Consider the following 72,089-nt stretch of genomic DNA (forward strand, 5'->3'; position numbering starts at 1 on the left):
AAGTTCCTTTCTATCTACCCTATCTATGCCCCTCATAATTTTGTACACCTCAATCAGGTCCCCCCCTCAGCCTTTGCTGCTCTAAGGAAAACAACCCCAGCCTGTCCAGTCTCTCTTCATAGCTGAAGCGCTCCAGCCCAGGTAACATCCTGGTGAATCTCCTCTGCACCCTCTCCAATGCAATCACATCCTTCCTATAGTGTGGCGACCAGAACTGCACACAGTATTCCAGCTGTGACCTAACTAGCGTTTTGTACAGCTCCATCATAACCTCCCTGCTCTTATATTCTATGCCTTGGCTAATGAAGGCAAGTATCCCATATGCCTTTTTAACCACCTTATCTACCTGTCCTGCTGCCTTCAGGGATCTATGTACATGCACAACAAGGTCCCTCTGATCCTCTGTCCTTCCTAGGGTCCTACCATTCATTGTGTATTCCCTTGCTTTGTTAGTCCTCCCAAAATGCATCACCTCACACTTTCAGGGTTAAATTCCATTTGCCACTGTTCTGCCCATCTCACCAACCCATCTATATCGTCCAGTAGACTGAGGCTTCCCTCCTCGCTATTTCCCACTCCACCAATTTTCGTGTCATCTGCGAACTTACTCATCATACCTCCTACATTCATATCTAAATCATTAATATACACTACAAACAGCAAAGGACCCAGCACTGATCCCTGCGGTACGCCACTGGACACAGGCTTCCAGTCACAAAAACAACCTTCGACCATCACCCTCTGCCTCCTGCCACTAAGCCAGTTTTGGATCCAAAGTGCCAAATTGCCCTGGATACCATGGGCCTTCTTGATCAGTCTCCCATGTGGGACTTTGTCAAAAGCCTTACTGAAGTCCATGTAGACTACATCAACTGCACTACCCTCATCCACACACCGTCACCCCCTCGAAAAATTCAATCAAATGGGTTAGACATGATCTCCCCCTGACAAAGCCATGCTGACTGTCCTTGATTAATCCTTGCCTCTCCAAGTGGAGACTAATTCTGTCCCTCAGAATTTTTTCCAATAATTTCCCTACCACTGATGTTAGGCTCACTGGCCTGTAATTCCCTGGTTTATCCCTATTACCCTTCTTAAATAATGGTACAGGAATTTTTTATCTGGCACCGACGGGACCGGCGTGGTGCCGGTTGATCAAAAAGTCCGGATTACAGAGAGGTATACTTACCAAGGTACAAGAGCCCCGTACATGGCCACAGATCCAGGCGTCCCTGTTGCATAGCAACAGGTCCAGGAACCCTGGTTACATGGCCACAGATCTAGGCGTCCATGTTGCATAGCAACAGGTGCAGGAACCCTGGTTACACGGCCACTGATATGAAGTATAAGTTACCTGAACCTACTCCTGAATTTTGCCGGTTAAGAGAGATTTCATGTTATTTAGGTGCCGGTAAATAGAGAGTTTCCTGTAATACGTTAGCTGTTCTCCAGTCCTCTGGCACCTCCCCTGTGGCCAGAGAGGTTCTGAAAATTTGTGTCAGAGCCCCTGCAATCTCCTCCCTTGCCTGACACAGCAGCCTGGGATACATCTTGTCTGGGCCTGGGGATTTATCCACTTTTAAGGTGCTTGTTGTGTTGCAGCAAAGAAAGGCAATAAAACATTTAAAGTTAGTAGAACCATGGAAAACTGTAGGGGGTCACCTACATCAAGTGAGAAAGTAGAAAGGATTGTGTTCGACCAACAAGGGACTCGCCCTTAGCAGAGCTGCGAGCGTTCCAAGTGATCTCCCTCATGGATCAAGGACTAGTGCACCTTCTGGCTCCACTCTTGGTTGTATGTCTTTTAATAGTTCACACACTGCACAATCAGCTATTACAACTGCAGACATTACATTACAGTCACTACAATAATCAACATTAAAGCACACGCAAATGTTTTCATTCCTTAATCAGTTGCTTTTTTTCAGCTTTTCTAATTTTAATCTGTCAATTTTCTTTACACACTCAGTTCCTTTCATTTTATTGTTTTTCAGTAATTTTAGAAAAAAGCACAAAATCAAACGGCCTTGCCGTGAAATGTACTGTTTCAAATTAGAGCCCTAAATTATGCGGAATATATAATTTATACAATAGGAACTCATTTTTCAGGAGATGATTTGAATATAGGTTGATTGGGTTTTAAAAAGTAGCAAGGGTGACCCCGAGCTTCCGGTCGCCTGTCACTTTAATTCTCCCCTCCACTCCCACTCTGACCCCTCTGTCCTCGGCCTCTTACACTGTTCCAATGAAGTTCACCCTAAGCTCGAGGAACAGCACCTCATCTTTCTATTCGGCACTTTACAGCCCTCTGGACTCAACATCGAGTTCAACAATTTCAGATCATAACCTCATTTTTCAGATGGCAGCTGTTGATGATTCTGTCATCCCCATTTACACCTCTTCAAGACTCATCTTTTGTTTCTTTACTTGTCCCATTACCATCTCATTTTTCTTTGTACGATCATCCCTTTTGTCATTTAATCTCTCCTGCCTTCCATCCTATCATAGACCGTCCCTTTTGTTCTTTCCTCCCCTCCCCCCTTTCCCGGCCCCTGCACTTGCTTAAAACCTGTTCCATCTCTAACTTGTTCCAGTTCTGACGAAAGGTCATCGACCTGAAACGTTAACTCTGTTTCTCTCTCCACGGATGCTGCCTGACCTGCTTAGTGTTTCCAGCACTTTCTGTTTTTATTTCCGATTTCCAGCCTCCACAGTATTTAGCTTTTGTTTAAAAGGTCTTGTGTTGGCACAGGGATGATTCTCATGCACACTTGTGGCCTATTTACTGATATATACAGAAATACGTAGAAGTTATAACATGGAAACAGGCCATTCAGCCCAACCAGTCCGTGACGGTGTTTACCCTCCACCTGAGCAAATAGTCCTAATCACATTGACCCGCCCTGTTCCCATATCCCTTCATCCACCTATCCAATCTAATCTAATCCAATCCTGACATAGTTTCTGCCTCAACCACTAACCCTGGGAGTGAATTCAACAGCCTGACAACTCTCTGTGTGAAGAGGTTTCTCCTGCCCTCTGTTCCAAATCACTTGCATTCAAGATCACTGGTCCATCACTCTTGCCCCTCAACTACTGGATACATCTGCATCTATCTACCGTGATATAATCCATTTCTGAACCAATTTTCGACACTAATTGCATTTACTTATTAAAACAAAATGAGCCATTTCCCGTTGCACAATTTTTTATTCACTTTGAATGTAATGGGATATTTCCTGATGAGTAAACAATTAGATTGGGCCAGGTCTGGCTGTAGAGCCTGTCGTTAGTGAGCCCTGCCCCCGCACCCGACAGCTCAAAACATTTTTGTCCACAAAGTTGTTAAAAGTGCGAGCTGATAAAGGTGCAGTGAGGGCAACAGGGCATCCGGGACCTGAGTGAACAGGGCAAGGAACTCCTTAACCAATCAGAATTAACGATTGGGAAATTAACAGCACAAGCGCTGAGAAGAAAGTGTAAATTAGAGTGAGTGAATTCAATGTCAATCAGGTACAGAGAGAGAATAAAAGATTGGATTAAGAGAGAGGGAGAGAAAAGAGGCAGAAAGGAAAAGTAAAAAAAATGTAAATTTAATATTTGATATTTTAAAAATCTCTAACAATTAAAACCTGAAGGAATGAGGCTCCACACTTGTAATAGTTAATGTTCAGTGCCAGAGAGGTTGATTGGCAGTAATTAACACTTATCATGCCATTAAAAGGGCACTTGTGCTTGAAATGACAAGCTCTAACTTTCGGTGGCAAGTTTAGTTCATATCTACCACAGCAATACAGCAACTTCAAGCCATTCAATGCATTTCAATGCATGAGGCAGACAGCAAGAGTCAGTTTTCGCAAAGCTAATGGTGCAGCGGCGCAACTCCGGCAGTAACCTTTGGGTAATGGCATTTAAAAGCGCATCTGCTCCTCTCCTGAAGTTGCTGTACCATTTATGCATAAAGAGCGCCATTAGCCTCGCCATTACTGACAGCAAAATCTGGCTCAATGTATTTTCACTAACTTAGTAGGTTGCTGAAATTAATAGGAGTTAACCATTGAGCATTTGCAGTTAACAGGAGTAAACAGAATGGTGGTAGAGGGAAAATACTATTTTGTTCACTTACAAGAAATACGCAGTTGTTATATATTCACTTAAAAGGGTTTAACTTGCTCTAAGTGCACTGCTCTTACATAACAGAGCCAGCTCAGTGACCCCCACCTGACAAAGCACTGGGATCACTGCCCTCCTGCGAGTGACTTGCTGACCTCACCCTTGTCAGCAAGGGCAGCTCGTGGATATAATTAGAATCAGTTCCCTGTGTATTTTTCACGTGTATAACACGTGCTGAGGGGAGGAGGTGCAGAGACCAGCAAGCTTTTAAGAGGACAGTTTAGGCTGCAGAAAACCCGCAAAGGCTAGAAATGGAATGTCGGCAGAACTGTCCCTGTGATAAAGACACGTTGGATGTTCTCCTGGAGGAGGTGCAGCACAGCAGGGTTAGCCATATCTGGGGCTGAGGGAAGTCCTCCTCTGCACCTCCACTTGCAGTGAGGATGGCAGGAGGCAGCTCGTAACGTAATGCACTCTTCCTCATCCATAAGTCATGGGAGCTAATGAGAAGAGTTGGCTGGCCTGATATTTCCAGTCATGTCATGAAGCTATGTCATGAAACCGTCCTGTGGGAGTGACATATGTACAATGCTCCTCAGCAACATAACACGTCATCTTTTTTCTTCTTTTGATGTGCCAAGTCACCGAAAGTACACAGATGCCGACTGCCCAAGAGGGGAGACAAGGACCACTTCAGTCCCACGAGGCTCCTGACACCTGACACACTCCAGCCACTCAGATAACACCTTGTAGACACACAAGGCTAACACCTCACACACTGGCACCAAGAGGAAGCATGATGGGAAGAAGGTCGACGCAGGCACTCAGTATAGGTTTTCATTAAAATTATGGTTGCTCCAAAGTAGTCGTATGTATAGACAGTGTTCTTGGCATAGTGTGGAAGTTGCTTTGAAAGACTCGCATTTATATAATACCTTTCACGGCCTCAGGATGACCCAAAGTGCTTTACAACCAATAAAGTACTTTTTGAAGAACAGTCACTGTTGTAATGTAGGAAACGCGGCAGCCAATGAGATAATAACCAGATAATCTGTTTTATTGATGTTGGTTGAGGGATAAATATTGGCCAGGACTCCCCTGCTCTTCTTCGGATAGTGTCATGGGATCTTTACGTCCACCTGAAGATGGCAGATGGGGCCTCAGTTTAACGTCTCATCTGAAAGATAGATCAGGTGGGATGAATGGGAGCCGATATACACAGAGAAGGGGCTGTAAATGATGGCAGTAGGAAGGGGGAAGATGTACGCAGGGCTGTTAATATTATGTTGCATGTTGTGTTGGTCAAGAGAAGGTCTTCTGTATCAAACAACAACTTGCATTTATATAGTATCAGTGTGGTAGGAATGGGTCTCTCAGCCAGCAACAGGTTTTCCTCCATATTCTCTGGAGGTAGTTGCTCCACTTCCTGATCCCCTTGTTGCCCATGGGGGTCTTTGTCCTCGGGGGTCTTCTTGAGGAGACTTCTTGTAGAAGACCACGATCACTGAGGTGCTAGCCATACTGTATTGCAGCATGCTGCTAGATTGATCTCGGTCCCTGAAGTACACCTGCAATGTGCTCAATGATGACATTGGACCGTGTTAGCAATGATTAACTGGTGCCCGAGTAAACCACTCAGACTGTCATGAGGCATGGCTTTGATTTTCCAGGAGCTACTCAGAACCTTCCTTTCAGGGTCAGAAGATGGTGGTAGGACAGACTGCCTTCACAGCTCCCAGGAAGCCAGCATTCATTTGCAATATGGTGTGCAGCCAATTAAAAACGAGCTACACACTTAGGCAGTGGAATCCTTTCCTGTATACATAGGTATTGAGCAAGGGAGCGCGTATGGCCACATGGGGGCAAGCAGTGACTGAGTTGGAGGTGGGCTGCAGGTCCACTTGCAGCACGCGGCATCATTCAACGAAGGGTCTTCGACCTGAAACGTTGACTCGGTTTCTCTCCACGGATGTTGCCTGGCCTGCTGAGTTTTTCCAGCGTTTTCTGTTGTTATTTTGGATTTCCAGCATCCGCAGCATTTTGCTATTGTATCATTCAATGACGGCTTCCTTTGGAAAGCAAAGCCTCCGCAGGCAGTGGTTAAATGAGGGAGGACCACCCCTGCCTGAGGGGGGTACCCGTGGGTGGGTGCCATGTGCAGCCTCACTGTCTGGCATCCCTTGGTTGCTTTTCCTCCCTTTCTTTCAGGAAACAAAGATCGAGAGGAATTCCCAATGGGAAACGCACTGTGCCCCGTCCGAGGGCGTGGGAGGGGAATGACAGTTCCTCAGAGAGATGGGAAAGTAGTTGTCAGCTCAAAGCAACAAAAATGAGGAAATTGGCTGTAAAATCAGCTTTTCACTGCAGTCTTTAACATTGCTGATTAACTTCTCCTCCACCTTCCCCATGGTGCCCAGCAACCCAAATCATGGGGTAGATTTTCCCGAACCTGTCGGGAAGAAGGCGGGACTTCCCCTTTCGGGTTTTTGACCCGCCTACTTTGACGTCCGGCCAATCTGCGCGATTTTCCCTTGATTGACCTTGTTGAGCCCGCCCAGCAGGCCAATTAAGGGCCACCCGGCAACAGGTGACATCACAGACTGAAATTTCATCTGTCAAGAGTCCTTGACAGATGAAATATCAGTGTTTTACAGCTGTTTGAAGCTGTCAAACACTGACAGTCTGAGTTCTGACATGAGTCATTCTGCACAGACTCAGTTAGAACTCTTACCGGCACTCAAAGCTGAAGGCTGTCACTTTTGACAGATCGCAGCCGTTCAGCTTTCAGTTCCGGCTGAGTGATGGGCTCCCGACGGCTACAGGAAGAAAGGCTGTGAAGGTAAGTACAGGTAAGTAAAAGTTCTTTACACACTTTAGACACACCAAACACACTTACCTTTACACTCATGCACCCATCACTCACCTGAGCACCGACATCGCGACCCCTCCAACTCCTTCAACCCGACGGCCCGCCTGCTCTACCTGGCGTGGTTTGGAGCCGCCGGGAAACCCACACGAAACCCCTCGAAATAGGGATTAGGCTAAAACCTGCCTGTTAACAGGCAGTTCATTGGCACTGATCCCTTCCCGCCTGGTTTCGGCGGGTCCCAGTGTGGGGCGGGTACCCGCCGCCCCTGAAATTTACGTGGGGTGGGGTTTTGGGCGGGATGGTGTCGGGACCCCCAAAGTCGGGATTTTCAGCCCCCACCCGCCTGAAACCCCGCCCGATGGCTGGGGGGAAATCGGGGCCCATGAGTCAAACAACAATGCGTCAGGATCCCCTCGTTTACTTGCAGATGACTGCCCCTAGGGTGCGCAGCCTCCAACACTAAGCAAGTTAAACCCAGCGTAAAAGGCAAGCCCTGAGGCAGTCCTTTTTCTTTAATGTGCTTCCCAATCTTGCAGTAAAAACATGAGTCGTCACAAAAATAGAGGCAGGTTTCTCAGCCGCAGCGGCAGAAGGTGAGGTCACCAATACACGGGAGCTTCCTGAGTGGCTCCACTGGATGCACTGACCTCAGAAGGCCCAACCCCTAGAAAGCCATGATATACCGCGTACTCGGCCTTCCAGAGAGCTACATGGGCCAGCCAGCAAAGGCTGCGGAACATTGGAGGCCAAACTCGGAAAGAAATGTCCTTGACAGTGGTTTATTAGAGTGTTACACGGGCAGTAATCCCACTGCCTTGAAGGACCTGGCTGCGATTCAGAATTAGGTTGAAATGAGCTCACCTACAAATGACTAACCACCTCACACAGAGACAAAGGACAGCGCTTTCTGCACATTTCCTTGTACAACAAAGACGTCTGGAAAGACTAGGGCAAATTAGTAAACCTTATATTGCTTAGGCCACATGAAAGTAGTCGGAATGCCTACACGCGTTCTGTCCTGAAGAACAGGGAATCCATGGAATTAGTCAAACTAATATCGTGCGTCATATTGTAAGTGTTAAATTAGTCCAAAGGCAGTTCCAACCCAATCCGGGCCTGTCGGAATGTAGCAGTGTCAGGCTGGAGTATTACATAACTCTGGTCAGGCTATTATTAACATACTCTTAGAGGGAAGGGGGGAGCCTAGGCAACGGATATTACACAGGTACAGGGATTGCGCTTTGCGGAGTGACCTTGGCCAGTCGAACGTTGTCGGTCCGACAGCAGCTCTGGGTGCAGAGCTGACAGGCTGCACAGACAGCATTACAGCACGGGAGGAACCTGCAGACACTGAGCCTCCAGACCAACCAGCCCGGCGACCAGCAACACCAGAACAGCAGGACCACCCCAGCGATGACTCCCAGGACGATGTAGAGCACGAGCAGCGAAACGTACGACTTGTTGTCTGCGAGGAAGAGAGAAAAGCACAAGTCGCGTCAGAGATCCGACATATTTAGGAGCATTTTACTTTTTAATCAACTAAGAAACAAATTTGTCTTTCGTTCTATTGACTCAGAGGCCCCAATAACTTGTGCCTGAGGCTGATCTCCAGCAATGACCCTGCTGGAGCTCGTGGGATCAATGGGCAGGCTCCTCATGAGCATGGCTGGGGCACAAGCATGTTATGTGCCTGCAGGAGCCTGCCCCATGATGCTGGAAGTTCTGGCATTGTTCCACCCTTTGGGATGTGCCCTCTCCCCCCGCACCCACCCCCCTCGGCACTCTTGTGGAGGCTGGAATGCCTCACTTCAGTGGCCGCTACTGAAACACTGGGTCTCAGACCAGGTTCTGGCTGCATTCCTGGCTTAGAGAGTCCCTGCTGCGGTTCCCGACCCGCCATTCGAGATATGGAGGAGGGCAGGAGTACATGGAGGACAGAGAGAGTGCATAGAATCATAGAATAGTACAACACAGAAGGAGGCCATTCGGCTCATCGAGTCTGCGCCAGCTCTTTCGAAGACCAATCCAGTTAGTCCCACTCTCCCGCTCTTTCCCCATATCCCTGCAATTTTTTCTCCTTCGAGTATTTATCCAATTCACTTTTGAAGGCTTCTATTGAATCAGTATCCACCACCCTATCAGGTAGCGCGTTCCAAATCCTAACCACTCGCTGTGTAAAAAGGTTTTTCCTCATGTCGCCTCTGGTTCTTTTGCCAATCACCTTAAATCTGTAACCTCTCGTTATCGACCCTTCAGCCACTGGAAACAGTTTCTCTTTATTTACTCTATCTCGACCCCTCATGATTTTAAACACCTCGATCAAATCTCCTCTTAGCCTTCTCTGCTCCAAGGAGAACAACCCCAGCTTAGAATCATAGAATCATAGAAAGTTACAGCACGGAAGGAGGCCATTTCAGCCCATCGTGTCCGCGCCGGCCAACAAAGAGCTATCCAGCCTAATCCCACTTCCCAGCTCTTGGTCCGTAGCCCTGCAGGTTAGAGCATCCCAAGTGCACATCCAAATACTTTTTAAATGTGGTTCGGGTTCCTGCCTCTACCACCCTTTCAGGCAGTGAGTTCCAGACCCCCACAACCCTCTGGGTGAAGGAATTTCCCCTCAAATCCCCTCTAAACCTTCCCCCAATTACTTTAAATCTGTGCCCCCTGGTTTTTGACCCCTCTGCTAAGGGAAATAGGTCCTTTCTATCCACTTTATCCTAGGCCCCTTATAATTTTATACACCTCAATAAGGTCTCCCCTCAGCCTCCTCTGTTCCAAGGAAAACAGACCCAGCCTATCCAGTCTTTCCTCATAGCTAAGATTCTCTACTCCCAGCAACATCCTTGTAAATCTCCTCTGTACCCTCTTTAGTGCAATCACATCTTTCCTGTAATGTGGTGACCAGAACTGCACACAGTACTCTAGCTGAGGCCTAACTAGTGTTTTATACAGTTGATGCTCTTCTATTCTATGCCACGGCTAATAAAGGCAAGCATTCCGTATGCCTTCTTAACCACCTTATCTACCTGGCCTGCTACCTTCAGGGATCTGTGGACATGCACTCCAAGGTCCCTTTGTTCCTCTACGCTACTCAGTGTCCTACCACTTAATGTGTATTCCCTTTCCTTGTTAGCCCTCCCCAAATGCATTACCTCACACTTCTCCGGACTAAATTCCATTTGCCACTGTTCTGCCCACCTGACCAATTTATTGATATCTTCCTGCAGTCTACAGCTTCCTTCTTCAACATCAACCACACAGCCGATTTTAGAATCATTTACAAACTTCTTAATCATACCCCCTATATTCAAGTCTAGATCATTGATATATACCACAAAAAGCAAGGGACCTAGTACTGAGCCCTGCGGAACCCCACTGGAAACAGCCTTCCAGTCACAGAAACACCCATCAACCATTACCCTCTGCTTCCTGTCTCCCAGCCAGTTTTGAATCCAACTTGACACTTTGCCCTGGATCCCATGGGCTTTTAACTTCGTGACCAGTCTGCCATGTGGAACCTTATCAAAACCCTTGCTAAAGTCCATATAAACTACATCAAATGCACTGCCCTCATCTACCCTCCTTGTTACCTCCTCAAAAAATTCAATTAAGTTTGTCAGACACGACCTTCCCTTAACAAATCCGTGCTGACTATCCTTGATTAATCCATGTCTTTCTAAATGAAGATTTATCCTGTCCTTCAGAATTCTTTCCAATAATTTTCCCACCACCGAGGTTAGGCTGACTGGCCTGTAATTACTCGGTCTATCCTTTTCTCCCTTTTTAAACAAGGGTACCACATTAGCAGTCCTCCAGCACCACACCTGAAGCCAGAGAGGATTGAAAAATGATGGTCAGGGCCTCTGCTATTTCCTCATTTGCTTCGCTTAACATTTCATCCGGGCCTGGGGATTTATCCACTTGTAAAGCTGCTAAACCCCTTAATACTTCCCCTCTCACTGTTTATTTCATTTAATATTTCACACTCCTCCTCCCCGATAGCAATGTCTGCTTCGCCCCTCTCCTTTGTGAAAACAGACGCAAAGTATTCATTAAAAACCCTACCGACGTCTCCCGCCTCCACACACAGATTACCCTCATGATCTCTAATAGGCCCTACCCTTTCTTTAGTTATCCTCTTACTCTTAATATATTTATAAAACATCTTTGGGCTTTCCTTGATTTTACTTGCCAAGAATTTTTCATGCTCTCTCTTTGCTTTCCTAATATCCTTTTTAGTTGCACCCCTGCACTTGCTGTACTCCTCTAGTCTATCCACGTAACTGTAATCCCTCAACCATGGAACCAATCTAGTAAATCTCTTTTGCACCCTCTCCAAGTCTTCACATCCTTCCTAAAGTGCGGTGCCCAGAATTGGACACAGTACTCCAGCTGGGGCCGGACAAGTGTTTTATATAGATTTAGAATAACTTCCTGGTTTTTGTACTCTCTGCCTCTGTTTATAAAGCCCAGGATCCCATGTGCTTTATTAACTGCTTTGTTAATCTGTCCTGCCACCTTCAAAGATTTGTGCATTGCTCTTCTTTAAAATAGTGCTATGGGATCTTTTACATCCACCTGAGAGGGTAGACGGGGCCTCGGTTTAATGTCTCATCCGACAGACGGCACCTCTGACCATGCAGCACTCCCTCAGTACTGCACTATCTAGGCTTACAAATGAAGGAAGGCCTGAAAGGGTGTAGGAAGCAGATTCAATAGTGACTGTCAAAGGGAATTGGATAGACCTGAAGGGGAAACATTGCAGGGCTGTGGGGAAAGAGCGGGGGAGTGGGACTAACTGGAGAGCTCTTTCAAAGAGCTGGCACAGGCACGATGGGCTGAATGGCCTCCTCCTGTGCTGTACCATTCTATGCACTACCACACCACCCTTTTTGCAAATAATTTTTCTTAATTTCTTACTTTATAAATAAAGGCCCTGAAATCCCTTGAAGCTCTGTCAGTCTCAACTGCAATGGGAAGCCAACAGACCCCTCCTAGAAATGGCAGAGACCTGATTACATCAGATCTACGACATTTCTGGGAGTTTCCAGGTTGCCTTGTAAGGGGCGGAACTTCAATCCATCTCTTGCAAGGCCATGACGGGCCAGGGATCGGGACTTGCTAAGCCAGGAGTGTAGTCGTGGCAACTGGTGCCTCCAGTAACAGGGGGTATACCGGTTTCCACAAGGGTCCATGTGGGCCCCACCAGCCGCGTCCGGGCCTGGCAAGCAGCCATGATTCCCAAAGAGGAAAAAACTTTTTATTTTAAGTAAATGGATGCAGTTTTGGGATTGGGTGTGGGGCAAGGGCAACCCTCCCATGGGCAGACAGCCACATTTCCTGGCACATGGGGTAGGTGGGTCGTCCCACTGACCCCGCAAACTCCGGGCAGCGGTCAGTACCAGAGGGCACCGTCGAGCATGATGCCAGCGTAACTGACGGGATTGGAGCCCATGGAATTTAGGGCCAAAGTGTTTGCATTCTGAGGCAACTAACTTTAATGAGCTCTGCCAACTAACAGTAAGGGGAAAATGATTAAGTTATAATTTAAACAAAGCACCTGTGACAGAGTCTGGATAAGGAACGCTGTTTGGTCGAAGGTGATGACGCCTATTTGGTGTTTGGCAAAGAGTAGTGAGGTTGACAGAAGGCGACAGTGAATTGTTGGGCTCCATGGTGCTTGTACTGGCTTCATCCAGAGTTGCTGAGTTGGAGGAATTATCTACAAAAGAAGAAGATTATAATGGGTGATAACGACAAGCTAAAATACGCATTTATGTAACTAAAAGTCTTTTTTAGAATTATGGTCACAGAGGTGTCACACCTCCACAGCGTCACATATCCACGGTGCACAATAGCGTGATTGGTAACTTAGACAAGTGCTTAATTGAACCAATCAAATAACTTAGCGACTTGTTGTGAATTCATTAAAAATGTACCAATGAGGAATAAGTAACCAGCAGATAATCGTACAATCAAATCTCCCAATTATTTTCAAAGCTACCATTCCATGAACCAGTAAGTTCCACAAAATTGACCAATCAAATTGCTCAAGAGATTGTTGCTTTGACACTCCTTTCAGTGGCCGTGTTGCTTTTTAATGCCTGAATTAGATTAAAATAATTACATTTAATAACTAATAAACACATTTAAAAACATGTCAAAGAAAACACAGAGGTGGATATAGGCGGTCTTTGTAATAGAGACGATATAGAGAGGGTCAGAATATCAGCTCAGAGTTGAATAGGACATCGAAGTTGTGAGCAATCTGGCCAGGAAGGAGAATTGAGTCAATGATGAGGGTTTGAATTTTGTGGTGGGGGGCCAAAGATGATAATTTCAGTAGTTTATCTAGAGGAAATTGTGGCTCAGAGGGGCAGCGGAAGGGCTGAGCGAGGTGGCGGAGAGGTAGGGCGAGGTGGCGGAGAGGTAGAGCAAGGTGGCGGAGGGTCTGAGTGAGGTGGCGGAGAGGTAGGGTGAGGTGGTGAAGAGGTAGGGCGAGGTGGTGAAGAGGTAGGGCGAGGTGGCGGAGGGTCTGAGCGAGGTGGCGGAGAGGTAGAGTGAGGTGGCGGAGAGGTAGAGCGAGGTGGCGGAGAGGTAGGGCGAGGTGGCGGAGAGGTAGAGCAAGGTGGCGGAGGGTCTGAGTGAGGTGGTGGAGAGGTAGGGTGAGGTGGTGAAGAGGTAGGGCGAGGTGGCGGAGGGTCTGAGCGAGGTGGCGGAGGGTCTGAGCGAGGTGGCAGAGAGGTAGAGCGAGGTGGCGGAGAGGTAGAGTGAGGTGGCGGAGGGTCTGAGTGAGGTGGCGGAGAGGTAGGGCGAGGTGGTGAAGAGGTAGGGCGAGGTGGCGGAGGGTCTGAGCGAGGTGGCGGAGAGGTAGAGCGAGGTGGCGGAGAGGTAGAGCAAGGTGGCGGAGGGTCTGAGTGAGGTGGCGGAGAGGTAGGGCGAGGTGGTGAAGAGGTAGGGCGAGGTGGCGGAGGGTCTGAGCGAGGTGGCGGAGAGGTAGAGTGAGGTGGCGGAGAGGTAGAGCGAGGTGGCGGAGAGGTAGGGCGAGGTGGCGGAGAGGTAGAGCAAGGTGGCGGAGGGTCTGAGTGAGGTGGTGGAGAGGTAGGGTGAGGTGGTGAAGAGGTAGGGCGAGGTGGCGGAGGGTCTGAGCGAGGTGGCGGAGGGTCTGAGCGAGGTGGCAGAGAGGTAGAGCGAGGTGGCGGAGAGGTAGAGTGAGGTGGCGGAGGGGCTGAGCGAGGTGGCGGAGAGATAGAGCGAGGTGGCGGAGAGGTAGAGCGAGGTGGCGGAGAGGTAGAGCGAGGTGGCGGAGAGGTAGAGCAAGGTGGCGGAGGGTCTGAGTGAGGTGGCGGAGAGGTAGGGCGAGGTGGTGAAGAGGTAGGGCGAGGTGGCGGAGGGTCTGAGCGAGGTGGCGGAGGGTCTGAGCGAGGTGGCAGAGAGGTAGAGCGAGGTGGCGGAGAGGTAGAGTGAGGTGGCGGAGGGGCTGAGCGAGGTGGCGGAGAGGTAGAGCGAGGTGGCGGAGAGGTAGAGCGAGGTGGTAAGCAGCAGAGACAGCTGAATGAAGAAATCCCTGAGCTTCTCACACCTGTTGTTAGAGGTGAGGATGGCGGAGCAGGGGAGAGGGATTTAGTAAGACAGATGGTGGAGAAGAATGGAGCCGGGCGCTATTGTAGCTCTTCAGGGTGATCCTGGAGAAGTGGGCGGTATTGTCAGAGGAGAACGAGGCCCCGTCAGATCTGGCAGTGGTGGAGGGGTTGGATATTGTGTCCAATGCAGGAGCCCAGATTAAGTAGACTGCTCTGTCCTGGATGGTGCCAGGCACCCTGAGTGTTGTGGTGGCAGCACTCAACCGGATTCAATCACTATTCAAGCAATGAGCATTCCATCGCACTCTTGACTTGAGCCTTGTAGATGATGGAGAGACTTTGAGGGGTCAGGAGGTGAGCCACTCGGCACAGAGTATAAGTACCAGTAATACTGTATTGAACCAATAATATAACTAACAGGTTGCCATGACATTTCTCATATTATGTAATAGGTTACCCTGTTACAAAGGGGATACTGATCTGCGGGAGTGGGGGAGGGGCACACATGGCCACTGAAAGAATTCAGAGGTTTGAGAGAAATGTACTCGACAACAGTGTTTTTCAACCAGTTTCTGGAACATATGAGTCAGTTAGGATTTTTATGACAGTCATTGGCAGAGGACAAACACACTTGATGCAGCATATTTATTAATATCTATTCATGGGTCTCTCCTGATACTGTGCACACAACATCAAAGACAGAGAAAGAACTTGCATTCATATAGCATTTTACGACCTCAAGGTCGCCCCAAATTGCTTTACAGCCAGTGAAGTACTTTTGAAGTGTAGTCACTGCTGTAATCACAGAAATCACAGAAACCCCACAGTGCAGATAGAGGCCATTTCGGCCCATCGAGCCTGCACCGACACATATCCCACCCGATCCCCGTAACCCCTACACCAACACATATCCCACCCTATCCCCGTAACCCCACGTATTTAATCCCCCTAACACTAAGGGTCAATTTATCATAGCCAATCAACCTAACTCGCACATCTTTGGAATGTAGGAAACACAGCAGCCAATTTGTACACAGCAAGCTCCCACAAACAGCAATGAGATAATGGGGTTAAAATTACCCCCTCTGTTTTAGTGATGGTGCTTGAAGGATAAATATTGTCCAGGACCCAGGACACTAGGTAGAACGCCCCTGCTCTTCTTCGAAATAGTGCCATGGGGTCTTTTATGTCCACCTGAGAGGGAAAACAGGGCCTTGGTTAAACATCTCATCCGAAAGGCAGCACCTCCGCCAGTGCGGCACTCCCTCAGCACTGCACTGGAGTGTCAGCCTAGATTATGTGCTCAAGTCTCTGGAGTGGGACTTGAACCCACAACCTTCTGACTCAGAGGTGAGTGTGCTGCCACTGGGCCACAGCTGACTCCTTCAAAGGGTTTAAAGGTTTAAAATGGCTAGCATTTGCTCCAAACACTACTTATAAAACAGCATGATTACATCACGGGTTGATAGAATAATCATCTACAATTTCATTCTAAATATAATACGCTATTTTTAAACATAAAAATTATGCACACACATTGTCCACCAGCAAGACTTTTATGTATAGATAGATAGATAAACCTTTCACCTGCCCATCCCTCTCTCCTTAGACCACATATTGGAGTGACCAGCACTGCTGTACCCGACAGAATATTTATGGCAGATTCTAACTTTGCAATAAAGACATTCAGGAAACAAAGGGCGGGTGTATAGTTAAGGCAGTGGTGCCCAAGGAAAATGGGAGATATGGAAAACCTGGGGATCAAGTTTGAAATTAAAATACTTTTGAAATTGAAACAGACAAGATTTAAAAAATGAAAATGTTCTTTCAGACAAATAGACGAATCTGACAAATAAAAAGCAGAAATTTTCTTCCTGAAAAACAAACTACAGTAATGACCTCCCCCAGAAGAGAGTTACTGGCCATATTAGAATACTTCAAAACATTTTTACGAACTCAACAAGCAATAAAATTTTGACCTTGAAGATACAGAATATCTGTATATGGACGACTGTATTGGCACCGCTTCCTGCTCTCACCACAAACTGGGAAATTTCATCAACTTTGCTTCCAATTTCCACCCTTCCCTAACCTTCACATGATCCATCTCCGACTCTTCCCTTCCCTTCCCTCACCTTCACATGATCCATCTCCGACTCTTCCCTCCCCTTCCCTCACCTTCACATGATCCATCTCCGACTCTTCCCTTCGCTTCACATGATCCATCTCCGACTCTTCCCTTCCCTTCCCTCACCTTCACATGATCCATCTCCGACTCTTCCCTCCTCTTCCCTCACCTTCACATGATCCATCTCCGACTCTTCCCTCCTCTTCCCTCACCTTCACATGATCCATCTCCGACTCTTCCCTCCCCTTCCCTCACCTTCACATGATCCATCTCCAACTCTTCCCTTCCCTCACCTTCACATGATCCATCTCCGACTCTTCCCTCCCCTTCCCTCACCTTCACATGATCCATCTCCAACTCTTCCCTTCCCTTCCCTCACCTTCACATGATCCATCTCCGACTCTTCCCTTCCCTCACCTTCACATGATCCATCTCCAACTCTTCCCTCCCCTTCCCTTCACATGATCCATCTCCGACTCTTCCCTTCCCTTCCCTCACCTTCACATGATCCATCTCCAACTCTTCCCTCCCCTTCCCTCACCTTCACATGATCCATCTCCGACTCTTCCCTCCTCTTCCCTCACCTTCACATGATCCATCTCCGACTCTTCCCTCCTCTTCCCTTCCCTGCACATGATCCATCTCCAACTCTTCCCTCCCCTTCCCTCACCTTCACATGATCCATCTCCGACTCTTCCCTTCCCTCACCTTCACATGATCCATCTCCGACTCTTCCCTTCCCTTCCCTCACCTTCACATGATCCATCTCCGACTCTTCCCTTCCCTTCCCTTCACATGATCCATCTCCGACGCTTCCCTTCCCTTCCCTCACCTTCACATGATCCATCTCCAACTCTTCCCTCCCCTTCCCTCACCTTCACATGATCCATCTCCGACTCTTCCCTCCTCTTCCCTCACCTTCACATGATCCATCTCCGACTCTTCCCTCCTCTTCCCTTCCCTGCACATGATCCATCTCCAACTCTTCCCTCCCCTTCCCTCACCTTCACATGATCCATCTCCGACTCTTCCCTTCCCTTCCCTTCACATGATCCATCTCCGACTCTTCCCTTCCCTTCCCTCACCTTCACATGATCCATCTCCGACTCTTCCCTTCCCTTTCCTCACCTTCACATGATCCATCTCCGACTCTTCCCTCCCCTTCCCTCACCTTCGCATGATCCATCTCCGACTCTTCCCTTCCCTTCCCTCACCTTCACATGATCCATCTCCGACTCTTCCCTTCCCTTCCCTCACCTTCCCATGATCCATCTCCAACTCTTCCCTCCCTTTCATCAGCTTCTATATCTCCCTTTCTGGGGATAGGCTGTCAACCAATATCCACGATAAACCCACCGACTCCCACAGCTACCTGGACTACACTTCCTCCCACCCCACTTCCTGTAAGGACTCTATTCCATTCTCCCAGTTTCTCCATCTCCACCACATCTGCTCTGACGATGCCACCTTCCATACCAGTGCTTCTAATATGTCTTCCTTTTTCCTCAACCGAGGATTACCCTCCACCATGATTGACAGGGCTCTCGACTGTGTCCGTTCCATTGCCCACACTTCTGCTCTCACCCCTTCCCCTCCCTCCCTTGTCCTCACATTCCACCCCACCAGCCTCCGCGTTCAATGGATCATCCTCTGCCATGTCCACCACCTAAAGTGTGATGCCACCACCAACACATCTTTCCCTCCCAGCATTCCGAAGGGACCGTTCCCTCCACGACACCCTGGTCCATTCCTCAATCACCCCCAACACCCCTTCCCCTTCACACGCCACCTTCCCGTGCAAGCGCAGGTGCAACACCTGCCCTTTTACCTCCTCCCTTCCCACTGTCCAGGGCCCCAAACACTCCTTCCAGGTGAAACAGCGATTTACTTGTACTTCTTCTAATCTAGTATATTGTATTCGCTGCTCACGATGTGGTCTCCTCTACATTGGGGAGACCAAATGCAGATTGGGTGACTGCTTTGTGAACACTTCCATTCAGTCCTCAAACCTGACCCTGAGCTTCCGGTCACCTGTCATTTTAATTCTCCGCTCCACTCTACTCCCACTCTGACCTCTCTGTCTTTGACCTCTTACACTGTTCCACGGAAGTTCAGCGTAAGCTCGAGGAACAGCACCTCATCTTTTGATTAGGCACTTTACAGCCTTCTGGACTCAACATTGAGTTCAACAATTTCAGATCGTAACAAATATATATCATATCGGACAGCAGCTGTTGGTAATGATTCTGCTGTTCCCATTTACGCCTCCTCTAGACCCATCTTTTGTTTCTTTACTTGTCCCATTACCACCCCTTTTTGCCTTGCACCATCGTCCCTTTTGTCATTTAATCTCTTCTGCCTTCCACCCTATCACAGACCTTCCCTTTTGTTCTTTCCCCCCTCCGCCCTCTCCTTGCCCCACACTTGCTTAAAAACCTGTTACATCTCCAACTGTTTCCAGTTCTCAGGAAGGGTCATCGAGCTGAAACGTTAACTCTGTTTCTCTCTCCACAGGTGCTGCCTGACCTGCTGACTGTTTCCAGCATTTTTTGTTTTTATTTCAGATTTCCAGCATCCGCAGTATTTTGCTATTGTATTGGCCCAAAATGATGATGGTTTTGTAGAGCATAAATCCTGTGAATCTAACAGGGGGAAGTGGGGTCATAATTTGAAACTTAGAAAGGATACTCCGGGTTTATGCCACTTATGGTGGATTGCGTTACTTGGAATTTTGGGGCAAATTTGTATAAAACTGCAGGTACCAAAAATCCACCTTAAAATATTACCCACACAGCATCCATTTCTACTGCAGCAGTGCGGTGTAAAAAAAAGTGCTGTGGCAGAAGGCAACCTATTTCACAAGATAACAACAGCTGGCCATTCAGCCTACCTTTATTCACCCATCCAGAGCGTTATACAGTAAACTCAAATTTATGCCTTTTTAATTTACACGACTGTCCAGCTTACTGCAGGAAAAACTGTCAGTCAGAAGATGACGAACCAAACCCCCTGCTTAATATCCAGCCCACAGAGGTAAGGCAACAAACGAACAAGTTTAAACACTTACTACAACAACAACTTGCATTTATAGCACCTTTAATGTAGTGAAACGTCCCAAGGTGCTTCACAGGAGTGTAATTAGACAAGAAGTGGTACCGAGCCAAAGGAGATATTAGGACAGGTGACCAAATGCTTGGTCAAAGGATTACACCGGATCTACGGCACAGAAACAGGCCATTCGGCCCAACCAGTCCATGCCGGCATTGATGCTCCACTCGAGCCTCCTCCCGTCTTTCCTCATCTCACTCTATCAGCCTAACCCTCTATTCCCTTCTCCCTCATGTGCTTGTCTAGCCTCCCCTTAAATGCATCTATACTATTCGCTTCAAGCACTTCCTGTGGTAGCGAGTTCCACATTCCCACCACTCGCTGGGTAAAGAAGTTTCTTCTGAATTCCCTATTGGATTTCTTGGTGACTATTTTATATTGATGGCCTCGAGTTTTGCTCTTCCTTACAGTGGAAACATTCTCTCTGGGCTGGATTTTTCAGGGGGCGGGGGGGGGTGGTCAGCGGGCGTGATTGGTGGTGGGTCGGGTGGGAAAGTGTTTTTTCTCCCCAGCGGATTGGGAACCAGCTGTGAACCCCACCGCCTTTACCAAATGTCGGGTCTGTCAGCGTTGAGCAGACCCGACAGGCAGCAGCGGGGGAGGCAATTAAAATCATTATTGGCTTGTTTACAGCCACTTATCAATGTTTTTTTTCCCAGCTTTTTGGATTTGACAGGTCGCCCACCGGTTTTCCACTGTGCCTAGACCTCGTTGTGAAGCTGAGGCGGGAGGTCAGTGGCCATTGAATCAGCTGATGAGTTGACAGCTTCAAATGTCAAGTCAAAGCTCCCAGCTGACTGAGATATGCTCCCATAACCACGAGCTTCTCTAAACTGCATTTCCACTACAGATTGAGGATGCTGCAAGTCTTTACACAAGTCTCCATCCAGTCTGACCTCATTACCTCTCCCACCATTGACAGATCGCTTCTGTCATCTCTACTTTATCTGCCATCTATTCCATCAGCACGGGTGCCCTTGAAACTCTCTCACCTTGGTCCTCAGAATCTCACCACGATCAGCCCCAACACCAGCAGCACCAGGCACACCAGCAGCACCAACAACAACACCAACCTTCTCCGCAATCAACTGATGCTGCACAGGACACATGCCATCAGCACCCGACCACATTGCTACCCAGCACGCCAGGGATGGCCTCACTATGGCCAGATTTACTTCACTTGACACTGTACACCCTGGCTGCTACATGATGCGCCAGGTTGGCACCACCCCACACCAACACCATAAAGCACCCCTACATTCCTTTCACACTCATCACCATTGCTGGAGGTACCGTTATGTCTCACCATTCACTGCAACTCACTAAGCCACTTCCAAAAGTGCACACAAATCTGTCCAAGAACGCAAAGTGTTGAAAATAAAGGTTTCAATGTTTGACAGCACATTAACAGAAACTTTACATGAACATTGCATAAAACATCCAAGTGCCTACCAAGTGTGTTGTTAGTTGGTATGATTGCACTAGGATGAGGGTGAGTGTGAGGGGTGGCTAGTGAGATGGGGATGTGATAAAGTAGATAGAGGGATGGGTGGAGGTCGAAGGTAAGTTGGTGTAAGGATGTGCAGGAGTAGGGTAGGGAAGGCAGAGTGATGGGGATGTGATGAGAGGCACAGCAGGATGAGGTTGAGTGTGGCTTTGTACCAACGTTTCGTGATCTACTGAGATCATTGAAACATTTGCGGCACTGCACCCAGGTCCTCCTGATGACATCCTTGCTTGTGTCCTCCTCTGCAATGTGTAACCAGGTTGTGTTGATCTCCTGGGGAGGTCTCTTCTGCCATGGGAAGGGAAGAGGACCTTCCTGTGTGCTGTGACTCCCTCCATAAGCATATGGAGGGAGTCATGGGAGAGCCTGGGTGCAGCCGTGCACCTCTGTGCAGTGATTATTAGTGTTGGCAACACCTCAATGCTGTAGAACACTGACAGCACCAATGTCAAAATAAAGTTGGCCATGGTCCCTTTAAGGAAATCGGCTGTTGATTTCTCATCAAATGATGTCACCAAACCCGCTTCCTGTAATTGGCCGGCAAACATGGTGGCCGGGTTTAACAAGCCCAATCAGGGGAAAGTCATTTCAGAGGCTGGGATGGAGACGGCAGCAGGGTCACGACCCGCCACTGACATTGCCCGCCAAGAACCCGCCGAGATTCATAAAATCGCGGCCTCTGTGTCCACTCTATCAAAACCTTTCAGAATTTTAAAGACCTCTATTAGGTCACCCCTCAGCCTTCTCTTTTCAAAAGAGACCCAGCCTGTTCATCCGTTCCTTGTAGGTATACCCTTGCATTTCTGGTATTGTGACAAAGCCACCAAGGGACTCCTGTATGACTATATAACTGCCTTTAACAGAGTGCTACAGCACCTATGTTTGTTTACGTTTGTAAATAACCCGTTCTCGGTAAGTTCCAGAACCAGCGCGATGACGTCATCACGTTGGTCACGTGACGTCCCGAATGGCGGGAAACGTGATGACGTGATGACGTCAGGCTGGGAGGTTCCCAGGTCAGACCTCGTGAAGCCAGCCTTAAGAAAAGACCTGTTGATTGTTTCTCCTGCATTCCATTGTTTGTTCTTTAGTTTACATTAAACTTCGTTTAATTATCGGACTGACTCGACCTCAGTATTTCAGCTAGGGATCTGACGATTCCTACAGTGGTGACCCCGAAGCTTCGCGGATGATTTTTGCGGAGGAAGCGCGACGCAGCACGATGGATGTTAATGCAGTGACCTTGAAGCTCCCTCAATTTTGGGAACAACAGGCGGCCTCCTGGTTCGTCCAAGCGGAGGCTCAGTTCCAACTTCGGAACATCGTGCTGGATCAGACCCGTTATCTTTACGTGGTCTCCGCACTGGACAGCTCGACGGCTTCGAGGATCATCAGCTTGCTGGAAAACCCGCCTGTGGATAACAAGTATGATACGCTTAAGGCGCGACTAACGCAGGTTTTCGGCCTCACAAAAGCGGAGCGCGCGTGACGTTTACTCACACTGCCCGGGTTAGGCGACGCCAAGCAGTCTGAGTTGATGAGCCAGATGCTCACGCTCCTTGGTTCTGAGCCGCAGTGTTTTCTGTTCCGGGAACTGTTCCTGAGCCAGCTCCCCGAGCAGGTGCAAGCAGCCCTCGCCAGGTCGAAGGCTACGGACGGTGTAGCGCTCGCGGCTGAAGCCGACACTATTTATGCGGTGATGCAGCAGTACTGCGCCACCTCGAAGTGTCCCGACCCGAAGAACCCCGCCTTGGCGCCTCCACCATCCGGTCTCTGTTACTATCACGCCCGTTTCGGCCCAAAAGCCAGATGCTGCCGTTCTCCCTGTAGTTTCGTGCCTAATGCAACGAGAAAGCAACAGCACCGACTGCGTGAACGGAAGAACGACCCCGAGGTCGGTTTCGCATCTACGATGGCGGTTGGAGATTCCGGGAAGTTACTTTATATCACTGACTCCATTTCGGGCCGGCGGTTTTTGTGTGACACGGGCGCCCAGTGCAGCATCCTCCCTGCTTCGCTCCTCGACGTCAGGGCCGGGAGGCGCGGTTCTCCACTCCAGGCTGCCAACGGCAGTGCTATTCGTACGTTCGGGAAGCGGCAGATCCAGGTGTGTTTCGGCGGGCAACGTTTCCTATGGGAGTTTATCACCGCCCAAATCGCATAGGCAATCCTCGGCGCTGACTTCTTCTGTGCCAATGGCCTATTGGTTGATTTACGAAATCGCCGTCTGATTCACGCCGCCACATTTGCCTCCATCCCGTGCTTTCGGGGCTTAGGCGCGACTCACACGGTTTCCTGCACCGTGCCAGCGCCCAACGACTTCGCCCGCCTTCTCGGGGAATTTCCGGATCTAACTCGGCCCACCTTCTCGGCAACGACCGCTAAACATGGTGTGGAGCACCACATCGCGACGACCGGTCTATGCCCGGGCTCGGCGGCTGGAACCCAGTAAACTCGAGGCCGCGAAGGCGGAGTTCGCCACCATGGAGCGGCTGGGGATTGTTCGCCGGTCGGATAGTCCCTGGTCTTCACCACTTCATATCGTCCCTGGGTTGGCGGCCCTGCGGCGATTATCGGCGCCTCAATAAGGTCACGACGCCCGACCGGTACCCAATACCGTACATCCAAGATTTCTCCACACATTTGGCGGGCAATTCATTTTTTTCCAAAATCGACCTCGTCCGGGGGTACCATCAAGTGCCCGTCCATCCCCAGGACATCCAGAAGATGGCGGTCATTACCCCGTTCGGACTGTTTGAATTCCTCCGAATGCCATTCGGGCTCAAGGCGTTCCAGCGCCTTATGGATTCAGTGCTGCGGGATCTTAAGTTCCTGTTTGTTCCTGTTTGTGTATCTCGATGACATCCTGGTCACCAGTATTTCGAAAGAGGAACATATCAGCCACCTGCGCCTCCTTTTTCGCCGCCTCCATCAGCATGGCCTCATAATTAACCCGGCCAAATGCCAATTCGGGCTGCAACAGATCGACTTTTTGGGCCACCGCATCACTGCGGAAGGAGCAGTGCCACTTCGGTCGAAGGTGGAGGCGATTGCTGCTTTTCCACGCGCGCAATCCGTTAAAGCGCTCCAGGAGTTTCTCGGTATAGTAAACTTTTACCATCGGTTTGTTCCCCAGGCAGCGCAGCTTATGCGGCCACTCTACGAGGCACTCAGAGGGAAATCGGAAAAGGAACCTGTGGTCTGGACACCAGAGATGGATTGCGCTTTTGTGGACACGAAAGATGCTCTCGCAAACGCAACGATGTTGGCGCACCCGCTGCCTGGCACCACCATCGCGCTTACGACTGATGCTTCGGACTACGCCGTAGGCGCCGTGCAGGAGCAATGGGTCAACGGGACGTGGCAACCGCTGGCGTTTTTTAGTCGCCAATTGCGTCATAACGAACGCAGCTACAGCACGTTCGACAGGGAGTTGTTGGCGTTGTTTCTGGCCATCCGCCATTTTCGTTTTCTGTTGGAGGGACGCCAATTCACCGCGTTTGTGGATCACAAGCCCCTGACGTTTGCCATGGCCAAGACGGCTGAGCTGTGGTCGGCTCGACAGCAACGGCAGCACACCTTTATTTCTGAGTTCACCACCGACATCCGGCACGTGGCCGGCAAGGACAACGTGGTCGCCGATTGCCTCTCGCGGGCGACGGTCCAGGCCGTCCAGCTGGGACTCGATTATTCACTCATGGCTGCTGACCAAGCGGCTGATCCGGAAACGCAAGCTTTCCGTACCGACTCCTCCTGCCTTCAGCCAGTGGATGTGCTTTTCCACTCGGCCGGCACCTCCTTGCTCTGCGACGTCTCCTTGGGGGACCCCCGCCCGATCGTTCTGCTGTCCTGGCGTAGGAACGTTTTCGATGCCATCCACGGGCTTGCGCACCCTGGCGTGAGGGCTTCACAAAAACTACTGGCGTCCAAGTTCGTCTGGAGAGGGATGCACAAGGATGTCCGCGACTGGGCCAACACCTGCGTCGTGTGCCAGCGGGCTAAGGTGCAGCGGCACGTCAAAGCTCCCGTAGCCATTTTCGAAGTACCGGAGCGGCGTTTCGATCACGTCCATGTCGACCTCATTGGCCCACTACCGCCGTCACAGGGTTTCACACATCTCTTGACTATTGTCGACTGTACCACCAGGTGGCTGGAGACCATTCCTTTGACGTCCACCACCTCCGCGGATGTCGCCCGGGCTTTTCTTTCCTCCTGGGTTGCACGTTTCGGCGTTCCGTCTGATATTTCGTCGGACCGCGGGCCGCAATTCGCGTCTGCACTGTGGAATGCCGTAGCCTTGGGTTTGGGCACCAAGCTCCATCAGACCACGGCTTACCATCCGCAGGCAAATGGACTATGTGAGCGCTTTCATCGGTCCTTGAAGGCGTCGCTGCGGGCCAGCCTCCAGGGGGCCGCATGGACAGACAGGCTGCCTTGGGTGATGCTCAGGTTACGCACAGCGCCCAAAGAGGACCTGCAGGCATCGGCCGCCGAGCTGGTTTATGGACAGCCACTCCGGGTGCCAGGCGAGTTTCTTCCGTCACCAACGCTACCTTGGTCGGCAGCCGAACAACTGGAGGCCCACCGGGACGCAGCTCAATCTTTTAGGCCAATTCCGACGTCACATCATGGTTTGCCCGCGTCACACGTTCCGCCGGAGCTTATGCAGGCTAAATTCGTTTTTGTCAGGCATGACGCCCACCGTAGTCCTCTCACACCTCCATATACAGGCACTTTCCAGGTACTGCAGGCGGGTGCCAAGAGTTTTTTAGTGGACGTCGGGGGCAAGTCTGACCACATTTCCGTGGACCGCCTCAAGGCCGCACACCTGGACCTCGAGCGACTGGTCGAGGCAGCGCAGCCACCGCGTCATGGGCAGCCGCCCGCTGCCGCCACACCTGACCGGACTGTTCCGCAGGCCAGCTCATCGTCTGCCCAGCCCATTCCTCTCCGGGAATATCGGAGTCGTTCGAACAGGCTTGTCCGACCTCCTCTGCGATTGACTTTTGTGGTTAAAGACACTTCTGGGGGGGCGCATGTGGCAAAGCCACCAAGGGACTCCTGTATGACTATATAACTGCCTTTAACAGAGTGCTACAGCACCTAGGTTTGTTTACTGTTTGTAAATAACCCGTTCTCGGTAAGTTCCAGAACCAGCGCGATGACGGCATCACGTTGGTCACGTGACGTCCTGAACGGCGGGAAACGTGATGACGTGATGACGTCAGGCTGGGAGGTTCCCAGGTCAGACCTGGTGAAGCCAGCCTTAAGGAAAGACCTGTTGATTGTTTCTCCTGCATTCCATTGTTTGTTCTTTAGTTTACATTAAACTTCGTTTAATTATCGGACTGACTCGACCTCAGTATTTCACGATTCCTACAGAATCATCCTTTGTAAATCTTTATTGCACCCTCTGCAGTGCCTCTATACCCTATTTATAATATGGCGACCAGAACTGTACGCAGTACTCTAAGTGTGGTCTAACCAAGGTTCGATACAGGTTTAGCATAACTTCACTACTTTTCAATTCCATCCCTCTAGAAATAAACCCTAGTGCTTGGTTTGCTTTTTTTATGGCCTTATTGACCTGTGGCGCTACTTTTAGCGATTTGTGTATTTACATAAGAAATAGGAGCAGGAGTCGGCCATTCAGCCCTTCGAGCCTGCTCCACCATTCAATGAGATCATGGCTGATCTTCTGCCTCAACTCCATTCACCAGCCCCATCGCCATATCCCTTGATGCCATTACGAGTCAGAAATCTATCGACTTGTAGGAATAGTGTATTCCTAACAAATAACGGAGCTTGACTCGGAAGAACAACAAATGGGATTTTAATGTTGGATAACGTGAAATACAGCAAACAACGTAGATCGATGTAGGAGGGTCGTGGAACAGGTCTTTCCCCAGTGGGGACGCCACAAGGACTGACTCGGCAGTCCCGTGGATTGCGTGGTGACATCATCGCATTTTCCCACACTTGGGCAGTCACGTGAATGGCGCGATGACGTCTCCCGGCACTGCAGCCGGCCGTTGCGACCGAAGTCGTGGGAGCGGGAGGCCGAGCTGAGCCGGCGGTTGCCGCAGGAGCGGGAGGCCGAGCTAGGCCACCGATTGTCGCGGGAGCGGGAGGCCGAGCTGAGCCGGCGGTTGCCGCAGGAGCGGGAGGCCGAGCTAGGCCGCCGATTGTCGCGGGAGCGGGAGGCCGAGCTGGGCCGGCACGCGTTTAGGTGAGTCACGTGATGCACGACGTGACGTCATCGCGTTAGCCCGCGTTTGGGTGAGTCACATGATGCGCGACGTGCCGTCATTGTGTTAGGTCGCATTCTTAAAGGGGCAACGCCCCGTACATGCAAACTGTATATAAACATAGTTAAAGTTAAAGGGAATTATGTATAATAAGTAAGGGACACTCGCTGGTACCGCTACAGACTTCTGTTTTGAATATATCCAATGACTGAGCCTCCACAGCCCTCTGAGGTAGAGAATTCCAAAGATTCACCACCCTCTGTGTGAAGAAATTTCTTCTCATCTCAGACCTGAATGGCCTACCCTTTATCCTGAGGCTGTGGCCCCTGGTTCTAGACTCCCCAGCTAAGGGAAACATTCTCCCAGCATCCATCCTATCAAGCCCTGTAATAATTTTGTATGCTTCAATGAGATCCCCTCTCATTCTTCTGAATTCAAGAGAATACAGGCCTAATTTACTCAATCTCTTCTCATACGACAGTCCCGCCATCCCAGGAATCAATCTCGTGAACCTTTGTTGCACTCCCTCTATGGCAAGTATATCCTTCCTTAGGTAAGGAGACCAAAATTGTACACAGTACTCCAGGTGTGGTCTTAGCAAGGCCCTATATAATTGGAGTAAGACTTCTTTACCCCTGTACTCAAATTCTCTTGTAATGAAGGCCAGCATACCATTTGCCTTCCTAATGGCTTGCTGCACCTGCACATTCACTTTCAGTGACTCATGTACAAGGACACCCAGGTCCCTTTGAGCATCTACATTCCCCAATCTTTCACCATTTAGGAAACACACTGCCTTTCTGTTTTTTCTACCAAAGTGGATAACTTCACATTTATCCACATTATATTCCATCTGCCATGTTCTCGGCCACTCACTGAGCTTGTCGAGATCCCCTTGAAGCTTCTTCACATCCTCTTTGCAACTGACACTGCCACCTAGCTTTGTATCATCAGCAAATTTGGAAATGTTACATTTAGTCCCTCATCCAAATCATCATTGATATAGATTGTGAATAGCTGGGGCCCAAGCACCGATCCTTGCGGTACCCCACTAGTCACAGCCTGCCATCCTGAAAAGGACCTGTTTATCCCTACTCTTTGTTTTCTGTCTGTTAACCAATTCTCAATCCATGCTAGTATATTACCCCCAATTCCATCTGCCCTAATTTTGTTTACCAACCTCTTGTGTGGGACCTTATCGAAGGCCTTCTGAAAATCCAGATACACCGCATCTACCGGTTCCCCTTTGTCTACTCCGTTAGTTACATCCTCAAAGAACTCCAATAGATTTGTCAAACAAGATTTCCCTTTCATAAATCCATGTTGACTCTGCCCAATCTTACTATTAGTTTCTGAGTGCCCAGTTATTGCATCCTTTATAATAGATTCCAGCATTTCCCCAACTACTGATGTGAGGCTATCAGGTCTGTAGTTCCCCGTTTTCTCTCTCCCTCCTTTCTTAAATAATGGGGTTACATTTGCTATCCTAGGGGGAGTGTTTGCTAGTGCTCTGGGGGAGGGTTTAAACTAAAATAGCAGGGGGGTGGGAACCTGAGCAGGGGGACAGAGGAAAGGGAAACAAGGATAAAAGCAAAAGATAGGAAGGAGAAAAACAAAAGTGGCAGTCAGAGAAATCAATGGTTTAAATCAAACATGGCCACAATAAATAATAATTCTAATAGGTCTAAGAGCGTTAAAAAAACAAGCCTGAAGGCTTTGTGTCTTAATGCGAGGAGCATTCGTAATAAGGTGGAAGAATTAGCTGTGCAAATAGAGGTAAACGAATATGATTTGATTGGGATTACGGAAACATGGCTCCAGGGTGGCCAAGGCTGGGAACTCAACATCCAGGGGTATTCAATATTCAGGAAAGATAGGCAAAAAGGAAAGGGAGGTGGGGTAGCATTACTGGTTAAAGAAGGGATTAACTCAATTGTAAGGAAGGATATTAGCTCTGATGATGTGGAATCTGTATGGGTAGAACTGAGAAATACCAAGGGGCAGAAAACATTAGTGGGAGTGGTATATAGACCTCCAAACAGTAATGCGGAGGTTGGGGATGGCATTAAAAGGGAAATTAGAGAAGCGTGCAAAAAGGGCACAGCAGTCATCATGGGTGACTTTAATTAATCTACATATAGATTGGGCTAACCAAATTAGTAACAATACTGTGGTGGAGGAATTCCTGAAGTGTTTAAGGGATGGTTTCCTGGACCAATATGTCGAGGAACCAACCAGAGATCAGGCTATCTTAGACTGGGTATTATGTAACGAGAAAGGATTAATTAGCAATCTTGTTGTACGAGGCCCCTTGGGTCAGAGCAATCATAATATGATCGAATTCATTAAGATGGAGAATGAAGGAGTTGACTCAGAGACTAGGATCCTAAATTTAAATAAAGGAAACTACGATGGTCTGAGGCACGAATTGGGTAGGATTGATTGGGGAATGTCACTCAAAGGGTTAACGGTGGATAGGCAATGGCAAACATTCAAAGACCGCATGGATGAACTACAGAATTTGTTCATCCCAGTTTGGCATAAAAATAAAACAAAAAAGGTGACTCAACCGTGGCTAACGAGGGAAATTAGGGATAGCATAAGATCCAAGGAGAGGACATATAAATTGGCCAGAAAAAGCAGTAATCCAGAGGATTGGGAGCAGTTTAGGATTCAACAAAGGAGGACAAAGGGATTAATTAAGAAAGGGAAAATAGAATATGAGAGTAAGTTTGCAGGGAACATAAAAACTGACTGTAAAAGCTTTTATAGATATGTGAAGAGAAAAAGATTGGTGAAGTCAAGCGTAGGTCCCTTGCAGTCAGAATCAGGGGAATTTATAATGGGGAACAAAGAAATGGCAGACCAATTAAATACATATTTTGGTTCTGTTTTTACAAAGGAGGACACAAATAACCTCCCAGAAATGTCGGGGAACATAGGGTCTGATGAAAGGGAGGAACTGAAAGAAATCAGTATTTGTAGGGAAATGGTGTTAGGGAAATTGATGGGATTGAAGGCCGATAAATCCCCAGGGCCTGATAATCTTCATCCTAGGGTACTTAAGGAAGTGGCCCTAGAAATAGTAGATGCATTGCTGATCATCTTCCAACATTCGATGGAATCTGGAACAGTACCCATGGATTGGAGGGTAGCTAATGTTACCCCACTATTCAAAAAAGGTGGTAGAGAGAAAACGGGGAATTACAGACCGGCAAGCCTGACATCGGTAGTGGGGTAAATGCTAGATTCCATTATAAAAGATGTAATAGCAGAGCACTTGGAAAACAGTGACAGGATCGAACAAAGTGAACATGGATTTACAAAAGGTAAATTGTGCTTGACTAATCTACTGGAATTTTTTGAGGATGTAACTAGTAAAATAGATAAGGGAGAACCAGTGGATGTGGTGTATTTGGACTTTCAGAAGGCTTTCGATAAGGTCCCGCATAAGAGATTAGCGTGCAAAGTTAAGGCACATGGGATTGGGGGCAAGGTATTGACTTGGATAGAGAACTGGTTGGCAGATAGAAAGCAAAGAGTTGGAATAAACGGGTCTTTTTCTGAGTGGCAGGCAGTGACTAGTAGGGTACCGCAGGGATCAGTCCTTGGACCCCAGCTCTTCACAATATATATTAATGATCGAGACGAGGGAACTAGATGTAATATCTCCAAATTTGCAGACGACACAAAGCTGGGTGGGCGTGTGTGCTGTGAGGAGGATGCCGAGAAACTCCAGGATGATTTGGACAGGTTGGGTGATTGGGCAGAAGCCTGATGCAATATAACGTGGATAAATGTGAGGTTATCCACTTTGGTGTCAAAAACAGGAAGGCAGATTATTATCTGAATGGCAATAGATTGGGAGAAGGGGAAGTGCAACGAGACCTGGGTGTCCTTGTGCACCAGTCGCTGAAGGTAAGCATGCAGGTGCAGCAGGCGGTTAAGAAGGCAAAGGGTATGTTGGCCTTCGTAGTGAGAGGGTTTGAGTACAGGAACAAGGATGTCTTGCTGCAGTTGTACAGGGCCTTGGTGAGACCACATCTTGAGTATTGTGTGCAGTTTTGGTCGCATTATCTGAGGAAGGATATTCTTGCCATGGAAGGAGTTCAGCGAAGATTCACCAGGCTGATACCTGGGATGGCAGGAATGACGTATGAGGAGAGATTGGGTCATTGGGCTTGTACTCGCTGGAGTTTAGAAGAATGAGAGGGGATCTCATTGAAACTTATAAAATTCTGGCAGGACTGGACAGACTAGATGCAGGGAGGATGTTCCCGATGGTCGGGGAATCCAGAACCAGGGGTCACAGTCTAAGGATAAGGGCCTTTTAGGACAGAAATTAGGAGGAATTTCTTCACCCAGAGAGTGGTGAACCTGTGGAATTCTCTACCACAGAAGGCAGTAGAGGCCAATTCATTAAATATATTCAAGAAGGAGTTGGATATATTTCTTAAGGCTAAAGGAATCAAGGGGTATGGGGAGAAAGCAGGGACCGGGTACTGAACTTGGATGATCAGCCATGATTGCATTGAATGGCGGAGCAGGCTCGAGGGGCTGAATGGCCTACTCCTGCTCCTATCTTCTATGTTTCTATGTTTCCTCCAATCTGCAGGAACCATTCCAGAATCTATAGAATTTTGGAAGATGACAACCAATGCATCCACTATTCCAATGGCCACCTCTTTCAAACCCTAGGATGTAGGTCATCCGGTCCTTGGGATTTGTCGACTTTTAGTCACATTAATTTTGCTGGTACTGTTTTTTTACTAATAATAATTTCTTTAAGTTCTTCATTCTCGTCACACCCTTGGTTTTCTCGTATTTCTGGGAGGTTTTTTGTGTCTTCCTCTGTGAAGACAGAAACAAAGTATTTATTTAATTTCTCGGCCATTTCCTCATTCCCCATTATAAATTCTCCCGTCTCTGACTGTAAAGGACCTACATTTACCTTCGCCAGTCTTTTCCTTTTCACATACCTATAGAAGCATTTACAATCCGTTTTTATATTTTTCACTAGTTTGTGCTCATATTCCATTTTCCCTTTCTTTATCAATTTCTTGGTCCCTCTTTGCTGAATTCTAAAAAGATCCCAATCCTCAGGCTGACCGCTTTTTCTGGCAACTTTATAAGCTTCCTCCTTTGACTTAATACTAGCTTTAATTTTTTTTGTTAGCCATGGTTGGATCACTTTTCCTTTTGGGGTTTTATGCCCTAGAAGAATATATGTTTGTTGCAAATTATGCATTATTTCCGTGAATGTCAGCCATTGTATATCCACTTTCACACCTTTTAGTGTAGTCTCCCAATCTACCATGGCCAACTTGTCCCTCATACCCTTGTAGTTTCCTCTGTTTAGATTGAAGACCTTAGTTTCAGATTGGACTACATCACTCTCAAACTTAATGTAAAATGAAATCATATTATGGTCACTTGTCCCTAAAGGCCCCTTTAACACAAGATTATTGATTAGCCCTTTCTCATTACACAGTACCAGATCCAGAATAGCCTGTTCCCTGGTTGGTTCCTCCACATACTGATCCAGGAAACCATCTCGCGTGCATTCCAAGAATTAGTCCTCCACACCATTAGTGGTAATTTGATTTGCCCAGTCAACATGTAGATTAAAGTCCCCCATGATTTCCGTATTGCCCTTGTTACATGTACTTCTAATCTCTTGATTGATACTGTGCCCTACATTACCACTACTGTTTGGTGGCCTATACACATTCCAGCAATTTGTACTCCCAGATCCATTTGCTCTTCTACCCCATTTAGATTCTTATTTTCCAAGTAAATTTTTCTTACCAAAATGTAATATCACATTTATCTGTGTTGAAATTCATTTGCCAATTATATGCCCAATCTGCAAGTGTATTAATGTCTTCTTGTAGGTAGGTAGGTAAAAGGAAGTAGGTTTTAAGGACCATCTTAAAGAAGGAGAGGTGGAGAGGGAATTCTAGAGCCTAGGGCCTAGATGGCTGAAGGCATGACCGCTAATGGGGGGGCAAAGGAAGTAGGGAATGCATAGGTGGCCTGTGTTGGAGGAACGTTGGGCAAGAAATTCGGTGCATTTGCGCCTCTTGTTAGCGCCCCCAGATAGTGCCTTGCTCCAGTGTGCAGGTGATGATGACATTATCACTGTGCGCAGCACCCCATTTTCACCCCGCCTGCAAAATTGGCCCGCACCCCCTGAATCTGCGCCAGGCGATGACAGCGACTGATTCAGGGGGCGGGAATAGAGCGGCAGGAGACTCCTGGGACGATAAGTAAAGGGGGGGAAAAAAATCATCTGACTTACTTGTCGCGGCCTGTTGTGTCTTTGAACGCAGGGTCCGTGCCGTGATCTGGCAGCCCGGCACTCCTCGTGTGCTGGGCTGCTGGCACGGTACCCTGCTCCCCGGTGGTCCAGGTAGGGCCCCGCAGAGTTGTGGGCTTGAGCCCTCCCCTTTAATGAGGGGAGGAGCCCATCCATGTGGCAGCGCTACGTGGCCCAGTGCGTAACGCTGCAGAACGCACCGGCCCGATATTCGGGGTTAGCGCTTTGAGAAGGAATTGGAGCTTGAATTAGCGCTTGACCTCCCTCTTGGGGCGCTAAAACTGAAGTTAGCGATCGCCAGCGCTATTTTTCGCCGGGTGCTAAATGCTAAACAGCTAATATGAAGTACGTTAAAGTCAAAATACAATACGATTAAAAATCGCCCCTATTGATGCCAATCTCTACACTCAGCTAGTCCTTCAAACTCCACGGGTCTCTCATTGCTCAAGACTGAACATTATCTGATCAATACCATTTCGTCTTTCTTGCTTTCTTTCCCATCTCAGGCACTCAGCTAATTTTCGAAGTTTGTCTTCGCAGTGGGGAGCCTTGCTCGCTGGAAGCACATATTGGAAATTTGGGCTATTTCCAGCTATTGAAGGAAATTTAAGGGCATTTGTGATATAAACTGTCAGTGGGCAAGGCATTAAACACTCCCAGTTCAGACATTGTACAGTTAAATGAAGAGCCTTCTACCCCGGCCATGTACCTTGGGCCCAAGCTCACAAGTATGAGCATTTCTATGACCCACACCAGTCACCCTGAGCCTCTCAGAGTGAGAGTGTGTGAATTAGTGACAGACAAGCAGGTTTGTGCTGTGGGCCCAATCTAACTAGGAACTGGGTTAAGATGCCACAAACTAATTTAATACGTGACTCATACAGCCAACAGACAGGGGACACATTTCATAGAGTCATAGAGTAATACAGCACGGATAGAGGCCCTTCGGCCCATCGTGTCCGCGCCGGCCATCAAGCCCTGTCTAATCTAATCCCATATTCCAGCATTTGGCCCGTAGCCTTGTATGCTACGGCATTTCAAGTGCTCATCCAAATGCTTCTTAAATGTTGTGAGGGTTTCTGCCTCCACAACCCTTTCAGGCAGTGAGTTCCAGACTCCAACCACCCTCTGGGTGAAAAAGTTCTTTCTCAAATCCCTTCTAAACCTCCCGCCCTTTACCTTGAATCTATGCCCCCTAGTTATTGACCCCTCTACTAAGGGAAAAAGCTCCTCAGCATCCATCCTATTTTTGTACACCTCAATCATGTCCCCCCTCAGCCTCCTCTGCTCCAAGGAAAACAAACCCAATCTGCCCAGTCTCTCTTCATAGCTGAAGCGCTCCAGCCCTGGTAACATCCTGGTGAACCTCCTCTGCACCCTCTCTAACGCGATCACATCCTTCCTGTAGTGTGGCGACCAGAACTGCACACAGTATTCCAGCTGTGGCCTAACCAGTGTTTTATACAGCTCCATCATAACCTCCTTGCTCTTACATTCAATGCCTCGGCTAATGAAGCCAAGTATCCCATATGCCTTTTTTACCACCTTATCCACCTGTTCCGCCGCCTTCAGGGATCTGTGTACTTGCACACCCAGATCCCTCTGACCCTCCGTCTTGCCTAGGGTCTTTCCATTCATTGTGTATTCCCTTGCCTTGTTAGTCCCCCCAAAGTGCATCACCTCGCACTTTTCCGGGTTAAATTCCATTTGCCACTGTTCCGCCCATCTGACCAACCCATCTATATCGTCCTGCAGACTGAGGCTACCCTCCTCGCTATTTACCACCCTACCAATTTTTGTATCATCCGCAAACTTACTGATCATACCCTTTACATTCATATCCAAGTCATTAATGTAGACCACAAACAGCAAGGGACCCAGCACCGATCCCTGTGGTACCCCACTGGCCACAGGCTTCCAGTCACAAAAACAACCTTCGACCATCACCCTCTGCCTTCTGCCACTAAGCCAGTTTTGTATCCAATGTGCCAAGGCACCCTGGATTCCATGGGCTCTTACCTTCTTGACCAGTCTCCTGTGCGGGACTTTATCGAAGGCCTTACTGAAATCCATGTATACCACATCCACTGCGTTACCCTCATCCACACACCTAGTCACCCCCTCAAAAAATTCAATCAAATTAGTCAGACATGATCTTCCCTTGACAAAGCCATGTTGACTATCCCTGATTAATCCTTGCCTCTCCAAGTGGAGACAAATTTTGTCCCTCAGGATTTTTTCCAATAATTTTCCTACCACTGATGTTAGGCTCACTGGCCTGTAGTTCCCCGGTTTTTCTCTACTACCCTTCTTGAATAATGGTACTACATTAGCGGTTCTCCAGTCCTCTGGCACATCCCCTGTGGCCAGAGAGGTCCTGAATATATGTGTTAGAGCCCCCGCAATCTCCTCCTTTGCCTCACACAGCAGCCTGGGATACATTTCATCCGGGCCTGGGGATTTATCCATTTTTAGGCCAGCTAAAACCGCCAATACCTCCTCCCTCTCGATGTTAATATGTTCGAGCATATCATAGCCCCCCCGCCCTATTTCTATGTCTACATCGTCCTTCTCCATAGTGAAAACAGATGCAAAAAATTCATTTAGAACCCCTCCTACATCTTCCGGCTCCACACACAGATTGCCACTTTTGTCCCTAATGGGCCCTATTTTTTCCCTAGTTATCCTCTTACCCCTAATATACTTATAAAACATCTTCGGATTTTCCTTTATTTTGCTCGCCAGTGTTATTTCATGGCCCCTCCTTGATCTCATAGAGTCATAGAGTTTTACAGCACAGAAAGAGGCCCTTCGGCCCATCGTGTCTGCGCTGCCCATCCATCCCTGTCCAGTCTAATCCCATTTTCCAGCATTTGGTCCATAGCCTTGTATGCAATGGCATTTCAAGTGCTCATCCAAATGCTTCTTGAATGTTGTGAGGGTTCCTGCCTCTACCACCCTTTCAGGCATTGAGTTCCACATTCCAACCACCCTCTGGGTGAAAAAGTTCCTCCTCAAATCCCCTCTAAATTTCCTGCCCCTTACCTTGAATCTATGCCCCATTGTTATTGACCCCCCTACTAAGGGGAAAAGTTCCTCTTTGTCTACCCTATCTGTGCCCCTCATCATTTTGTACACCTCAATCAGGTCCCCCCTCAGCCTTCTTTGCTCCAAGGAAAACAACCCCAGCCTGTCCAGCCTCTCTTCATAGCTGAGGCGCTCCATCCCAGGTAACATCCTGGTGAATCTTCTCTGCACCCTCTCCAAAGCAATCACATCCTTCCTATAGTGAGGCGACCAGAACTGCACACAGTACTCCAGCTGTGGCCTCACCAGCATTTTGTACAGCTCCATCATAACCTCCCTGCTCTTATATTCTATGCCTCGGCTAATGAAGGCAAGTATCCCATATGCCTTTTTAACCACCTTATCTACCTGTTCCGCTGCCTTCAGGGATCTATGTACATGTACACCAAGGTCCCTCTGACCCTCTGTACTTCCTAGGGTCCTACCACTCATTGTGTATTCCCTTGCCTTATTTGTCCGTCCAAAATGCATCACCTCGCACTTTTGAGGGTTAAATTCCATTTGCCACTTTTCCGCCCATCTGACCAACCCGTTTATATCGTCCTGTAGCCTGAGGCTTTCCTCCTCACAATTTACCACCCCACCAATTTTCGTGTCATCTGCGAACTTACTGATCATACCTTTTACATTCTCATCCAAATCATTTATGTAGATCACAAACAACAAGGGACCCAGCACCGATCCCTGAGGTACCCCACTGGACACAGGCTTCCAGTCACAAAAGCAACCTTCGACCATCACCCTCTGCCTCCTGCCACTCAGCCAGTTTAGGATCCAACGCGCCAAGGCACCCTGGATCCCATGGGCTCTTACCTTCTTGACCAGTCTCCTATGCGGGACTTTGTCAAAAGCTTTACTGAAGTCCATGTAAACCACATCCACAGCATTTCCCTCATCCACCCCCCTAGTCACCCCCTCGAAAAATTCAATCAGATTTGTCAGACATGATTTACCCTTGACAAAGCCATGCTGACTATCCCCGATTAATCCTTGCCTCTCCAAGTGGAGACTAATTTTGTCCCTCAGAATTTTTTCCAATAATTTCCCTACCACAGATGTTAGGCTCACTGGCCTGTAATTCCCTGGTTTATCCCTGCTACCCTTCTTGAATAATGGTACTATGTTAGCTGTTCTCCAGTCCTCTGGTACATCCCCTGTGGCCAGAGAGGTTCTGAAAATTTGTGTCAGAGCCCCTGCAATCTCCTCCTTTGCCTCCCACAGCAGCCTGGGATACATCTCGTCCGGGCCTGGGGATTTATCCACTTTTTGGCCTGCTAAAACCGCTAGCACCTCCTCCCTCTCGATGCTAATATGTTCAAGTATGTCACAGCCCCCTTGCCCGATTTCTATGTCTGCATCGTCTTTCTCCATAGTGAACACAGATGCAAAAAATTCATTTAAAACCCCGCCTACATCATCTGGCTCTACACACAGATTGCCACTTTGGTCCCTAATGGGCCCTACCCTTTCCCTGGTTATCCTCTTGCCCTTAATATACTTATAAAACATCTTAGGATTTTCCTTTATTTTGCTCGCCAGTGTTATTTCATGGCCCCTCCTCGCCCTCCTAATTTCTTTTTTAAGTATGCCCCTGCATTTTTTATACTCCTCTGGGGCTTCTTCCGTCTTTAGTCTTTTGTAACTGCCAAAAGCCCCCCTTTTATTTCTAATGCATTTTTGTATATCCCTTGTCATCCAAGGTTCCCTTTGCTTGTTGGTCCCACCCTTGACCTTTACAGGAACATGTTGGCGTTGTACTCTCTCTATTTTCCTTCTGAAAGTCTCCCACTGTTTTGATGCGGATTTTCCTATAAGTAGCTGCTCCCAGTCCAATTTGGCCAGATCCTGCCTTATCATATTAATTTCTTTTTAAGTATCCCCCTGCACTTTTTGTACTCCTCTAGGGCTTCCTCCGTCTTTAGCCTTTTGTATCTACCAAAAGCCCTCCTTTTTTTCCTAATCCATTCTCGTATATCCCCTGACATCCACGGTTCCCTGCGGTTTTTGGAACCACTCTTGACCTTTACGGGAACATGTTGCCATTGTATGATCTCAATCTCCCTTCTGAATGCCTCCCATTGCTCCGATGCGGATTTTCCTACAAGTAGCTGATCCCAGTCCATTTTGGCCAGATCCTGCCTTATCCTATTAAAATCGGCCTTCCCCCAATTTAGAACCTTTATTTCCGGCCCATCCCTGTCCTTTTCCATGACCACCTTAAATCTTACCATATTATGGTCACTATCACCAAAGTGCTCATCTCCTAGCACTTTTTCCACTTGGCCGGCCACATTCCCTAGAATTAGGTCCAGTACCACCCCCTCTCTTGTAGGACTTTCTACATGCTGGCTCAAAAAGCTCTCCTGGATGCACTTTAAGAATTCTACACCCTCTGAGCCTTTCACACTCTGACTATCCCAGTTAATATTGGGGAAGTTGAAATCCCCCATTATTATTACCCTATTATTTGCACATTTCTCTGAGATTTGCCTACATATCTGTTCCTCTATCTCCCCCTGACTGTTTGGAGGGCTATAGTACACTCCCAGCAAAGTGCTTGCCCCCTTTTTGTTTTTAAGCTCCACCCATATGGCCTCATTAGAGGACCCTGCTAATATATCATCCCTCCTTACTGCAGTAATTGACTCCTTAATTAATATTGCGACACCCCCTCCTCTTATACCTCCCCCTCTGTCTCGCCTGAAGATTCTGTACCCCGGAATATTGAGCTGCCAGTCTTGCCCCTCCCTCAACCATGTCTCCGTGATAGCAACAATATCATACTCCCATGTGTTTATCAACACCTTCAGTTCATCCACCTTATTTGCAAGACTCCTTGCATTAAAATAGATGCCCTCCAGCCTTGCCCTTATATATTTGCCCTGTCTACCAAGCTGACTTGTTTTTTTCTCTATAATTGGCAGCACATCCCCCCCTATTTCAGCTCCCCTCTGTATCCCACCCCCCTGCCAAGCTAGTTTAAACCCCCCCCAACAGTGCTAGCAAACCTCCCCGCAAGGATATTTGTCCCGCTCTGTCCAGGCCAGTGCTAACCCAGTGCATCGTTTGGTCGTACACTTATTCCAAAAAGGTAGCAAGAGTAGATTGTATGGAGTTATATTGGAATTGTTTCTGATTCCTGAAATATTATAGATTTAATCTGACACAGGTACAATAGGCCAGATGGCCTCCTTCTGTGCTATGTGATTCTATGGTTCAAATTCCAATTTATGTCACTGTGTGTGTTCTGTTCAAGGTAAATATCCTCGTCTTACCTTTGCATTTTGCTGGGAGATGTCCAGACTCATCACTGCCATCCCCACAGTTATCAATACTTTCTGAATCACAGACCAGACTCATGGGAATGCATTTTCCATTTTGACATTGGAAGTATGACTCCTCACTGCACTCTGAAGATTTGAAACCTGTGATTAAGGATTTGAAAGCTTCATAAGAACATAAGAAATAGGACCACTTAGCTCCTCGAGCCTACTCCGCCATTCAATAAGATCATGGCTGATCTTGGGCTCAAAGCCACTTCCCTGCCCACTCCCCATAACCCTTCACTCCCTTCACAGAATCACAGAAACCCCACAGTGCAGATAGAGGCCATTTCGGCCCATCGCGCCTGCACCGACACATATCCCACCCGATCCCTGTAACCCCTACACCAACACATATCCCACCCTATCCCCGTAACCCCACGTATTTAATCCCCCTAACACTAAGGGTCAATTTATCATAGCCAATCAACCTAACCCGCACATCTTTGGACTGTGGGAGGAAACCGGAGCACCCGGAGGAAACCCACGCAAACACGGGGAGAATGTGCAAACTCCACACAGACAGTCGCCCGAGGCCGGATTCGAACCCGGGTCCCTGGCGCTGTGAGGCAACAGTGCTAACCACTATGCCACCGCACTTTCCCACATTATACCCCATCTGCCAAATGTTTGCCCACTCACTTAGCCTGTCTATATCCCTTTGCAGATTCTTTGAGTCCTCTGCACAACTTGCTTTCCCACTCATCTTTGTATCATCTGCAAACTTGACTACATTCAGATACTCCACTTCCAATGCAAAGGTATTAGAATGAGCATATCATCTTGCAAAAATCTGTCTATCTCCACCTTAAATGTATTTAATGACCCAGCCTCCACAGCTCTCTGGGGCAGAGAATTCCACAGATTTACGACCCTCTGAGAGAAGAAATTCCTCCTCATCTCAGTTCTAAAAGGGTGACCCTTTATTCTGAAACTATGCCCCCGAGTTCTAGATTTCCCCACGAGGGGAAACATTCTCTCTGCATCTACCCTGTCAAGCCCCCTCAGTATCTTATATGTTTCAATAAGATCACCTCTCATTCTTCTAAATTCCAATGAGTATAGGCCCAGCCTGCTCAACCTTTCCTCATAAATCAACCCCCTCATCTCAGGAATTAACCTAGTGAATCGTCTCTGAACTGCCTCCAATGCAAGTATATCCTTTCTTAAATAAGGAGACCAAAACTGTACACAGTACTCAAGGTGTGGTCTCACCAATACCCTGTACAGTTGTAGCCTGTACAGGACTTCCCTGCATTTATACTCCAACCCCCTTGAAATAAAGGCCAACATTCCATTTGCCTTTTTGATTACTTGCTGCACCTGCATGCTAACTTTTTGTGTTTCATGCACAAGGACCCCCAGGTCTCTCTGAACTGTAGCATTTTATAATCTCTCTTCATTTAAATAATAATTTGCTTTTTTATTTTTCCTGCCAAAGTGGATAACCTCACACTTTCCCACATTATACCCCATCTGCCAAATGTTTGCCCACTCACTTAGCCTATCTATATCCCTTTGCAGATTCTTTGAGTCCTCTGCACAACTTGCTTTCCCACTCATCTTTGTATCATCTGCAAACTTGACTACATTCAGATACTCCACTTCCAATGCAAAGGTATTAGAATGAGCATATCATCTTTACTATCCAGTCAATTACCTGCTAGATTGCCCAAGATCAGTTGATGAATATATATTTTTTTACAAACAAGATGGTGACTGTGGTTGGGAGAGAGACTTCAGAAACTCACTCCACAGCCTGCAGGGCCTTCTGGCCCGAGCCCACAGCCACATTATTACAGGCAAGTGTTTACATACAGGGTTTTCATTCTAACATTTACATAGGCAGTTTCAATGTTAAGTGTTTACATAAAAGTGTAACCAAAATTCATGACAACACGAAGTTGGGCAGGAAGTGCGCACAGCATAATAACATTAACTAATGTACCCATATCTTACAAACTTAGTTTAGCAAAACAAAAATGAATTCAGTCATTGGTAATTTAGTGCTGCGATTGAGGTTAAATTTCGGTGTAATAACAGAAATGACTTTTTCTTTAATTGTTCAGTTAATGTGGTTTGTACCGCACATAGTGACTCTTCATAATCAGGGAGCTATTTAATCAGACGTTAGCATCATGCTCGCATACTGACTGTTGGAGCATGTTTGCTTGGATAAGTCATGATCAAGGGAGTCTTTGAGGACATTGGATGGAGAAGTGGTTTTACATACAGATAGTTCAGCAACTCAGAAAAAACTTTACACAGGCTGCAATGCACAAGAGAATAGAACTGATCGAGGAGCATGAATGGAAGGGCGAGTCCTGTGCCAAACATCTTTGTATTTGGACTTATAGGTGTAGAGGTTTTGGGTAGTAATTCCACATCAACTGCACTCTGTTAATGCTGGACCACGGCCATCCAATATTTGACCTGCTAATGTCTGACTGAATTATCCCATACAGATCCATCCCATCCCATCCACACCAATCCCATCCACACTCATCCCACCCCATCCACACCTATCCCATCCCATCTCATCCACACCCATCCCATCCCATCCACTCCCATCCCATCCCATCCACACCCATCCCACCCACTCCCATCCCATTCCATCCACAACCATCCCATCCCATCCACACCCATCCCACCCCATCCACACCCATCCCACCCCATCCCATCCACACCCATCCCATTCCACCCCATCCACACCCATCCTACCCCATCCACACCCATCCCATCCCGCCCCATCCACACCCATCCCACCCCACCCCATCCACGCCCATCCCACACCATCCCATCCACACCTATCCCATCCCATCCACACCCATCCCACCCCATCCACGCCCATCTCACACCATCCCATCCCATCCACACCCATCCCATCCCATCTCATCCACACCCATCCCATCCCATCCACTCCCATCCCATCCCATCCACACCCATCCCACCCCATCCCATCCCATTCCATCCACAACCATCCCATCCCATCCACACCCATCCCACCCCATCCCATCCACTCCACACCCATCCCATTCCATCCCATCCACACCCATCCTACCCCATCCACACCCATCCCATCCCGCCCCATCCACACCCATCCCACCCCACCCCATCCACGCCCATCCCACACCATCCCATCCCATCCACACCCATCCCATCCCATCCACACCCATTCCATCCCACCAATCCCATACACATTTGTAGAATAATTTATATATATCCATCCAACTAGTGGAAAATAAACATTTCACCTACAAAATGGAATATAGCTAATACCATTCTCGATTTGAAGAGGAACGGAATGCTTCAATCAGTTGTGCATATCAGTTAAGTGATACATTAAGTTAGAATTACAAAAGTACCTACAATAAGTTATTGAAAGGCCTGGTTTATATCATTGTACTTAAAATCCACAAAATTTCTAAAATCCAGGGTGATATACAAACTTCACGGAAAGTGTCAAAACATTAGGAATATATTTAAATAGTTTGGGCCAGATTTTGCTGAAAATATAATGGCGTCTGAATCGTCCAACAACTTGTAGCGAGGAAGAGATACCCCATGAATTGCGAATTCTTCATGAAAACATCTCATCCTTAGCCTCCCCATGAGTTTCATGAAGTTGCTACATTTGAACATTAATCGCCCATTAAGCTCGCCACAGAAAGTTAAGTCTAGTAATTAATAACAGAAGTACCCTTTAAATGATGTGAGAATTGTTAATGACGCCAATCAACCTCTCTTGCCGAGAAAGTGAACAATTAAAAGTGTGGAGTCTCATTCCTTCAGGTTGTGAATTTTTTTAGGAGATTTTAAAAATGTCAACTTTTTACATTTTTTTCCTCTCTATCTCTTTTTTCTCTCTCTTAATCCAATCTATCTTCCCCTCTCTTTACTTCTCTTTCTGTACCTGATTTGACACTGAATTCACAAACTCTAATTCACCCTCCTTCTCGGTCATTCCGCTGTTTATTTCTCAATCCTTCAATCTCTTTGGTTATAGAGATGCACTGCTTGTCCCATTGTTCACCAAGGTCCCTGATGTCCTGTTGCCCTCGCTGCACCGTTATCAGCTCGCAATTGCAGCAACTTTGTGGGCAAAATTTTTTTTAAACTTAAGAAAAGACTTGCATTTCTATAGCACCTTTCATGACCACTGGACGTCGCAAAGCACTTTACAGCTAATGAAGTACTTTTGAAGTGGCGTCACTGTTATAATGTAGGAAACACGGCAGCCAATTTGCATACAGCAAGCTCCCACAAACAACAATGTGATAATGACCAGATAATCTGTTTTTGGTATGTTGGTTGAGGGATAAATATTGGCCAGGACACTGGGGATAACTCCCTTGCTCTTCTTCAAAATACATCCACCTGAGAGAGCAGACAGGGCCTCGGTTTAACATCTCATCTGAAAGACGGCACCTCCGACAGTGCAGCACTCCCTCAGCACTGCACTGGAGTGTTAGCCTAGCTTTATGTGTTCAAATCCCTGGAGTGGGACTTGAACCCACAACCTTCAACTCAGGAGGTAAGTGTGCTACTCACTGAGCCAGCTGACACTGTGCTGTGTCATGTGCACGAACAAGTCTAATTAAGGGGGCACGTCGCAAGATGCCCCGCTCCAGCAAAATCTGGCCCTATAGCATTCTGGAGAATGAATGCAACACATTTCTGACTCTTTAGATGCTGTAAGTATTTTTGTATTTAATTAATTAATTATTTGTTCAATTTTTAATATTCAATTATTATTTATATATTTAATTGTATTTATTATTTAATTGCTTATGATTTATGAATTTGTATTTATTTAATGAATGCCCTACCTTTCTGATTCTTCAAATATTGTACTTGTTTGTACTTATTTGTAAATAAGAACCATCACAGCCATTTTAATACCATCCAGCATTTATAAAATGAAACATAATATTTAAGCTTGACAACAGTCATCTGGCCCAGTTGTGTCTAGTGGCTATGGTATTGGATTAGAAATCAAGAGGTTGAAAATTCAAATCCCACCATGGTAAATAGTGGAATCGAATTCTGGCCATTTCTGTGATTTGACTAAAGAAATGCCCACAAACGTTGTCAGCTTGTTGTAAAAACCCAACTGGTTCACTGTTGCCTTTCAGGGGGCAAACCTGTGTGGTCTGGTTCTTAATGCCCTCTGAAATCTCCTAATAGGCAAATGCTTAGCACATTTGTGACCTCTCTTTAATTTATTTTAAAAGGGTTAATGCTCCCATTAAAATAGCAGACAGAGAAATGCCATAAGATTGCGTTAAGTATTCATCAGCTTATATTGCTAATAGTAATAGCCACGCTTTTCCATCGACTTCAATGGAACTCGGAAGAGACGTATAACAGGTGGCAAATCTGATATCGCCCATTTTACACTATTGCCCAACGTCAAAATGATCCCCATTGAATCCAACTAACAGTGTAAGGCACCTGAAATAACAAGCACAGGTGATCCCAACTCCGGGCCTTATGACTGTATCTCTAATAATGTTCAATCAGGCCAATCATAGTTGGTCTCCATAATTCCCTTAACATAGAAGATAGGAGCAGGAGTAGGCCATTCGGCCCTTCGAGCCTGCTCCGCCATTCAATGTGATCATGGCTGATCATCCAAATTCAGTACCCTGTCCCTGCCTTTTCCCCATATCCCTTGATCCCTTTAGCCTCAAGAAATATATCCAACTCTTTCTTGAATATATCTAATGAACTAGCCTCCACCGCCCTCTGTGGCAGAGAATTCCACAAGTTCAGCACTCTCTGGGTGAAGAAATTCCTCCTCATTTCAGTCCTAAATGGCTTACCCCTTATCCTTAGACTATGACCCCTGGTTCTGGACTCCCCGGCCATCAGAAACATCCTTCCTGCATCTAGTCTGTCCAGACCTGACAGAATTTTATAGGTTTCGATGAGATCCCCCCTCAATCTTCTAAACTCCAGTGAGTATAAGCCCAATCGACACAATCTCTCCTCATACGTCATTCCTGCCATCCCAGGTATCAGCCTGGTGAATCTTCGCTGCACTCCCTCCATGGCAAGAATGTCCTTCCTCAGGTAAGGTGACCAAAACTGCACACAATACTCAAGGTGCGGTCTCACCAAGGCCCTGTACAACTGTAGCAAGACATCCTTGTTCCTGTACTCGAACCCTCTTGCTACGAAGGCCAACATACCATTTGCCTTCTTAACCGCCTGCTGCACCTGCATGCTTACCTTCAGCGACTGGTGCACAAGGACACCCAGGTCTCTTTGCACTTCCCCTTCTCCCAATCTATTGCCATTCAAATAATAATCTGCCTTCCTGTTTTTGCCACCAAAGTGGATAACCTCAGATTTATCCACATTATAGTGCATTTGCCATGTTTCTGCCCAATCACCCAACCTGTCCAAATCGTACTGGAGTTTCCCGACATCCTCCTCGCAGCTTACCCTCCCGCCCAGCTTTGTGTCGTCTGCAAATTTGGAGATATTACATCCAATTCCCTCGTCCAGATCATTAATATATATTGTGAACAGCTGGGGTCCTAGGACCGATCCTTGCGGTACCCCACTAGTCACTGCCTGCCACTCGGAAAATGACCCGTTTATTCCAACTCTTTGCTATCTGTCCGCCAACCAGTTCTCTATCCAAGTCAATACCTTGTCCCCAATCCCATGTGCCTTAATTTTGCACGCTAATCTCTCGTGTGGGACCTTATCGAAAGCCTTCTGAAAGTCCAAATACACCACATTCACTGGTTCTCCCTTATCTATTTTACCAGTTACATCCTCAAAAAATTCCAGTAGATTAGTCAAGCATGATTTACCTTTTGTAAATCCATGTTGACTTTGTCCGATCCTGTCACTGCTTTCCAAGTGCTCTGCTATTACATCTTTTATAATAGACTCTAGCATTTTCCCCACAACCGATGTCAGGCTTACCGGTCTATAATTCCCCGCTTTTTCTCTACCACCTTTTTTGAATAGTGGGGTAACATTAGCTACCCTCCAATCCATGGGTACCGTTCCAGAGTCTATCGAGTTCTGGAAGATGACCAGTAATGCATCTACTATCTCTAGGGCCACTTCCTTAAGTACCCTGGGATGTAGACCATCAGGCCCTGGGGATTTATCGGCCTTCAGTCCCATCAATTTTCCTAACACCATTTTCCTACAAATACTGATTTCTTTCAGTTCCTCTCTTTCATCAGACCCTATGTTCCCCGGCATCTCTGGGAGGTTATTTGTGTCCTCCTTTGTGAAGACAGAACCAAAGTATGTATTTAGTTGGTCTGCCATTTCCTTGTTTCCCATTATAAATTCCCCTGATTCTGACTGTAAGGGACCTACGCTTGACTTCACTAATCTTTTTCTCTTCACATATCTATAAAACAGCATTGATGATATCAGTACTTATTTGAAACTAATAGAAATGAACAGAACACACAAATATGTTAACACTAACTCTGATTCTGATAATAGTATTCCCTCTTTAAGGTGTATTCCCTCTTTAAGGTGCCACCTCAACCCAAACATAATTTGAAATATGACCGTATTTTCTTTACCAAATTATCAAAATGTATCCCTTACCTGGTCTAAAGGATGTGAAATCTCCAACAAAGTCCACTCTGGGTTGTTGCCCTCTGGTGACCAGTCTCACAGAAAGGTAGTTCCCAGTTGATAAAATAGGCTTGGGGATAGTCTTCCCACATAACAGGGAGCCAATAGGTGGTGAATGTCTATCCTTCCCGTCATAAAATTGTACGTATGATCCAGCATTGCATGTGTCAGTGACCTCCTCCCCTAGGGGCGGCACGCCCGCTCTTTGCCCTGGTCTGCTGGTATTTAGTCGGGACAGAGGTCCTGTCGCGTTGCGCTGCGGTAGATGAGGCGCAGTGGTGGGTTGAAGGATATAAGTTTCTCTCAGCAGGCTGTACACCAAGAAGAATCTAAATGTGAACTGAACTTTGTCCTGAGGGGAAGCCGCTTGCATTGTAAACCCACAGTCAGTCCCGACTGTGACATAATAGTACTTCTGAGATTCTTGGTGTGAGTTGACAATGATTCCATCAGCCCTGATGGTCTGTTCACAGAAATCCACCAGACTGACTTGGAGCAATAGAAAACACAGTTCTATTATTGATTGTATGTACTGGCTACTCAGCATTTGAGCAAATCTGATCAGACAAAATACTTAAAAAAAACATTTTATCCAGGTACAGTTGACTCTCTCCATCCATGTACGATTATAGCAATATAAAGCGAATGTAATGTGAGATCATGATATTTTATATGGTTCGTCTTTTATTGAGCAAGTCATAAGAAATGTAGATGTCTATCAGGGAGGGTGATTTTTCTTCCTGAATTAAAAAGTTGCACTTAAGAATGCTTGTATGACGTTCGAGTTTAGGTACGGAAGTTACTCTGCTCCGACCCATGGAATAGTTGTCATGGAACTGACATACAGTCCTTCCTGAAGCACTAAACTGGGGAAATATTTTATATCCCAGCACTGTGGTCCCTTAAGCATGATATTTGGCCTTTGTGAATATTTTAAATTATTGACCATTATGTAGTCTGCCTTTAGACATAATTGTTCAACATTAACAACATGCAAAAGCATCAGAATAAAGAGATGAAAATGGAAATAAAGAGTGTCCTGATTGTAAGGAAATGGACGTCTGAAAACACTCCTTGGAATTCTCATAAATTACCTCAATTTATAGGAATAACTTTTATTGGAATTGCTATAAATTGAAGTTATTTTCTTTAACAATGAGAGCAATCTGCTGTAACTTGTATTCTATGGGGCATACAGTAGTAAAGTCATAAAGTGGGACCTTTATTAGGGTTCTACAGGGATCCGAATGAAAGAGCTGCCAGAGCTCAGATCTATCATTGTCCTCTCCCTCACACCACACAACCCAAGGATGACATGGAGAACACAGAGACTGATTGTGCTTCTCAGCGTTTATTACTGGGGTTTCCAGGGAAGTCTGGTTAGGACATTCAGAAGAATGTTTAAAACTGATTTGATTTGTTCTTCCCTCAAGTCCATTGTTAGCGGTTTCTCTGAGCCTGTTTACATGGGACTTTGATAATTGCATTGGAAAACATTATCATGAAATAGTTAAACAATGCCTTTGACACTAGATGCCTTTGTTTGCCACACTAATGATGTCACATCCTCATACAACGTGGTACTTGGGAGATAAGTACACGTGAATTATAGCGAGTGTACCACAGTAAACATTCCATAAAGTAGCACACGATAATGTGAAAAAGTTTGCTCCAAGACCTCAGCTCCAATACCCGTCCTACAGATATGAGATAGACTAAGGGGGTAGTTATACTGCACTACCAGCCTGAAACCGGAGGCTGCAGCCAGTACTTGCTACATGGCAGCACGGGAGTTATACTGCAGACTCCCAATGGCTGCACATCTGTATTTGCACTGCCTTGAGAGAGCTCTATGCATTCGTGGAGCCGTGTATAAAGAGAGCCTCACTCACCACCGGGAAATGTTTAAATGGTTTGAGTAGGGCTTTGAGCCCTCACACTCTCAGAACACTGGGACTAACTTGGTTTCAGTTTATAAAGTACCCGGAGCATTCCTGGAACTCCATTTGATACTGTACTAAAACGGTAGTCAAAGGAAGGGTGGGGCTGATTAGGGACAAAATGGAGATCATATTGTGGAGGCAGAGGGTATGGGTGAGGCACTAAATGAGGACTTTGCATTGGTCTTCACTGGAGAAGAGGATGCTGCCAATGTAGCAGTAAAGAAGGACACAATAGTGATATTGGACAGGATAAAAATAGATAAAGAGGAGGTACAAAAATGGTTGGCAGTCCTCAAAGTAGAAAAGTCACCTTGTCCGGGTGGGAGGCATCCTGGGTTGCTGAGGGAAGTAAGGGTGGAAATTGCAGAGGCTCTGGCCACAATCTTCCAATCCTCCTTAGATGTGGGGGTGGTGCAGAGGACTGGAGGATTGTAAATGTTACACACCTATTAAAAAATGTGCAGGTTAGGTTGATTTGGCTATGATAAATTGACCCTTAGTGTTAGGGGATTAAATACGTGGGGTTACGGGGATAGGGTGGGATATGTGTCGGTGCAGGCTCGATGGGCCAAAATGGCCTCTATCTGCACTGTAGATTCTGTGATTGTGTGAAAAAAAAGGGGAGAGGGAGAAACCCGTCAACTACAGGCCAGGCAGCCTAACATCGGTGGTGGGGAAAATTTTAGAGACAATAATCTGGGACAAAATTAATTGGCACTTGTTAAAGTACAGGCTAATAAATGAAAGTCAGCACGGATTTGTTACAGGAAAATCATGTTTGACTAACTTGATTGAGTTCTTTGATGAAGTAATGGAGGGGGTTGATGAAGGTAGTTTGGTTGATGTCATGTATATGGACTTTCAAAATGCATTTGATAAAGTACCACATAATAGACTTGTTAGCAAAATTAAAGCCTGTGGGATTAAAAGGACAGTGGTAACATGGATACAAAATTGGCTAAAGGACAGAAAACAGAAAGTGGTGGTGAGCGGTTGTTTTTCAGACTGGAGGGAGGTATACAGTGGTGTTCCCCAGGGGTCGGTATTAGGACCACTACTCTTTGATATTTATTAATGACCTGGATTTGGGTATACAGGGTATAATTTCAAAGTTTACAGATAACACGAAACTCAGAAATGTAGTCAACAGAGAGGAGGATAGTAACAGACTTCAGGAGGACAAAGACAAATGGGTGAAATGGGAAGACACATTGTAGATTAAATTTAACACAGAGAAGTGTGAAGTGATACATTTTGCTATGAAGAATGAGGTGAGGCAATATAAACTAAATGGTGCAATTTTAAAGGGGGTGCAGGAACAGAGACACCTGGGGGTGTATGTACACAAATCACTGAAGGTGGCAGGACAAGTGGAGAAGACTTTAAAAAAGCATATGGGATCCTGAGCTTTATTAATAGAGGATAGAGTACAAAAGCAAGGAAGTTATGCTAAACCTTTATAAATCCCTGGTTAGGCCTCCGCTGGAGTATTGTGTTCAATTCTGGGTTCCACACTTTAGGAAGGATGACAAGGCCTTGGACATGGTGCAGCAGAGATTTCCTAGAATGGTACCAGGGTTGAGGGACTTGTGTTATGTAGAGAGACGGAGAAGCTGGGGTTGTTCGGTCCCCGCCACCATCTCCGTTCCCTGGCCACCTACTCCATCCCTCTCCCTGACAACTGTCTGAGGTTAAACCAGACTGTTCGCAATCTTGGGTGTCGTATTTGTCCCTGAGGTGAGCTTCCAACCACATATCCATGCCATCACTAAGACCGCCTATTTCCACCTCCGGAATATGACCCGACTCTACCCGTACCCCAGCTCATCCGCTGCTGAAACCCCCATCCATGCCTTTGTTACCTCTAGACTTGACTATTCCAACACACTCCTGGCCGGCATTCCATCTTCCACCCTCCATAAACTTAAGCTCAGCCAAAACTCTGCTGCCCGTATCCTAACTCGCACCAAGTCCTGTTCACCCAATACCCCTGTGCTTACTGACAAACATTGGCTCCCGATAAAGCAATACCTCGATTTTAAAATTCTCATCCTTGTTTTCAACTCCCGTCCCTATCTCTGTACCCTCCTCCAGCTCCACAACCCTCCGAGGTATCTGCACTCCTCCAATTCTGCCTTCTTGCTCATCCTGAATTTTAATCGCTCCACCATTGGTGGCCGTGCATTCAGCTGCCAAGGCACCCAAGCTCTGGAATTCACTCCCTAAACCTCTCTGCCTCTCTACCTCTATTATCTCCTTTAAGACGCTCCTTAAAACTTACCTCTTTGACCAAGCTTTTGGTCATCTGCCCTTATATCCTCTTATGTGACTTGGTATCAAAATTTGTTTGATAACGCTCCTGTGAAGCGCTTTGGGACATTTTACTACACTGCTATGTAAATGCAAGTTGTTGTTGTTCTCCTTAGAGCAGAAAAGGTTAAGAGGAGATTTAATAGAGGTGTTCAAAATCATGAAGAGTTTTGACAGCGTAAATAAGAAGAAACTGTTTCCGGTGGCAGGAGGGTCGGTAACCAGAGGACACAGAGTGAAGGGAATTGGCAAAAGAAAGAGGTAACATGAGGAAACTTTTTTTTAGTCAGCGAGTTGTTATGATCTGGAACACTCTGCCAGAACAACAACTGGCATTCATATAGCACCTTTAACGTAGTAAAACGTCCCAAGGCTCTTCACAGGAGCGAGTATCAAACAGAATTTGACACCGAGCCACATCAGGGGATATTAGGGCAGAGGTAGGTTTTAAGGAGCATCTTAAAAGGAGGAAAGAGAGGTAGAGAGGTTTAGAGAGGGAATTCCGGAGCTTAGGTCCTCAGCAGCTGAAGGCACGGCCGCCAATGGTTGACCGATTAAAATCGTGGATGAGTAAGAGGCCAGAATTGGAAGAGTGCAGATATCTCGGAGAGTTGTGGGGCTGGAGGAGGTTACAGAGATAAGAAGGGGTGAGGCTATGGAGGGACTTGAAAACCAGGATGAGAATTTTGAAATTGAGGTGCTGCTTAACCGGGAGCCAATGTAGGTCAGTGAGCACAGGGGTGATGGGTGAACGGGACTTGGTGCGAGTTAGGACACGGGCAGCTGAGTTTTGGATGAGCTCAAGTTTACGTAGGGTAGAATGTGGGAGGGCGGCCAGGAGTGCATTGGAATAGTCAAGTCTAGAGGTAACAAAGGCATGGATGAGGGTTTCAGCAGCGGATGAGCTGAGGCAGGGGCAGAGTCAGGTGATGTTACAGAGGTGGGAATAGGCGGTCTTAGTTATGGCACAGATATGTGGTCGGAAGCTCATTTAAAGGTCAAATACGACACCAAGGTTGCGAACAGTGTGGTTCAGCCCCAGACAGATGCCAGGGGTGGAGTCGGTGGCAGGTACCGAAGACAATAGCTTTGGTCTTCCCAATATTTAGTTGGAGGAAATTTCTCCTCAACCAGTACTGGATGTTGGAGAAGCAGTTTAAATATTTAGAGACAGTGGAGTGGTTGAGAGAGGTGGTGGTGAAGTAGAGCGGAGTGTCATCAGCGATTTCGGAAGACGTCACCGAGGGGCAACATGTAGATGAGAAATCGGAGGGGCCCAAGGATAGATCCTTGGGGGACACCAGAGGTAACAATGCGGGAGTGGGAAGAGAAGCCACTGCAGGTGATTCTCTGGCTACGATTAAATAGATAAGAATGGAACCAGGCGAGTGCAGTCCCACCCAGCTGGTTTGACAGTGGAGAGGCGTTGGAGGATGGAGTGGTCAACCGTGTCAAAGGCTGCAGACAGGTCGAGAAGGACGAGAAGGGATTTTGGTACTGTGGCAGGGGCGGAAACCTGATTGGAGGGATTCAAACATGGAATTCCAGAAAAGGTGGGTATGGATTTGGGAGGTGACAACACGTTCAAGGACTTTGGAGAGGAACAGAAGGTTGGAGATGGAGCGATAGTTTGCAAGGACGGGGGGTGTCAAGCATTGTTTATTTGAGGAGAGGGGTGATGATGGCAGATTTGAGGGAGAGGGGGACAGTACCTGAGGAGAGAGAACTGTTAATAATATCAGCTAACATGAGAGCCAGAAAAGGAAGTTGGGTGGTCAGCAGTTTGGTGGGAATAGGGTCAGGGAGCAGGAGGTGGGTCTCAAGGACATGGTCCCTATCTCTAAAGGCAGGTAGGGACCTGACTCAACTTATGTTCCACAAAAATGGAAAATGAATTGCAAGTGATAGTATAACTGCACTCTCAGAACATCCGTAGTTCAGAGAGGGGAACAAAGGCAAGACAGAAATATTTGGAAGTTTTCATTCTGGTTGTGCACATCCCAGGCAGAAGTTTATATACCTTCCCACTCAGTAATCTACCCGCATTTTATTATACACCAAAACAAAGTATATTGAACAAAATACCCGTCAATCGGATGAGGAGGAGCAGATACTTTTTTTAAAACAACATAACAGACCTTTATAAAGAGAATTGTTTTCAGCTCAGTAAAGGGGGTGATGTATTTCGGATCAGGGACGAGGCAAAAAGAGCAGGAGCAGGAAGAAGCATATTTCTAGGAAAAAAAGTGGGACAAAGCTGGATGTTAAAGTGACGGAACGAGACTGGAATACGATATTTAGGGTTATTCCAACAAAACCAACTCAAACGGATCGGCCAAAGCGAACGTTGAAAGTGAAGAAAACAGAAAACAAATACAGGAAGGGACATTGGCTGAAGGGGTGAGATCTGGCATTGCTGCACTACACACACAACCCAAACTAGTCGAGGGCAGGAGGGACCTACCGGTTTGCATGGAATCCACACGCAACACGTTGAGCACAAGGAACAGGAGCTGCAGAAATCTTCTCAGGTCTCTCTCCATCTTCTCGCCCCTTTAACGAGTCTCAGTTTCCCTGAAGTCCGAATGGTGGCAGGGAATGTTTGACTGGGGGTTCTAGCGCCGGCCTCTCTCTGCGATGACACAACTGGCCCGTTCAACCAACAGACTCACCATTTCTTGGACAGACATTCAGAGAGCATTTGTTGCGATTTCTCCAGGCAGGTCGAGGTTGATTTTGGACGGATGTGGCGGTGGTGGGAGATCCCAGAGGACAAGGATGTTTGATGCACAAAGAGTCGACAGTCTCGCTTTGTCCATTTGATTCCCCAATGTGTGTTTTGGGGGAAACCATGGAAACAATGCGAGTTTAATTGAGCAAGGAGACACCACAGAGCAGCGCAGACAATGGCGCATCTTTCTCCCAATGTGAGCGGCTGGACAATGCAGCGTTTTATAAATTGCAGAGCCAATAGTTCCACTCTCGGAGTGTTCACTGCATTGGGCAGCTAGGGGCTGGCTGGAATGGTGTCTGCATCTCTTTATGCTTTGCTGGGCTGGGATAAATATTAATGTTATTGAAGGTCCAGCTCATTAAAACAAAATCTGGCGCCTTCACCCACAGAAAGAAGCTCGAGATCATTATCCTGCACATTCCAAATTACTTGTTCTAGAATCATAAAACATAGTGAAACCCAACATTCAAACACCGGATACACCAACTGACAACATTCAGCTTTATTCACTAATTATACAAACTATACTGGCGCCGAGCATTCGAAAATGTTTTAGGAAGAACTCGTATCAGGGGTTTATGACCAATATTATTCTATATACTACTTCAAACTAAAGTTAGGTGATCGTTTTGCAGATGGAGGGAATCGAAGTGCCTACACCAGATCTATCCGGGACCTGCTGTTATTTGTAATCTTAAAGCCAGTACATCAGCAAATGCTGAAGTGAGTTGAAACTTTCTCAATTGTTGCTGGCTTTGGCATGGAATGACTAACTGTTAACACTGTCTGGGTCAAAACCTGAACTAGAAAATGAACGGGCGCAAAATCCCTGCCTGATTTTCCTCCCCAGCTCAGGGAAGGCTGAAGACCAATGCTTACACCCCGACCCCTGTTCTGGCTGAGAGGAGTCAAACTAGGTTCCAATTACCAACCGAGCCCGACTAAAAGTGACTTGGTAAACGGGGTCTCCCAACTTCGAAATCACTATCAGTAAGATCTGCGTGTTAATAATGACTTTTTCTGTGAATGGGCTGTGAGCACAGCTTCCAACGTTAAAAGAATTCTCTGTCAATGTGTCTATTTTCGAAGGGCCGGAATTTGTGGTGGGCAATAATGGTGAACTAACAGCGTTCGCCATCATTACCCCTCTGCAACTGACCGCAACTTCAGGATGTAGCGGGTGCGCATCCAAACACGGAAATCCTGAAGTTGCGGTCAGTCATTCACTGCTCCGACACTGGCTGTGCTGTGCGCCCCACCGCCAGCAATCAGTGTAATCAGTGAAATCAGAGAAACGGACGAAAACTGGGGCTTTTCCGCAGTAATATCGCTGTTAAATACTCCATTAAATGTTAGACCTTGCTGGATTAGGTGTAACTGGGGTTTTAACAGCGTATTGAGTGCTAAACAAACCTCGGGCCCTGAAAAACGAATTTTTATTTTGTGGAATGTCAAATTCCTCCATTATGATAAAAACTACAATTTTTAAAAAACTTTTAAAACAATTTTTTAAAAGTTTGTTCTTGCTATTTCAGGTTCTACCTTATCCCCATGCAAGAGTCCTAATCTTTTGCTCTCCTTAACATTTCAGGATAAATGCAGCTTCTCATTTCCTGCTTTGCAGTTTGTGATAATTCTGCAATGTGATTGGCTGCTTAGACAGCTTGGTGACATCACAGCAGATCGCACTCGGGATTCCCCACAACACTGCGCTGAAATCAATTACGCGTCGAAAACAGCAAACTTCTCGCCACAGAGATCACGAGATCTCTGTGGGCAGCTTTCTTCGGGGCCAGTGGTGAACGGCTTTGTCGTGCCGCTGACTGCAAATTACGGGCCATCATATTTTCCTGACAAAAGGAAGAAAGAAAGACCTGCATTTCTATAGCACCTTTCACAGCATCAGGACGTCCCAAAGTGCTTCACAGACAATGACGTACTTTTGGAGTGTAGTCATTGTAATGTAGGAAACGCGGCAGCCAATTTGCGCACAGCAAGCTCCCACAAACAGCAATATGATAATAACTAGAATAATCTGTTTTTAGTGATGTTGGTTGAGGGATAAATATTGGCCAGGACACCGGGGGTAACTCCCCTGCTCTTCTTCAAAATAGTGCCATGGGATCTTTTATGTCCACCTGAGAGAGCAGACGGAACTTCAATTGGTAGCATAGTGGTAATGTCACTGGGCTAGTAATCCAGAGGCCTGGACTAATGATCCAGAGACGTGAGTTCAAATCCCACCACAGCAGCTGGGGAATTTAAATTCAGTCAATTAAATAAATCTGGAATAATAAACTAGTTTCAGTAACGGTGACCATGAAACTATCGGATTGTCGTAAAAACCCATCTGGTTCACTAATGTCCTTTAGGGAAGGAAATCTGCCGTCCTTACCCGGTCTGGCCTATATGTGACTCCAGACCCACAGCAATGTGGTTGACTCATAACTGCCCTCTGAAATGGCCTAGCAAATCACTCAGCTGTAACAAACCACTAGGAAAAACAGTAAGAATAAAGCTGGAAGGACCACCCGGCATCAACCTGGGCACCGGACACGGCAAAGGCACACCCAGCCCAGTCTAGCCTGCAAAGTCCTCCTCACTAACATCTGGGGACTTGTGCCAAAATTGGGAGAGCTGTCCCACAGACTAGTCAAACAACAGCCTGACATCGTCATACTCACAGAATCATAACTTTCAGCCAATGTCCCAAACTCCTCCATCACCATCCCTGGGTATGTCCTGTCCCATCGGCAGGGCAGACCCACCAGGGGTGGCGGCACAGATGGTATACAGTCAGGAAGGGGTGGCCCTGGGTGTCCACAACATTGACTCCGGACCCCATGAAGTCTCATGGCTTCAGGTCTAGCATGGGCAAGGAAACCTCCTGCTGAATACCACCTACTGCCCTCCCTCAGCTGATAGAATCAGTACTCAGCCATGTTGAACACCACTTGGAAGAAGCACTAAGAGTAGCAAGAGCACAGAATGTACTGTGGGTGGGGACTTCAATGTCCATCACCAAGAGTGGCTCGGTAGCACCACTACTGACCGAGCTGGCCGAGTCCTGAAGGACATAACTGCCAGACTGGGCCTGCGGCAGATGGTGAGAGAACCAACACGAGGAAAAACCTACTTGGCCTCGTTCTCACCAATCTACCTGTCGCAGATGCATCTGTCCATGACAGTATTGGTAACAGTGACCACCGTACAGTCTTTGTGGAGATGAAGTCCCATCTTCACACTGAGGACACCCTCCATCGCGTTGTGTGACACTACCACCGTGCTAAATGGGATAGATTCAGAACAGATCTGGCAGCTCATAACTGGCCATCCATGAGGCACTATGGACCATCAGCAGCAGCAGAATTGTATTCCACCACAATCCGTAACCTCATGGCCCGGCATATTCCTCACTCTACCATTACCACCAAGCCAGGGGACCAACCCTGGTTCAATAAAGGAGTGTAGAAGAGCATGCCAGGAGCAGCACTAGGCATACCTAAAAATGAGGTGCCAAATTGGGGAAGCTGCAACACAGGACTACATGCATGCTAAACAGAAGAAGCAGCATGCTATAGACAGGGCTAAGCGATCCCACAACCAACGGATCAGATCAAAGCTCTGCAGTCCTGCCACATTAAGTTGTGAATGGTGGTGGATAATCAAACAACTAACGGGAGGAGGAGGCTCCAACAATATCCCCATCCTCAATGATGGTGGAGCCCAGCACGCGAGTGCAAAAGACAAGGCTAAACTGTTTGCAACCATCTTCAGCCAGAAGTGCCGAGTGGGTGATCTATCTTTTCCTCCTCTTGAGATCCCCACCATCACAGAAGTCAGTCTTCAGCCAATTCAATTCACTCCATGTGATATCAAGAAATGGCTGAGTGCACTGGATACAGCAAAGGTTGTGGGGCCTGACAACATCCCGGCTGTAGTGCTGAAAAGTAGTGCCTCAGAACTAGCCAGGATTCTAGCCAAGTTGTTCCAGTACAGCTACAACACTGGCATCTACTGAGAGTGGCTGCCCTTGACATCAAGGCAGCATTTGACATCAAAGAGCCCTAGAAGAAGGACTTACATTTATATAGATCCTTTCATGACCACCGGATGTCCAAAAATGCTTTACAGCCAATTAAGTACTTTTGGAGTGTAGTCACTGTTGTAATGTGGGAAACACGGCAGCCAATTTGCGCACAGCAAGCTCCCACAAACAGCAATGTGATAATAAGCAGATAATCTGTTTTTGTTGTGTTGATTGAGGGATAAATATTGGTCAGGACACCGGGGAGAACTCCCCTGCTCTTCTTTGAAATAGTGCCATGGGATCGTTTACATCCACCTGAGAGAGCAGACAGGGCCTCGGTTTAACGTCTCATCTGAAAGACGGCACCTCCGACAGTGCAGCGCTCCCTCAGCACTGCACTGGAGTGTCAGCCTAGATTTATGTTACACCATCTACAAGGTACAAGTCAGGAATGTGATAGAATACGCTCCACTTGCCTGGATGAGTGGAGCTCCAACAACACTCAAGAAGCTCGACACCATCCAGGACAAAGCAGCCCGCTTGATTGGCACCCCATCCACCACCTTAAACATTCACTCCCCCCACCACCGTGTACTGTGGCTGCAGTGTGTACCATCCACAAGAGGCACTGCAGCAACTCGCCAAGGCTTCTTCGACAGCACCTCCCAAACCCGCGACCTCTTCCACCTAGAAGGACAAGGGCAGCAGGTGCACGGGAACACCACCACCTCCAAGTTCCCCTCCAAGTCACACACCATCCTGACTTATAAGAGCATAAGAACATAACATAACAAATAGGAGCAGGAGTAGGCCATTCGGCACCTCGAGCCTGCTCTGTCATTAAATAAGATCATGGCTGATCTGATCTTGGCCTCAACTGCACTTTCCTGCCCGCTCCCCATAACCCTTTTTCAAAAATCTGTCTATCTCCACCTTGAATATATTCAATGACTCAACCTCCACAGCTCTCTGGGGTAGAGAATTCCAAAGATTCACGACCCTCTGAGAGAAGAAATTCCTCTTCATCTCCGTTATAAATGGGCGACCACTTATTCTGAAACTGTGCCCCCGAGTTCTAGATTCCCCCACGAGGGGAAACATCCTCTCAGCATCTACCCTGTCAAGTCCTCTCAGAATCTTATATGTTTCAATAAGATCACCTCTCATTCTTCTAAACTCCAATGAGTATCGGCCCAACCTGCTCAACCTTTCTTCATAAGACAACCCCTTCAACTTAGGAATTAACCTCGTGAACCTTCTCTGAAATTCCTCCAATGCAAGTATATCCTTCCTTAAATAAGGAAACCAAAACTGTACACAGTACTGTAGGTGTGGTCTCGCCAACAACCTGTACAGTTTTAGCAAGTCTTCCCTACTTTTATACTCCTTTGCAATAAAGGACAACATTCCATTTGCCTTCCTAATTACTTGCTGTACCTGCATGCTAACTTTTTGTGTTTCATGTATGAGGACCCCCAAATCCCTCTGTACCGCAGCATTCTGTAGTCTCTTTCCATTTAAATAATATTTTGATTTTTTATTCTTCCGACATGAGTGGATAACCTCACAGTTTCCCACATTATACTCCATCTGCCAATGTTTGCCCACTCACTGAACCTCTCGATATCCCTTTGCAGACTCTTTGGGCTGGATTTTGTGAATGGAGGCGAGTTGAAGGCGGGACAGCTGCTTGTCGTGTCAATGTCCCGCCTCCATCCTCGCCTGACCAACCAGAGGGATTTCCCCCTGATTGAGCTTGTTAAGCTCGCCCTGCGGGCTCAGCAGGCCAATTAGGGGGGAAGTCACTGACAGAGCACGTCAACGTCAGACATGCTATCTTTCAAGACTTCTTGAAAGAAGAAATGTCAGCGTTTGACAGCTCTGTGAAGCTGTCAAACACTGACATTCTCTTTAGTTTGATGAGTCTTTGTGTTGAGGACTCATCAAACCTTTCAAATTTGTAAATTTCACATGGCTATTGGAATGGAGGTTCCAACAGCCATTCTGTGAAATTGACCAGCAGGATGTCGGCTCTCCCGATCCACCGTGGCTAAAGGCTGCAGGAAGAAAACAAGGTAAGTGAACACTTTTTTAAACTTACCACTCACCTTGCATACTTACCACTCCACACTTACACCCATCACTCACCTCTACATCTTACCACTAGGTGTCTCGAACTACCGCAGACCTCCTCCACGTCTCCTCCAACCCGACGGGGTTCTCCGAGGTCGGGAAGCCTTCACCTGTGAAGGTAAAATGGCACGAATCCTTTTTTCTGCCTGTTAACTACCTTTCCCGCCTCCAGGAGATGGGTCCCGAAGCTGCACATCTTCCCGCCTCCTGGCAAAAGGGCACGGAGGCGGGATGGGGGTGGCTTTGCAATCCGCCCCCACTTTCTCTGAGTTTACCGTCTGTCCCACCTCCATGCCCGCCTCCTCGGGGCTTGGAAAATCCAGCCCTTTGTGTACTCCTCACAACTTGCTTCCCACCTATCTTTGTATCATCAGCAAATTTGGCACCAGTACACTCGGTCCCTTCATCCAAGTCATTAATATAGATTGTAAATAGTTGAGGCCCCAGCACTGATTCCTGTGGTACCCCACTAGTTACAGTTTGCCAACCTGAAAATTACCCATTTATCCCGACTCTCTGTTTTCTGTTAGTTAGCCAATCCTCTATCCAACCTATTATATTACCCCCAACCCCGTGAGCTCTTATCTTGTGCAGTAACCTTTTATGTGGCACCTTATCAAATGCCTGCTGGAAATCCAAATACACCACATCTACTGGTTCCCCTTTATTCACCCTGCTCATTACATCCTCAAAGAACTCTAGTAAATTTGTCAAACACGATTTCCCTTTTATAAAACCATGTTGACTCTGCTTGATTGTATTATGATTTTCTAAATGTCCTGCTATTACTTCCTTAATAATGGATTCCAGCATTTTCCCAATGACAGATGTTAGGCTACCTGGCCAATAGTTTCCTGCTTTCTGTCTCCCTCCTTTCTTAAATAGAGGAGTTATGTTTGCAGTTTTCCAATCCCCTGGGACCTCTCTAGAATCGAGGGAATTTTGGTAGATTACAACCAACGCATCCACTATCTCTGCAGTCACTTCTTTTAAAACCCTAGGATGTAGGCCATCCGGTCCAGGGGACTTGTCGGCCTTTAGTCCCATTAGTTTGCCTAGTACTTTTTCTCTAGTGATAGAGATTGTTTTAAGTTCCTCCCTCCCTATAGCCCCTTGATTATCAATTATTATTGGGATACTTTTAGTGTCTTCTACCTTGAAGACCGATACAAAATATTTGTTCAAAGTCTCTGCCATTTCCCTGTTTCCCATTATTAATTCCCCAGTCTCATCCTCTAAGGGACCAATGTTTACTTTAGCTACCCTCTTCCTTTTTATTTACTTGTAGAAGTTCTTACTGTCTGTTTTTATATTTTTTGCTAGTTTACTCTCATAATCTATCTTCTCCCTCGTTATTTTTTTTAGTCACCCTTTGCTGGTTTCTAAAAATGTCCCAATCTTCTGGCCTTCCACTAATCTTTGCAACATTGTATGCCTTTTCCTTCAATTTGATACCATCCTTAACTTCCTTAGTTAGCCACGGATGGATCATCCTTCACGTAGAGTCTTACTTTCTCACTGGAATAAACCTTTGCTGAGAGTTATGAAATATCTCCTTAAATGTCTGCCACTGCTTATCTACCATCTTACCCTTTAATCTATTTTCCCAGTCCACTTTAGCCAACTCTGTCTTCATATCTTTGTAATTGCCTTTATTTAAGTTTAGGACACTAGTTTCAGACACAAGTTTCTCACCCTCAAACTGAATTTGAAATTCAATCATGCTATGATCACTCTTCCCTAGAGGATCCTTTACAATGAGATCATTAATTAATCCCGTCTCATTACACATTACCAGATCTAAAATAGCCTTCTCCCTGGTTGGTTCCTCAGCGTATTGTTCTAAGAAACCATCCCAAATACATTCTATGAACTCATCCTCAAGGCTACCCTTGCCAATTTGATTTGTCCAATCTATATGAAGATTAAAATTGCCCATGATTATTGCAGTACCTTTCTTACAAACCCCCATTATTTCTTGATTTATACTCTGTCCTACAGTGTAGCTAATGTTAGGGGGCCTATAGATTACTCCCACCAGTGACTTCTTTCCCATACTATTTCTTATCTCCACCGAGACTGATTCTACATCTTGAGTATATCGCTGTTCCTTCATCATCGCTGGGTCAAAATCCTGGAACTCCCTCCCTAACAGCACTGTGGGAGTACCTTCACCACACGGACTGCAGTGGTTCAAGAAGGCAGCTCACCACCACCTTCTCAAGGACAACTAGGGATGGGCAATAAATGCTGGCCTTGCCAGCAACGCCCACATCCCGTGAATGAACAATAATAAAAAAGCACCGGGGTGGTCGAAGGGATAGAAATCTCTGAAGTGAGCCTTTTCCAAAGATGATGATAAGGTGGCCCAAAGTTTGCAGATAGTTAGCACTGAAGAAAACATGGGTGAGAACTGCTGTGTGCTTACCTTGGCTTATAAGTGCAAGGTTATCCACTTTGGTGTCAAAAACAGGAAGGCAGATTATTATTTGAATGGCAATAGATTGGGAGAAGGGGAAGTGCAACGAGACCTGGGTGTCCTTGTGCACCAGTCGCTGAAGGTAAGCATGCAGGTGCAGCAGGCGGTTAAGAAGGCAAATGATATGTTGGCCTTCGTAGCGAGAGGGTTCAAGTACAGGAGCAAGGATGTCTTGCTGCAGTTGTACAGGGCCTTGGTGAGACCACATCTTGAGTATTGTGTGCAGTTTTGGTCGCCTTATCTGAGGAAGGATGTTCTTGCCATGGAGGGAGTGCAGCGAAGATTCACCAGGCTGATACCTGGGATGGCAGTGGAGGCCAATTCATTAAATATATTCAAGAAGGAGTTGGATATATTTCTTAAGGCTAAAGGGATCAAGGGATATGGGGAGAAAGCAGGGACCGGGTACTGAATTTGGATGATCAGCCATGATCTCGTTGAATGGCGGAGCAGGCTTGAGGGGCCGAATGGCCTACTCCTGCTCCTATCTTCTATGTGTCTATGTATCTATATTGCTTACATCCAATATAATTTAGACTGTAAAAAGAACTCAAGATAGCGAAAAAGGAATTGGGAACTGTTGTATCCGTGTGTTAATGGAGACACGGAATGCAGGAGTTGGTTTCACAGGTGTTTACTGAACAAAGTCTGGAGGTGAATTAACAGATACAAGACACTATACAGGCTTATATAGCCCGAGTGGCCATTACCGGCATTACAGTACACAGGGGCTCTTAAAGGCACATACACCACAATTCCTCCCCTTTTAGACAACCAGTACATAACATTTTAAGTAATCATTAATTAACATATTACAAGAACAATAATCTACACATTTGCTGCAGTTAATCAATTATAAGTCAGTCTCTCTGGAGGCTTCCTGACTCGGTCCGGATAACGCCTCGGTGGTGTAGTAGTTTTTGGTGGTGTAGTAGGTTCTTTTGGCAAGGTCAATTCGGCTTGAATGCCAGTGTCGGGTTCATCTGGTTCCAGTAGCACCGGATCAGAGGTAGATACTATGGGTATCTCTGCTTCATCATTAGGCGTATAGAGTTGTGGTGTAGGTTGTCCCTTTTCGGATGACTCTATGATCTGGTCAGCATGGCACCTTATTATGCTTTCTCCAATGTCCACGGTATACATCAGCGGTCCCAGTCGTGTGCAAATAGTTCCAGGCTGCCATTTCTCGGTACGGTAGTCCCGGGCCAAAACTTGTTGACCTATCTGGAAGGTTCTAGTTGGCCTTTCATTCATGCCTTGAAATTGCTGGTTCTCCACGTCCCTTCTGATGTTTGGCTTGATCAAATCCAGCCGGCATCTTAGGCTTCTATTGAAGAACATCATGGCGGGAGTTTGGTTTGTAACCACGTGTTGCATTCCTGTATGCAAACAAGAAGTTATCTACCATATGCTGAAGTTTTATGTCTTCATTACCCATGGCCTTTATGGCCTTCTTGAAGGTCTGGACAAACCTTTCAGCCAATCCATTGGTGGCGGGATGGTATGGGGCGGACGTGTAGTGCTTAACCCCATTGTTTTTTAAGAACTTCCTGAATTCGTTGGACACAAATTGCGGTCCATTATCAGAACAGATCTGTTCAGGCAGCCCATTCCTGGCAAATATGGTCCTTAATGCTGTGATGGTTTTTTCAGTGGTGGTGGAGGACATCTTTATTACCTCCGGCCACTTGGAGTGTGCATCAACCGCGATTAAGAACATTGAGTCCATAAATGGACCAGCAAAGTCGATGTGTACCCTTTGCCATGGAGATAAGGGTCACGCCCATGGATGTAGAGGGGCTTGTGGTGGGGCGTTTTGGACCTTCTGGCATCCTAGGCAGCTCTTGGTCATTTCTTCGATGTCTCCATCGATACCTGGCCACCACACAAACGCTCTGGCTAGGTTCTTCATTTTCACTCCACCCAGATGCCCCTCGTGAAGCTCCTTTAGCACTTTATCCTGGAGTTTGGGTGGAATCACCACTCTGGATCCACACATCAAGGTTCCTCGGCACACTGACAGCTGTTCTCTTCTTTGCGAGAATGCTGGCAACAGTGGTTCGCCATGTGCTGGCCATCCCTTCACCGTTAAATCGTAGGCTCGTGAGAGAGTCGGGTCATTTCTCGTTTCCTTTTCAATGGCAGAATTTGTTACTGGTAGACATTCCACTATGGTTGAGTGGAACATCTCCATTGGGTCCACTGTAGGTGCCTCTTCTACCGTTGGCAACGGTAGGCACGATAAACCGTCAGCATTCCCATGCTGTTTTGATCCTTTGTATTCTATGTCATATTGGTGTGCCCCTAGGAAAAGGGACCACCTCTGTAGCCTTTGCGCTGTCATAATGGGAACACCCTTTTTAGGGTTGAATATGGAGACGAGGGGTTGATGGTCAGTCAACAAGGTAAATTTTTGCCCGTGTAGGTAATGGTTGAATTTCTTCACTCCCCATACCAGGCTGAGTGCTTCCCTGTCGATCTGGGCATAGTTACGCTCAGCTGAGTTCAATGAGCGTGACGCAAAAGCTATCGGCCGCTCCGAGCCATCAGGGAATCTATGCGATAATACCGCTCCTACGCCATAAGGGGATGCATCGCACGCCAGTCTGATTGGCAGTGATGGGTTGTAATGAGCCAAAACTTCCTTGGACGTGATCAAGCCTTTGCATTTATGGAAGGCACGTTTACAGTCTTCGCTCCATTTCCAAATCACTCCCACTTGTAGCAGCTCGTTAAGAGGGTGCAGAAGAGTTGACAAGTTCGGTAAAAATTTATGATAGTAATTTATCAATCCCAGGAACGACCTTAATTGTGAGACATTTTCAGGTGCTGGGGCTTTTATGACCGCTTCAATTTTTTCAGGTGACTTATGCAACCCTTCCTCGTTAATTATGTGGCCACAATATGATATTTGTTTCTGGAAAAATTCGCACTTGGGGCGATTTGCTCGTAGGCCCCGCTCTCTCAGCCTAGTGAGCACCCGCTCCAAATTGGCAAGGTGCTCGTTGTCATTTTCTCCTGTTACAAGAATGTCGTCTAGGTAGCATTGAGTCCCCGGAATCCCTTGGAGGACTTGCTCCATAGCTCTTTGCCAGATAGCTGGAGCTGATGCTACTCCGAAAACCAGTCGATTGCACTGGTACAGGCCTTTGTGTGCATTTATCATGAGATACTTTTTAGAGGCCTCTTCAACCTCCATCTGTAGGTATGCCTGAGCCAAGTCAATTTTGGTGAAACGTTTTCCTCCGGATAGTGAGGCGAAAATATCTTCTATCCTCGGAAGAGGATACTGTACCGTGTGAAGGACCGGGTTTACAGTCACCTTGAAGTCCCCACAGATGCGAATTTTTCTCTGTTCTTCAGATTTATCATTATTCAACGTTTTCTTCATGACCGGGATGATGGGTGTTTCCCACTCGCTCCAATCTATCTTGGATAATACGCCTGCCTTTTCCAAATTCTCCAGCTCTGCCTCGACTGCTGGACGAATTGCGTAAAAAACTTGGGAATTGCCGCATCTTCCACTTTTATTGAGGCGGTGACGCCTTTCAAGGTTCCTAGTTCCTGTTGAAACACTTCCTTGGCGTTGGCCAAGATGTCTTTTAATCGTTCAGGTATGACGTCATCATCATTTTTTTTCTTACTGGTCACCGTCAGTGCCTGAATGGAGTGCCAGTCTAAACGTATCTTCCTGATCTATTCACGTCCCAACAGCGGTGGACCACCATCTTGCAGAACGTATAAATACAACTTCTGTATTTCCTTGCCGTTGTATACAACAGGCACCTTTATTTTCCCTTTGGGGTATACTTTCTGCCCTGTATATGTTTTCAAGATAATGGATGTGTCTTTCAAAGGTATATGCGGAAATAGCCGCTCGTAATCCCGTCGACTTATGACGGTCAGAGCTGATCCTGTATCTAGCTCCATTTTAACTGGGGACCCCGCTATCGTGAGGGTAACCCAAATGGTCTGGTAATCTTCTTTGGCAATTACATTATGTAATTTGAGACAGCTTAGTCTCTTGTTTCCGGAGTCGCTATCGCTCTTCTGGTCTTCGGAGCTACTGTCCGTCATCATTTGTACCTTTCTGTACTTTTCCTTATTGATTTTTTTCCTGTCCGTGGATTTTTTGTGTCCAGATCGGCATACACGTACAATGTGTCCCATCTTTCCGCATTGCCTGCATGCTTTGTCCTTGAACCAGCAGTCCCTCTGGTCATGGGTGGATCTGCCGCAGCGATAACATCTCTCGAAACTCTGTGTCATGTCATGGGTGCCGAAGTCCTGTGGCTTTTGCTGTATCTCTGCAGCTCCTCTTGTGGCTGCTTCGTATGATACAGCCATACTGAAAGCCTTGTCCAGTGTCAAATCTTCCTCAGAAAGTAGCCTTTTCTGTGTTCCTTCACTTAGGAGACCGCAGACGAATTTGTCTCGAAGAGAATCTGCCAGTCCTGCCCCGAACTGGCAGTGCTTTGACAGCTTCCTTAATTCGGTGAGGTAATCAGCGTTACTTTCATTCTTGTGCTGATTCCTCTTGAAGAATTTGAATCGTTCCGCTATCAGCAGCGGTGTTGGGTTTAAGTGCTCCTGTAGGGTATCAACAATCTCCTTAAAATTCTTGTCCTTTGGTTTGGCTGGAGTGATTAAGTTTCGTAATAGCCCGTATGTCCTTGCGCCCATTAGATTTAGAAGTACTGATGCCTTTTTATCATCTTCTATTTCATTTGCTGTGCAATATACCTCCACTCTTTCCACATATGTGGTCCAATCCTCTATATCGCTATCGAAAGCATTAATATTGCCAGCCTTAGGTATCCTGAGAAAAAAATGGCGCCTCCCGCGCTTTCCTTTCTTCCCTGCAAAAAAAATGGCGCTTCCCGCGCTTTCCCGCCACTGCTGCTGCTGACAACGCTGTTCTCCGCGGTTTTTATTTACATAGGTTTTTTTTTTCAATAGGTGGAGACTCGTTCCCGCCGGACTCTCTGGGACTTTTTCCTCCCTCTGCTTGGTCCGAACGCCGACCTGCTTTGCAGCGCCGGCCGTCTCCCGAGTGCTCCCCCCTTCTGTCTCTGTTTGCCTCCGCCTTCGCTGCTCGGCCCTGCTGCAGAGCCAGCCGATGGAGCCCCAGCCCGCCGCCCAGGAAGGACCACTGCAATATCTGCCACCAGCTCGGCCAGCCGGTGAAACCACAGCCTTTCCCTTTTCTCTTTTCTTTCTTGTTTTTCTTCGACTTTCGTCTGAGGAATCGATCTCCTTGAGGTGCTGCCGAATTGCAGGTAAGTCCGTTTCCAATTCGTCGCCACTGTTGTATCCTTGTGTTAATGGAGACACGGAATGCAGGAGTTGGTTTCACAGGTGTTTACTGAACAAAGTCTGGAGGTGAATTAACAGATACAAGACACTATACAGGCTTATATAGCCCGAGTGGCCATTACCGGCATTACAGTACACAGGGGCTCTTAAAGGCACATACACCACAGGAACATACATTAAAAAACAAAGCAAAGGTTCAAATGCAGAGTGACACTTGTCACACAAGACCGTGGCTATTCTTTGTGGGTTCAAATCCCACTCCAGGGTCTTGAACACAAAAATCTAGGCTGACACTCCCAGTGCTGTACTGGGGAAGCGCTGCACTGTCGGAGGTGCCGTCTTTTGGATGAGACGTTAAACCAAGGCCCCGTCTGCTCTCTCAGGTGGACGTAAAAGATCCCATGGTACTATTTCGAAGAAGAGCAGGGGAGTTATCCCTGGTGTCCTGGGGCCAATATTTATCCCTCAATCAACATCACTAAAACAGATTATATGGTCATTATCACATTGCTGTTTGTGGGAGCTTGCTGTGTGCAAATTGGCTGCCGTGTTTCCTACATTACAACAGTAACTACACTTCAAAAAAGTACTTCATTGGCTGTAAAGCGTTTTTGGACATCCGTTGGTCATGAAAGGTGCTATAGAAATGCAAGTCCTTCTTTTCTTTCTTTGACGGTAATGCTCTGTGTTTATCTAATTCTGTCTATATCTACCAGCCATGCTGGGGTTTCCACTTGTCTCTCAAATGGTGAGTTGATGACGCTATAGATGTAAATGCTGATAATGTGGTCCCAGGAGTGACCATGGAGGAGTTCACCACCTGTATCAATGCACTGCCGCAAGGTCACCTGGCTGACCGCCATGGAAAGTGTGGCCATCCATCGGCCGAGGCCAAAATCATAACCACGGTCTCTAGAAATTCCTCTGACTGAGGCTCTGGAGACCTTCAGCACCAAACTGCAGCCCTCTGTCTTCTCAGCATTCCTCGTGTTGTGGCAGGGCTTCAACAGCCATGTGACTGTCCAGGGGCCTGCTTCCACTCACATCCCTGGGCTTGTTAAGAACATAAGAACATAAGAAATAGGAGCAGGAGTAGGCCATACGGCCCCTCCAGCCTGCTCCACCATTCAGTAAGATCATGACTGATCATCGACCTCAACTCCACTTTCCCACCCAATCTCCATATCCCATGATTCCGCTAGAGTCCAAAAATCTATTGATCGCAGCCTTGAACATACTCAAAGACTCAGCATCCACAGCCCTCTGGTATAGAGAATTCCAAAGATTCACAACCCTCTGAGTGAAGAAATTCTTCCTCATCTCAGTCTTAAATGGCCGACCCCTTATCCTGAGACTATGCCCCCTAGTTCTAGACACTCCAGCCAGGGGAAACATCCTCTCAGCATCTACCCTGTCAATCCCCCTCAGAATCTTGTATGTTTCAATGAGATCACCTCTCATTCTTCTAAACTCCAGAGAGTATAGCTCCATTCTACACAATCTCTCATCATAGGACAGCCCTCTCATCTCAGGAATCAATCCAGTGAACCTTCGGTGCACCGCCTCCAAGGCAAGTATATCCTTCCTTAGATAAGGAGACCAAAACTGTGCCCAGTACTCCAGGTGTGGTCTCATCAAGGCCCTGTACAATTGTAGCAAGACTTCCTTACTCTTATACTCCAACCCCCCTTGCACTAAAGGCCAACATGCCATTTGCCTTCCTTATTGCTTGCTGTACCTGCATGCTAGCTTTCTGTGTTTCTTGCACGAGGACACCCAAATCTCTCTGAACACCAACATTTGAAAGTTTGTCACCATTTAAAAAATATTCTGTTTTTCTATTCTTCCTACCAAAGTGAATTTGAGGGAGTGCCCAACAGCAGGGGAATGCCGAGCTGGCCTGGGTAATGCTGTTGTGTCTCAGAGCAAAGCCAGAACCATAAAATCCAGCTGCAATGCTCAGCTAGACTACAGCTCTGTCATACAACAATAAAGGTCCAATCAACCACCACATTAACACTCACAATGTCTGGTGCACAAGGAGGTACAAGACACACACACCCAGCAACCGTCTAACTTAGTTCCTTACTTAGAGGGCATACACCCTACACTTTCGCTAAGGGGAAGCACAGGGAAACCCCCTTATATGCACTGCACATTGTATCGTGCATTGCATCTTTTAAGGGATAATTGGATAAATATTCGCAAAAGAGGAAGATACAGGGCTATTGGAAGAGAGTGGGACAGTGGGATTAGTTTTAGATTGCTTTAACAGATAGTCCGCACAGACACAACAGGCCAATTGGCCTGTGTTGCAAACTTTTATGGTTAGAATCATAAAATAATAGTGCAGAAGGAGGCCATACGGCCCATCGTGCCTGTGCCGGCTCTTTGGTCGAGCTTTCCAATGTCCCATTCCCCTGCCCTTTCCCCATACCCCAACACATTTATACCCTTCAACTATTTACCCAATTCCCTTTTGAAAGTTACTATTGAATCTGATTTCAACATCCTTTCAGGCAGTGCATTCCAGATCACAACAACTCTCTGCATAAAGAAATTCTCCTCATCTCACCTCTGTTCATTTGCAAATTCCCATAAATCTGTGTCCTCTGGTTACCGACCCTTCTGTCACTGGAATTCTCCTTATTTACTCTATCAAAACCTTTCATGATTTTGAGCACCCTTATCACTCCCATTACCTTCCCAGCTCTAAAGAGAACAAACCCAGCCTCTCCAGGTAATTAAAGTCCCTCATTCCTGCTACCATTCTAGTATAAAAGCAAAATACTGCAGATGCTGGAAATCTGAAATAAAAACAGAAAATGCTGGAAATACTCAGCAGGTCAGGCAGTATCCGTGGAGAGAGAAACAGTGTACAAAAGCATTCTAGTATATGCACCCTCTCCAAGGTTTTGACTTCCTTCCTGAGTGTGGTGCCCAGAACTGAAGAACAACAAGGCCTCAGGAGCAGATGGAATCCTTGCTGAGGCGCTAAAACATAGCGGAGAAGCACCATTGGCGCGAATACATGAACTCATTTCTCTTATTTGGAAGGAGGAGAGCATGCCAAGGGATCTCAGAGACGCCGTAATCGTGACCATCTTCAAGAAAGGTCACAAGTCCAATTGCGGTAATTACAGAGGAGTCTACCTGTTGTCTGCCACAGGGAAAGTCATTGCAAGAATCCTCCTCAATCGCCTTCTCCCAGTGGCTGAAGAGCTCCTCCCAGAGTTGCA

The 72,089-nt window shown here is 46.9% G+C and overlaps 1 protein-coding gene across 1 annotated transcript; it reads right to left on the minus strand.

Annotated features, from left to right (window-relative positions):
* Positions 1 to 7,933: 7,933 nt before the first annotated feature.
* Positions 7,934 to 55,322, minus strand: ldlrad2 (low density lipoprotein receptor class A domain containing 2). Its single transcript, XM_085966769.1, has 5 exons — positions 54,623 to 55,322; positions 47,876 to 48,394; positions 40,238 to 40,387; positions 12,543 to 12,704; positions 7,934 to 8,447 (listed from the first exon to the last, which is right to left on the minus strand). The coding sequence occupies exons 1-5, from the start codon at positions 54,699 to 54,701 to the stop codon at positions 8,200 to 8,202; spliced, it is 1,158 nt and encodes a 385-aa protein (XP_085822895.1). The 5' UTR covers positions 54,702 to 55,322; the 3' UTR covers positions 7,934 to 8,199.
* Between the last annotated feature and the right edge of the window lie 16,767 nt (positions 55,323 to 72,089).

The sequence above is a fragment of the Somniosus microcephalus genome, chromosome 25 (genome assembly GCF_052327205.1).
Source record: "Somniosus microcephalus isolate GS21.2 chromosome 25, FLI_Smic_1.0, whole genome shotgun sequence".
NCBI lineage: Eukaryota > Metazoa > Chordata > Chondrichthyes > Squaliformes > Somniosidae > Somniosus > Somniosus microcephalus.

Bases quoted from the DNA above. Each gene is read 5' to 3' on its own strand.
- ldlrad2 (XM_085966769.1), bottom strand. From the start codon at position 54,701: ATGGAGAGAGACCTGAGAAGATTTCTGCAGCTCCTGTTCCTTGTGCTC. The intron at 40,388-47,875 runs GTAAGGGATACA...CCTTAATCACAG, and splicing joins TTTCACATCCTTTAGACCAG to GTTTCAAATCTTCAGAGTGC. The intron at 12,705-40,237 runs GTAAGACGAGGA...CTTCTTTTGTAG, and splicing joins TCTCCCAGCAAAATGCAAAG to ATAATTCCTCCAACTCAGCA.